General features: G+C 46.3%; 1 protein-coding gene across 1 annotated transcript; it reads left to right on the plus strand.

Moving 5' to 3' along the window:
* Positions 1 to 17,548: 17,548 nt before the first annotated feature.
* Positions 17,549 to 46,545, plus strand: SSUH2 (ssu-2 homolog). Its single transcript, XM_054595272.1, has 12 exons — positions 17,549 to 17,576; positions 27,555 to 27,653; positions 27,974 to 28,055; positions 29,363 to 29,492; positions 30,738 to 30,798; positions 31,774 to 31,898; positions 32,876 to 32,938; positions 34,652 to 34,737; positions 38,104 to 38,196; positions 38,743 to 38,848; positions 40,773 to 40,880; positions 46,399 to 46,545. The coding sequence occupies exons 1-12, from the start codon at positions 17,549 to 17,551 to the stop codon at positions 46,543 to 46,545; spliced, it is 1,128 nt and encodes a 375-aa protein (XP_054451247.1).
* Positions 46,546 to 71,468: the final 24,923 nt, after the last annotated feature.

Genomic DNA, 71,468 nt, shown 5'->3' on the forward strand with positions numbered 1-71,468 from the left:
ATTTCTAGAGGTCCCTTTCCCTGGACCTGCCTTAAGCCTTATCTCGTCAGCAGAGAAACTGAGGCCCAGAGAAGGGGAACAGAAGCTGCTGGGGTCTTGTCTCAAGTTTGGATCCAAACTTTCATTCTTCTGGTTGCTTTTGCTCTCCAAGGACAAGGATGGCACAATGACCAGGGGGCCTGGCTGTTTACATCCCTCTTCCATCCTTGACCTCATTTTTCCAAGGACACCCCCCCCACCACCATTTTGGCCTGTACACATCATTCCACAACTCCCAGAACCGGGCTGCTTTCCTTGGAAGCTCTGGAATTACACCATCCCAGTAAATGGACAGGCAATAAACACATCTCTCCTGGGCTCCAGCCTGAGCAGAGGGCCCTGGGACCAGGGGCAGGGCAGGGTGGTGGGGGAAGGTGGCAGCCATTCTAAGAGGTCTCATTTCCTGGGAGGTTGTCGGAATAAATACTCTTTTATTATTCTGGAGTGGACTTTTTGTTCTCTCTCCTACTAGACTTGTTGATGGGAAATTAGTTGTTTTGTAGGAGACGAAAAAGGGGAGGATGTGTGTTGTCAGAGATCTGAGTTTCTCAATTCTGAGCTGGAATACGAAGCCTTTTGAGTTGCGTGTTCGGATTCAGATTTGTACCAACCTGAACTCCCTTTCCCTCAAAATATTTCCTTGGCCATTGTTGAAGTGGGACACAGATTGTTATTTAAAAAAACAAAAAGAAACAAAACAAAAAAACCCCAAAACTTTGTTTTCATATCAGCACAGACTTATATTCAGTTAGAACAATACCCTTTTGAAATTTAATTTTTTTTCTGCCCCACAGTGGTCCAAGGGGAAGAAAAAGCAGTGGAGAAATTGGAAAAATCCCTCAACATCCTGACTTGAAAAAGAACAGAGCGGGCTTTTAAAATTGCAGTCTGTGTCACTTAGCCTTCCCGCCCGACACTGGCCAAGTCTCCTGCTTTAGAAACTGTCCTGTTATGTCAGACAAATGCTGAGTGGTTGTGAACCTGTGTCAGTAGGCTGCCTGATTTGCTCTGAACAAAGGCCTAACAGTGTTTTCTCTTTGCACAGTCAGCTCCAGATGTCAGTCACAAAGCTGGCCTAACACATGGTTGGAATTCCAACTAGTTTGTGTGCCTAACTAATTCCAAGTGAATATTTTCAATGAAATGAAGTAGATAGAGATGATGTGGACTGATAGGGCAGGCATGGAAACTCAGGGAAGCAGGCTGCCTCTGCCACCCACCCAGTGTGACCTTGGGAAGACCATTCGCTCACTATGACCTTGGAGAGGTCACCCACTGAAATACTGATGTATTGACATTTCCCCCTGAGCCCCAACATCTGCTGTAAGATGAAATAGTTATAGCAGTTCTGATAGGGGAATTCAAGAGGTAAAGATCTGAGCTTCAGTCTTCGTTGATAGCCTTAAGTGCTTAATGCATGTGGAAAGCTGTTATTCCAGGAACTGGAATGTTTGACTCCAGAAGGTCAACAAGCAATTCAGTCTTTTTGCTCCAGGAGGTCTGCAAGCTATAATAAGGATAGTATCTGAGCCATTGGGTTCCAGGGAGGGACTGCCTATGATGCAGATAAGAATTGTTGATCAACAGATAAAGAAGCACTAAGAAAATTGCCTCTAGACTGCAATTCTTATCCCATTAACCTATTTCCCAAACCCATTACCTACCCTTTCTTCTCCTTATAAGAAGGTCAGCTTGAGATGAGATGTTAAGATGGTTTTTGAGGGTATATAACCCAATATCTTCTCAGATTGCCAGAATCTGAATAAAGCGCCCATAAACATTCAATCCTTTCTCTACTTATTGGTTCTGGTAGTGACAGGCTGCACAAATGCCAGTTTTTCCAGTTTAAGTTCTATTTCTACTAATCTTCTCTGTGGAAACATGCACACATGTACAGGCATATGTGCAAGGATTTTTTTTTTTTAATCACAGAGCTATTTATACTTGCAAAAAGCAGGGAACGATTTGAGAGTCCATCAAGAAGAGAATGGTTGACTGTCTCACAAGACATTCCTGTAACAGGATGCCATGAAGTGTTAAAAATGGGTAGAGCTACAGTGTAGTGATTGTGAGGGAAAGAGGGGTGGGCAGGGGTGGGAGAGGGAATAAGAGGGATAAATGGTAATGGAAAAAATACAATAAGAACAAATTTAAAAAATAATAGCACAGAACACAGAAAAAAAATGAGTGGGGCTGAGATGCTGGGTACAATTCTCACAAACATAATGTTGAGTGAAAGAAAGCCAGAAAGAGGCCTGGCTTTCATTGCATTGTGTCCCCCAAATCCATACATTGAAGCCCCACCTGCCAATGTGATGGCATTTGGAGGTGGGGCCTTGGCGAGGTGATTAGTGTTACATGAGGTCATGAGAATGGGGTCTCCATGATGGGATCAGTGCCCTTAAAAGATGAGACCAGAGAGCTAGTTTACTCTCTCTCTCCACCATGTGAAGACACCACTAGAAGGCCTGTAAGCCAGGGAGAGAGCCCTCCCCAGAGCCTACCATGATGACACCCTGAACTTGGACTTCTAGCCTCCAGGACTGTAAGAAAGAAGTATCTTTTGTTATGGCAGCCCAAGCTGACTTATGTAAGTACCTCCTGCATGAACACAAGTGTATAAAGTTCAACTGAATTATGGTGTTACAAGGCAGAGATTACCTTTGTGGCAGGGGAAGGGAGTGGGTATGGGGAAGAAGCATGAGGGGCTTGGAGATCTGGGTGTGTTCTACCCTTGATCTGACTGTTCCTCACATCTGGGTGTCTTTACTTTGTGAAAGTTTATTGAACTGTATGCTTAAGATTTGTGCATTTTTATAATGTTATATTTCAGTAAAATGCACAAAAGGATAAAAGTCCTATCCAAATAAGAATAATGATTACCAATAAAAACAAAAGGCTTGTGTCAATATTTCATTCATTTCTCTGTTATTGGTGTTGCGTGCCTGGGCTTAAACCCAGTAAGTGCACACTAGGTACAAATGTAAAATTTGCTCCAACAGCAACAAAATGAATGGGGTCAAATCATGTATGCTGATCCAGAAAGACATTCATGATATATTTTGTTTTTAATAAAAGATGCTGAGCAATAAAAGGAGCAAATACTTCCCCCATTAATGCTTTGAAAAATTCTAAGTGTATATACATTTATATGCAGATCTACCTATAATTCACATATGGACCTTGGAAGTGGGGGGCTATTAATTTTTAACTTCTGATCTTTTGTAGCCTTGATCATTTTCACAGCAGTAGGGTATTTCTTTTATAAATAGAAAAGAGGATAGTTAAGAAAAATCAAAGGGGAAAAGACATGAGGGCTTTGGAGCAGATGATGTCTGAGGTCCCCCCTCCCTGCCCTGGGGTCCATGATTAATGTTGAACTCCTCCATGTCCAGCAATAGTGGTGGCCCAATTTGAATTGTATGGCACTGAATCTTCATTTGTCATTTCTAATTTAGATCCACAAAGCCATTCAGGCTAGTTCATTCCTGTGGCTGTTGTTTTGGGTTTTCATCATTGATTCCTTCTTCAAGTTAAGTGTGATGCTTGGAAGCCAGGTGCAATGGACATGCCTCAGGATGGCCATTCAAAAAGTGATGCCCAGCTTGGCATCTCCCCCATTCTTTAGGAAAATGCCCTGGCATTGGGGGAGGCAGTCACAGATTCATAAATAATGGCCCCGTGCTGAGTGTTGGGGAATCACAGAAGAGAGAACAATTGGTTGTCCCCCAAGGAAATCAGGGAGAGCTTCCAGGAACAGGGGGCATCTCAGTTGGTCCTTGGAGGATGAGTAAGAATTTGACAGGCAGAGAGTGGAGGATGAAAATGTTCCAAACGGAGGGAACTACACACACAAAGCCTTGAAAAAGTGACTGAGCTTGGATGTTGGGGAAAGGTAGGATTGTAGCATGGCCAAGAACTTGGGGCATGGGTGGATCCTGGGAAAGCACGAGGTGTAAAGCTGGAAAAACTGTTTGGAGACAGACTGAGGATTTGGACGTCATCATGACAACTATAGGGAGCTACAGAAGATTGAAGCAGGACACTTAATCAGACTGAAGTGTGGCAGGGCAGAGCTTTCAATCCTTCCCCTGTCTTTTCTCTCTTTCATCCTCCCTTCTAGGGTGGGGACTTGGACCAATATGAATAAAAGACAGAATCTTGGTAGACATTATAAGCATGGAGATTATGTTGTGGGAAGTGGTTGCTCCTAGTGACCAAAAGCTTTGGCTTGCAGATGTTTTATCTGCAAGAATCTAGAGCTGGTGAAACCAGGCACATTCCAGGTCCACAAGGTTGCAGATGCCACTTACCGAGCTCCCGAGACACTGGGATATGAATGCAAGAGGGTGGTACAGCTGGGAGACCTGAGAGAAGGACCCAGGGGACTCTGTGTGACCTGAGAGGTGACGCCACAGGAAAAGATAAGAGTGTTCTATAACAATCTCTGGACTCTGAGTCTGATCATTCCGTTTCTTTTCTGGAGATCCTGTGATGTACCTGCTGCCTCCACGCTTGAGGTCATCACAGAGTGCATGCACATGTTTTAGACCAGCTCCTGCTGGGGGATGCTGCAGAGCAGGTGGGCAGAGGCCTGACAGCAGGATGGAGAGGCAGTGAGAGCCAGAACTGGCAGTTGCTGTGGAGTTGCGGGGAGGAGAGATTGGCAGGAGGCATGGGATTGAGGATAACTAGAGGTTTCCAGTGTGTGTCTATAGAGTGGAGGATGTGGATGGTGAAGCCATTAGACAAGAAGAGGCTGAGGAAGGATGGGCTGGTCTAGGGAGGAAGATAATTAGATAGGAACCACAACAACATCATTGCTTAGGGCTGTGTCTCCAGTTGACCTAAGGGAGGTCCAACACCAGAGGGTAGAGGAGAAATCATTTCTGTGACATTTTTGGCTTCATGAGAAGCACCTTAATGTATCTGATATTACTCATGGCTCCAGTACCTGTCTGCAAGGAGACAAACCTTGTTAATTATGATGAGCAAAAAGAAAACCAAACCTGATTCCTACTCCCAACAGTGCCCCCAGCTCCCTGGGTGGTCCTCAGTACAAAAATGTGAGGCTATCTCTTATGGTAGAAATCTTGGACTATGGCTTGCTACTCACTGCCATGTGATCCTGGGCAAGTCCCTTATCTTCTTTTGGCCTCAGTTTCACCATGTGTGCCATGAAGAGGTAGGACAAGAGGATTTCTGAGGGGCCAGCACATGTTTACCACAGCGACATGACCCTCCTCCATGCTTCCCACCTTGCTGGGGTGGCAGAGGGCGGCACAGGCTGGCCACCAGTGCTGATGACAGATGCAAATCTCTGCAATCACAAGGGTTAATGTTTAGTGCTGGCTCCAGGCCTGGGAAGGCTGGTGGTGCCTCACAAACAAATTGAATTTGCGTTTGAAAACTTAAGTGACCTCATAGACTGGCCTTTTAAAATTCCAAATTGGTTTTGGGGACAAATGAGTTGGATTAGTAGGAAGGGAGGGAGACAGGGAGGACCAGCTCACTGTGTGGACTTGCTGGTAGGCAGCCTTGCCCATTATGAGATTAGCATCTCACACGTTGTTTGCTGCAAACAAACCATTCTGTCCTTGTTGCCTGCCAGGATCCAAGAATGAAAACCTCCCCATGTTTTGCCCGGAGAGGAGGGCAGCCAGACCCTAGATAGTGGTTCTAGTTGGGTAAATCTGAAGCACCCAGGCTGGGCGTCTGCACGGACCTGCTAAAGGGCTCCTTGAGAAATGCCTTTCAAAGTCGTGGCCAAGGGACAGATCTTGAGCTGTCATGGCTCAGTTTTCTGACCCTGCAGGGCAGAATTTTTCTCATTCCCAGCTTCTGGGGAAACATCCTTATTTCAGCATATGAGCCTCAGGGTCACCGTGAACTTCTTCCTTCTGTCCTGAGGCGCCCTGAGACTGAGTTCCTCTGTGTTTGAAAGTGTGAAAGTCTGATATTTAAAAATTTCTATTTTTTTTCCTTACTGCTCCACAGATGGAACAACATCATCCTTGGAGAAAACTGCTCTGAAGCCCAGGACAATAAAGTCCCTACATAATAATGTGGACTGTGTGTTCATTCGTTCATTCGTTTGTTCATTCATTCATCACATATTTATTTACTAGGTCCTGTTCAGGGACCTAAGCATACAGCAGCAAACAAAAAGACAAACACCTGTCTTCATGGAGCCTACCTCCTGATTATAGGGTCATGGACAGATATTAAAGAAAATTAATAGTAAGAGAGTTAATGTGTTAGATAAGAACAAGTGCTATGAAGAAAAACTAAAGCAGGAACCAGGAATAGGGAGCTGGAGATTTGGTGGGGGTGTTCAATTTTAAATAGAGGGCCAGGGAAGGCCTTATTGGGAAGGTGACATTTGAGCAAAGGCCTGAAAGATGCAAGGAAGTTCCAAGCAGAGGTCACAGCCCCTGCAAAGGTCCTGAGCTGAGAGTGTGCCTGGCGTGGCTTAGAACAATGGGGAGACTGGGAAGGCTAGAGTAGGGAGCAGTGGGATACCGGGGCAGTGGGCTAGCAGGGCAGAGGCGCTATGCGGGGAGGAGGTGCAGGTTGCTATTTGCAGCCCATGGCAAGTGTTGGGCTTTCATACCCGGTGGGATGGCAGCGAGAGAGGGTGTTGCTCGGAGCAGGACTGTCGTGTGACTTGCAGCTACAGAAAAACCAGGCTCAGGGCTCTGTTTACAGAGGCTCTGCGTGTGGGGACAAAGGGAGACCCAGGAAGCCCAGGGAGGAAGCCGCTGCAGTGATGAAGGGGGAGAGGCAGGGACTCAGAGACCAGTGGGGACAAGTAGTCACATTGCAACATGGCCCAGACTGTGGATGTGGCGTGCTGACAGTGTACTGGGGGCATGAGGAAAAGAGGGGAGTTGGGGGGTGGAGATCAGGAGTTCAGGGTTAGATGTGCAGAGCTGAGATGTCTGTTAGACGTTTGAGTGGCGTCCTAGGTTGATAGAGGGTCTGCAATCAGACAAGAGGAGCAGATTTGGAAGTTGTCTGTGTAAGGATGGCCATAAAGCTGAATGAGGTCACCCAGGAATGAGTGTGATGAAGACAAGATGAGTCCAGGCACCCTGGTATTTAGAGATGGGGATTGAGGAAGTGCCCCCCCGCCATCTCACCACCCCGATGTTGCCATGAGTTGGAAGGTGAGTGCCTTGGTCCTGATGGGGATCTGAAGTACCCCTTTGGGGGAAGTGACCAGGCCCTTATAAGACTATTAAGAGAGTTGATGAGTTTGGGGTTCCCTGGAGAGTCAGGACTGGTGGAATCCAGGAGTTGCTATGTATCCATGATCCAAGTAAGTTTTTCTTTTTGTGTTCCAAAATTTCCACAGCTGAATTCTGTGAAGTGAGAAAGCCTGGTTCCAGAGACTTGTAGGATGGGCCCCCAGTTATGTCCGGGTGGTGGGGGAGGCAGAGCAGAGGCCTGCAGGGGCTGAGAGCACCAGGCCAGGGTGACGCATGGCAGCACACCTAGTGTGGCTGAATGCAGTCATGAGTGGTCCTTGGAAACTTCCAGAAAGACCAGGGAGGGACCCGTGTTAAAGTGTGGCTTCTCTGCTGTCAAGTAGACAGGTTCAGACTATCATCATTTGGCTAGAAAAGAGAAAGGTGGCCTTCCTGAAGGCCAAGGAATTGTACCCACGAATTTTACAACTTTCTATTGTTTTCCTGTTTTAGTGGATTAGACAGCCAGGCTAACAGGGACTGAGCCATTTTCTAGCTAGGTCGTGAAAACTGTGCCACACTCTTTCCCTCCAGATTCTAATAATGATACGTAATCATACACATTATTTGTAGTAGTCAACATTAAGGCCTTAGTGCCAACAGATCTTGCTCAAATCCTGGCTTGGCCACACAGTGACCTTGGGTAAATCATTTACCCTCTTGAAGCCCCTGCTTTCTCATCTATGGAGAACACTATCTACCTTATTGCTGGGGCATAGGCAAGGAAACACCTTTTCTGTCTCTGCAGTTAAGAACCCATGACTTGGACCCGAAGGGATGTACCAATCTCCCTGGCTCCCAGGGAGAGGACAGTATTTGGGTGCAGTGTTCCAGGAAACTCCCGCTTGGGCAAGTTTCTTATTCCTGCCATGGGCACCACTATTCCCCATCCACCCACTCTGCAGATAAGCCAGTGACAATGTTATCGCAGCTGCCAGGCCCTTTGGGGCAGAATTCCTTTGTTGGGCATTCTTGGCTCCTGCAGGGGTTCTGGGTGGATTGAGGTTTAGATGGGCTGCTGAGAGGGCTGGAGGCAGGGCCTGGCTCCTAGTAGGTGCTCAGTGAGTGTTCACTGGATGAACATAGCCACTGACCCAGAGCTCTAAAGATATTAGGCAAGGCCTTCACCTGGAAAGAGCAAGACTGGAGTTGGAATGAGGGTTCACATGTCACTGTGCGATCCCAGGCAAGTCACTTCACTGCTTGGAGTCTTTTAGAAGCATCAGTAAAGTGGATATATTGATGACTATTGTGAACTGTAAAGTGCAAACCAAGTGTCCACCGGTGGATAAATGGGTAAAGAACATGTGGTTCACACATATATAGGAATATTATTCAGCCTTAAAAAGGAAGGAAATTCAAATGCGTGCTACAATGTGGATGCCTTAAAAACACTGTGCTAAGCAAAATAAAACCAGTAACAAAAACACCAATGCTATATGATTCCAATTACATGATGGCCACAGAGTAGTCAGGTTCATAGAGACAGAAAGCAGAATGGTGATTACCAGGGGCTTAGTGTTCAATGGGGACAGAGTTTCAGTTGGGGATGAATAAAAAGTTCTGCAGATAGATGGTATTAGTGATTGTGCAATGTGAATGTACTTAGTGCCATTGAACTGTGCACTTAAAAATGGTTAAGATGGTAAATTATATGTTATATGCATTTTATCACAATGCAAAAAATTTAAAGAAGTGCTATGTAATCACCACCTCCTGTGTGAAAACACAATTTACCTTAACTGGAATTGAGTCTTTCCACTTGCCTACATGTGAAATGGCTGAATCCTGGATAATTTAAAAATCTGGGTGAACTCTTAGTGTCATCAACTTATTAGATGGTTATGGTGGCGCTTTGAGGTCAGAAGGAGAGAGGGTATCTTTATTTGAATGTCCTAAAGTTGCTCAAGGTGGAGCTGCTACCAACTGAAATCACATCTGTGCCCCTAAGATGCGTCCTTGTTCTCATTGTGGTTGTTACTGTTACCTACATAAGATTTGTGCCCTAAAGGGAGGAGAATGAGGTTCTTCCCTGTGGGTTGATAGAATGACCTCACTAAAGCACTTAATCCAATGTTATAGTAAATCTTTATCTCAAGCTGAAGAAAGTTCCTCCATAAAAAGGAAAGAATCTAAGACAGATGGTAAGAAACCTCATAAAACTTTTATTGGTTGTATCTTGAAATGACTTTTGTAAGAAAAAAAAAGAGGGTGTTGAATTTTACCAAGTGGGTTCCTCAAGTCAGTGTTTCTTAAAGTGTAGACCACCTGCATTGGAGTCACCTGGGAGTCTTGTAAAAAGGATACACAAGCCAGGGTTCCACCTGAGACATCCTGAATCAGGATTTGGGTGTGGGGTGGAGCCTGGGAATTTGCACGATTGACAGAGCCATTGGTGATTCATATTGACTGACTGAAAAACAAGAGTCCAGGGTCAGCCCAAGTAAATTCATTAGGAAGCCTTAGACACACACAGTGGCCATCCGGGTAGTCACCATTTTGGCACCAGTGATAGTACCAGGGGACTGAGGTGGAGTCTCAGGGAAGCAGCAAGCAGGGCTGATGCTTGTCAGGAGCTCCAGCAAGAGCTGAGCAGCTGCCTCTTCTTAGAAAAAGAAATCATCAGACCAGACTGGCTGAGAGACAGAGGTTCCTGGAAAATAGATCTGATGTTTAACCAGAAAGTTTACTCAATACTCATCCAATAGTTTAGTGTTAACTAGTGCCAAGTTAACTGCATTTTCTGTCATGACCACTGCACTATATGGGCCCCACATAGTACTCAATCCTCTGTATTCCAGAACATCTTGTCTGTCCCACTGCTGTGGCCTTTAATCCTCTGGATTTTAAGTACTTGGTTATAAATTTGTCTCCCACCTAAGACTGGGAGTTCTTAAGCATGAATTACCTGGTTTACTTCTCAGGATGGGCACACAGTAGGCAATTCCTCAACTGTTGAATGAGGATCTGGTGAACTCTCTGGTTACTTAGACATCAGATCTGCTTGACAGAAACCTCTGTCTCTTAACCAGCCTGGTATTTTTGCTAGAGTCCAAAAATAGTAGTGTTGAGAGAAGTACTATATGCAGGGAAGGCAAATTTATATCCAGAGTGCCTCTTTTAGAAGAACAAAGTGCTACCCCTTCCATGGTGGAAGTGGTTCAATGTATTCAAACTGCCATCAGGTATTTGCTGACCACCTCATAGAACAGTGCCATACTGGGACTCATTTTCTGGCAGACGAGGCACTAGCAGAGGGCAAGCCAGCCCGGGTAAATGGTAACCCATGTTGTCAGCCTGTGCATGACCTTCACTCCTGCCTCTCTGACCCACTGGGCAAGGGCAGAAGTAGCTGAGGAAAGAGCTTCACCGGTGTCCACAGAACGGGTCATGCCATCAACTCAATTATTAAAATTCTCTCCTGTCAAGTCACTCTTTGGCAAGCATTAACATGGGATACAAATATCTTCACATTCTTTGCTCATTTAGAGAAATCTACAGTATAGTTCTTCCCCAGACCTTGTTGTCACCAACTTTCCAGTGATGTTCCTGACCATCCAACTGAACCATTTTCCCACAGCTCATGAGTTGGTATACTTTTACATGTGGCCACTTCTAGGCAAAGTGCACAATCAGATGCACTGTTGAAATTTCTGTTCACTGGGAGCATTTCCCTTCACCTGCCCTTCCGGAATGCTCCAAAAGGGACTGTAGTGCCACAGGATCCACTTTTGGACTTTGAACAGAGTTTACACTGATTCTGAAGCCCAAACTGTTACATTCTATAACTACTGTCAACTTTGTTTAATTATTAAGCTTCTGTTTTAATATACTTCAGAGAGGCACAATTCAGTGGAAGGAAGTTCTTTTCACTATACAGATCTTCTCTTTGGTAAGAAGAAAATGGTCCTTCATTCTCGACCAGTTCTTAGTATTTGTGCTCATGAGATAGGTATCCTGAGATTCAATTCGGCTTCCTCCTCCCCTTGACAGCCATTTAAATTTTTTAAGGGCCTTGTTGAACCCTCCCTCTAGGCATTTCCTCCACCATCACATTCAATGGCAGCCTTGCAATGGGATTTCTAGACTTCCCTTCTAAAGCTGTGCATGACCCCAACATGTTTCCTGCAGCTATGATATAGCCTCAAGATTCAGAGATCAAACTCAGATTAACAGACTTTATTTCCAAGAACAAACAAGGTTCTCAGACAGGAATAAATGTCTTGGACAGCTGCCTTCTTCATTCAACAAATGTTTCATGAGTACTTACTGTGTGCAGAACTTGAAGGGTACAACAATGGATTATGTCCATGGACTACCAAGGATTGGTTGAGGAGGAGAAGCTCTAAGAAGCCAGCTTTTTGACATCAACAGCAGCAATACAAATGAAGGTAAACTGCCTGACACACAGTTGGGGCCTCTCTTCCCACACCCCCAAACTGCTTTTATACTAGTGGGAGGTGGGAATTGTATTAGCTTCACACTGGCTGGGGTCCTAGAATTAGTGATGCTTATTCCTGACCCCATGAATACTGGGTGGTGATGGGTACATTATTTTCCCTGAGTCACTCAAGCATGCTTTCCCAGACAGCATTCTTGTCTTGATGCCTAAGGAAGACTGGGAAGGTCTGATAACTGGTTTGTTCATCTTTCAAGCATTTTAAGAGAGATTTATTAACCCATTACTACATCATATAACTAGTGTGCAGCAAGGGACTGTTGCTTCTTTTGATCTACACTCTCAGGTCCTGAGCTACAACTCATGATTGTTTGAATTTTTGCAGCTTCAACGTTTCTGGTCCCTTTCATATTCAGCTCTATTTAACATTCTGTTCCTTCTGCTCGCTGTTTAAATGACTTCCTATGATTGTTACTTTCAAATGCCTAGAAAGGTTTTATGAAAGTATATATTGCTACCTTAAAAGTACTCAAGATATGAGAAACATCAAGAGGAAATGTCTGGAGAGAATCAAAATGGCAGAGGAGTGAGACCCTCTGACTTTCTCCCAGGGCCACACTGGAGTTGCAACTAAATTGTGGAAAAATCACCTGGAACAAACAACTGAACAATAGCAAGAGAGGAGCCTTATAACCTCAGACAGAAAGAAGAATCAGGTTAAGCACAACCCAACTAGTAAGGAGTGTAGTAGAGACTCAAAAAGGCAGGTGGGGCACCCATAGGTGGCAGCACCAGAGGGATATTGAAATGGCCAGTTGGATTCCCCTAAGAAGAGCAGGGTCTAAACAATAAGCGGAGATCTCCAGTCTACAACAGCAGAGCCCAAAAAGTACACAGATAACAGCCAGCTGCAAAAAGTGGCAGGGCTGCTCTCTGCCAGAGACAGGAGGCTGGAGATGCAAAGATCCATTTAAAGGGCCACCATAAATTTTTATTTGCAGCTACTTACCTTGGTCTCTGGCAAAGGCAGGGGCAGAGTGAGGTAGAGACACCTGAGGAGAGAGTGGGGGAGGAGTCTTTCGGGAGAGAACTGAGAGAGTTGCTGGTGGAGTACTGGTGCTGACTCATCCCCATACGGCAGCAGCCATCTTGCTCAGGCAAACCACTGCCCTGAGTGGCAGCAGCATGAGAGGATGCAATAACCCCACCCCCAGGAGGGACCCTGCCCTGCCCTGTGGTGTCTAAGCCTGATTACTGAGTGTAGAGTGACTAGATTAACAACTGAAGGAGACAGCCACAGACAGTAGATTCCTGGAAGTCTCGAACAGACTACCTGAGATCAGACAGGGTCAACATCTGACATCATCAGAGGCAGATCAAGAAAGTAAAAACAGTTATCTACTACCATAGAAGATCACAACCCCACAAAGTCAGGGCATCAAGACAGATCAATTTAAGAAGCAGAAGGAAAAAAGAAGTCTCACAAATAATGGGAAGACAAAGAAATACCCCCCAATCAAAGGGAAAGGAGGAAACTCCAGAAAGAGAACTCAATGAAATAGAGGCAAGTAAACTATCAGATATTGAGTTCAAAACAATGGTTCTAAGGAAACTCAATGAGCTCAGTGAGCTCAGGTAGAATTACAAAAAACTGCAGGGAAACTACAAGAATCTTACTGCAAACTATATCAGCATGAAAAAGGACATAGAAACTATCAATGAGAGACAAGAGGAAATGAAGAATACAATTTCTGAATTGAAGAACACAGTACAAGGAATCAAAAGTAGGCTCAATGAAGCAGAAGATCAAATAGGCAAGCTGGAGGACAAAGTAGAAAAAAGCTCACAGAAAAAACAAGAAAAAGAAAAAAGACTCAGATAGAATGAAGAGGCATTGAAGGAAATGTAGGACAACCTGAAATGTAATAATATCTGTATACTTGGGATACCAGAAGGAGAAGAAGAAGGGCAAGGGATAGGGAACCTGTTTGAAAAAGTAATGATGGAAAACTTCCCTAATTTGAGGAGAGAAAAAGTCACACAAGTCCTGGAAGCACAGAGGGTCCCATTCAACAGGAACCCAGTGAGGCCCACTCCAAGACACATCGTCTTTAAAATAGCAAATATCAAAGACAAACAGAGAATCCTAAAGGAAGCAATAGAGAAACAGGTAGTAACATACAAGGGAACATCCATATGGATAGCAGCTGACTTCTCAACAGAAATACTACAAGCCAGAAGGGAATGGTAAGAAATATTCCAAGTAATGAAAAACAAAGACCTGCAACCAAGACTGCTCTACCCAGCAAGGCTTTCAATTCAAATGGAAGGTGAAATAAAGGGTTTCCCGGACAATAGAAGCCTAAAAGAATACACCTCCACCAAACCAGCATTGCAAAATATGCTAACGGGACTGCTTTAAAAAGATGAAGAAAAAGTTTCTATGAATACCTAGTTCCTTTCACAGTTGTCAATACTTGATATTACCAATATTTTTAAAACTTATTAACCTGATTGTGATGAAGATGTGTAATTTTAGTTTTTCCTTTATTATTTGTTGAAACTAAACCTGTTTTTGTATATTTCTTGCCTATTTCTATTATTTTTAAAAAGGTTTAAATGACTTTTTGGTATTCTTTATCCATTTTTTGATTAAATGTTTGTAGAATTTTTTCCCCTAAAAAACCCCAAAAAACTATTAACCCTTTTTCAGATGTGTTGCAAATACTTTCCTATTATATTACTTGTCCTTTAGCTTTTTTTATATGTATATTACTATATAGTCTTAAATGTTTAATATAGCCATATTGTCAATATTTAAAACTTCTGGGCTTGAATAGTTTACTTCAGGGTAAGAAAAATATTATTTTGTATTTTCTCCTAAAACTCCTTTGATTATACATATTGATTTTTAATTCACCTGAATATTTTTTGTATAATGTGTGAAATAGTGCTCTATATTTGTTTTATTTCAAGTAATAGTGGTCCATGCACCTTATATGTTAAATAAGCCTTATTTTCCCCATTGATTTGAAAAATCAATTTAATCATATATTACATTGTTAGATACACACACACACACATTTGTTTCTAGAATGCTCATTTTATTTCATTGATTTACTTGATTATTTCTGTGCCGGCGTCATGTTTTAATTGCTGAGACTTTATAATGGATTTAAATTTTTTAATGCTTTATAATGGATTTTGACTGTGTGGCCTCCTTCAAAAAAATAAATAAGATCTGCATTTAAAAAAAAAAGAAAGAAAATATAGAAAAAAAGAAAGAAAGAGGGAACTACTACCTTTTGCGACAACATGGATGGTACTGGAGAATATTATGCTAAGTGAAATGAGCCAGTTGGTGAAAGACAAATACCATATGATCTCACCTATAAATGGAATCTATTCAACAAAATAAACTGACGAACAAAGTAAAGCACAGGCATGGAAACATGGAGCAGACTGAAAGTGACCAGAGGGGATGAGGATGGAGGACAATGGTGGAAAGTAGGAACTAAACAAAGAACATGTATGAATGACTCATGGACATGGACAACAGAGTGGGAATTGACTGTGGGGGGGGGGCGGGTGGGGGGGGAGGGCAAAAGGAGAAAAACTGAGGCAACCGTAATAGAATAAACATGATTTAATAATAAAAAATTTTTTAAAAAAGTGATCAAGATATAGTAGTGGTACATTGTTTTAGTTAATCCGCAGGTAGTCAATCACTGTATGTATTGATTATCTATCTATACTATCTGTCTATCTATCATCTATCTATCTACCATGTTTCAGCTCAAATACACACACATACATACGTGTGCAGACACAGACATATGAGGTCTGTTGGGAAAAAGTCCAGCCATTGTTAATATAATGAGAATGGTTTGCATGACACATTGTAACTTGGCAGCCAAGGAGAGTGGACTGGAATGTGCCTGAAGTCACAATGGTGACTTTTCTGTGCTAGTCAGTGGGGGCAATAGATACCATTGAGTGAGCATGTGTACTGTGTGGCCTCCTTCAAAATGACTGAGCTAGTAGAGCAACGAATCTGCATCAAATTTTGTGTTAAAATTGAACATTCCTCCATGGAAACTATTCAGAAGATTCTAAAGGCCACAGATATGGCCAACCAGTGACTGGCAGCTTCATCATGACAACATGCCTTCCCATGCATCACATCCCATGCAGTTTTTGGTGAAATATCAAATCACCCAGATGACTTGGTTCTACTACAGTCCAGATTTGGTGCCCTGTGACTTCTGGCTTTTCCATAAACTAAAATTACTTTTGAAAGGGAAGAGATTTCAGACTGTTGATGAGATTCAGGAAAATATAATGGAGCAGCTGATGGTGATTGAGAGAACTATGTGAGATTCCAAGGTGCCTACTTTGAAGGAAACTTAAGCATCATTATCCTACGGACAATGTTTTTTGTACTTTGTATCTTCTTCAATAAATGCCTCTATTTTTCATAGTGCATGGCTGGATACTTTCTGGACAGCCCCCCCCCCCACTATGTTTAGAGTAAAATATACACACATACATCCTGTTTCCATGGAGACAATTCTACAAGGGCTTAAAATCATTGCTTAATGTATAAAGGTATCAAAAGACTAATTCATTCTTCAGGATCTTGGTCTTTCTTGTGTGTAAACAGTAATGAAACTTACATAACTCTCAAGTTTAAGAAATTCAGTGCTCTTACCAACTGTAAAAACCTTGTGGGCATTGAGTCATCTGAGGGGATTTCAGAAGCATTTGTCAAATATTGCTGCTGCTTTCAGACTATCAATAACATTCTGTTGGGGGTGGGCAGTGAATAACGAGGGTGAAGGAAGTAGAAAGAGAGATTCAAAGCACTTTGTGGCATACCGTGGAGCTGTGTCTGTGTGGTGTGGCTGTGACAGATCAGTCAGAGTGCTTCCCTGATGGTGCAGTCACCAGTGTTCATGGAGGACTGTCATGCACATCCCCATGGGCCTTGCTGGGCTGGGCAGGCCAGGGCCCAGGCTACTTGCTTTGCCCTGTGGAGAAAGGCTTCCTTGGCCAGAGAGCTCTAGGCCCAAATGTAAGGAGCCATTGCCAAGAATGCAGCTCAGGGGGTGCCAGTGCACAAGGTTTCTACTTCTACCACCAGGTGACCAGGTAAATGTGTTCATTGTTTAGACTCACCCAGAGGAGAAGGGTGACCTTCCGAGAGGTTGAAGAAGTGCTGAGACACAAAACAAAAGGCTTGTAAAGAGATCTTGGAAAAAACTGCAGATATTTCACATGGGGCTAGGTTGCTATGGTCATACCAGGGGCCCACATAGCCTGGGTTGGGAGCTGGCTGTGCCCGCAATGTGCTGTGTGACCTTGTTTCTTTTCCAGTGAATGAGATTGATGCTCAAGACTTGAGAGGTCCCATCCATATTTTCTCTCCCCCTTGGGGAGATAACCTCCTTGAGGTTATTACAATTCTCTGTATCCCCTCTCCACCCCACAACACTCAGAAGTCTGACTTTGACCAATGAGCAATACAGCACAGTAATGAAGAGCTCCAACTTGACAGAAAAATGGGCATCATAAAACTGCCCACCTCATAGGGTTGTGAGGACACAGGTGTCTAGAGGCACCCAGCAAGAGACTGGTAAGTAGAAAGTCTGGTGCGTAGGAGCTCCAAGAACCCCTGTAGTTGGGTCCAGAGCAGCTGCTCTGATGGGCAAGGTACTTCCCTTCTGATGTTTCCCTCTGTTGTATTCAAATCAGGCAGCAATGGGCTGTCGTTCTGGGAGGGACCAAGGGTAGTCCCTCAGATCCCGGTGGCCTGAACCCACTGGAAGGGCAGAAACCTCTTTGGCTGGACATCTGGACCATGGACAGGGATCTGAATGATGAGGACAGTAAGTACAGCCGAGTGGGCGTGGGGTGCCCACCTCTGTAGCAGGCACTGAGCTGAAACCTTGCTCTGCCCTTAGTGCTATTTCAGGTTCTGTGTCTGCCCTGCTAAGAGCATCCCTTCCTTCCTTCCTCCCTTTCTTATGTCTGCAAAGCCCACTTACAGCCTGCAGTTCTTCTACATGGGTCTCTGGACAATGGAAAAGGATGGTAAAATCTCAAGATGAGAGCTTTTCTCCCCAACCATTATAAGACTGTCCAAATCTTATAATCTTTGTCCTTCCTTTCTCTAGTTGACAGTCCCACCTCCTCCAGAGCCAAGTGTAAGTGTGATTATCAGAATTCTTAGTCTCAGTTGGGTTCAGTTCTTAGATGAAGTTAATTTTAAAGAAATGTCACGAAAGGTCTTTTCTCATGGTCTCCCTCTAGCTAAGAGCTCACGTCTTCATCACTGCTCCTGAAACAGCCTGGGTGACCCCATCCTGTCATTACTGGGACAGAAATACAATGATATCTAAGGACTATTTAAAGAAATGAAGAAAGAAATGGTATTTTTAGGGAAAAAATGTGCTATGTTTAAAAAATGGAAATATTTTATTATGAATTTAGAATGGCGAATGTGGTACAGTATCTGACTGGGAACTAGGAGGCTAGGGTTCAAGTCCTGTCTCTGCTATGAATTGTCTGTGTAATCATGAGCAAGTTATTTAACCTCTCTGAGCCCCAATGTTCTCATCTATAAAAGGAGATTGGGTGAGGAGTTCTTAATTTGAAGACCATGAAGGTGTGGGCAAAATGTTGTGTGAATGTGTGGCTTAAAAAATTTTTTAAGTATATATTTTTTGGAGGTGGGGGTGCACAGATTTCATTTGAATCCCAGAGAGGCTTGTGACGCTCGTTCATTTTTATAGTTACTGACCTCAGTGACCTTGGAGATCCCTCAAAGGTCCAATACTCTCTGTTGTCTTTAATGATGTTCTCCTAAAGCTTTAAGCTTCAGAGCCAAAGTGGGATATAAAATGAACTTACACTAATCTTAGAGCTCAATTTAATTTTTTGGAATCCTTTTTCATATTGAAGTGGAAGCTGTATGAAGATATTTTAGCATGTGTTTGAGGAGGACCTAATCTGATATATTGGAAATTGTGTATTTATAGTCTTATTTTAATAAGTTTCTAAAAACATTCAAAGGCAATCTTTCCTCTTCAAAATACTGCTCATTAGCAGTCTTTCAATTTATGCTTGGAGTTTCTCTTAGTAGAAATGGGCTAAGTCAAATCTCAATTCAAACGCAAACTGCACCTTCTAATTGCTGGGTGACTTTGCTTAAGTCACTTAACCACTCTGAGCTTTATTTCCCCCAATTAAAATAGAGATGGTGTCATATTAAAGATTTAGTAAAGGATTAATTGGATGTATTGGGTTGGCCAAAGAACCCACTATGTTTTCTTCATAAAATGAAAGACACATTTTTCATTTTGACCTATAACTTTATTGATTTGGATATTTTGAGTATGTTGGCTATCTCCCGCTATTGGCTTCTAGTGGGTAGAGGCCAGGGGTGCTGCTAAACATATTCTAATGCCTAAGACAGCCCCACAGCAAAGAATTATTTGGTCAAAATGTCAACAGTACCAAGAAACTTCACAAACCACTGCGTAAGTCTTTTTTTTGTTGTTGCATTTCAGTTGTATATTTTTCTTGAAATAATAAAGTATAATATGTTGAAAATGTTGCATATTTTCTTCCATCTTCAATATTAAAATAACTGCACAAAAATTCACCAATTTTGGTGTTTTTTTTTTTAGTGCATGCTGATATGACAGCTGTCACAATACAATCTAACAAAATTGTTTTGAATGAAGTTGAAGACAACTAAGCACTATTAGAGCCATAGTTGGAAAAATGTAATGTACTTTTTGGCCAACCCAACAAAATCCCTAAAACATCACTCAGTCCAGAGTAAGCATAAAATAAATATTGGCTCTGGAAAATTATCAGATTTTGTCCCCCAAAGCTTCAAAATTAAACTGTTATTAATGGATGGTATTATCACCTGTGATGTTTCTGCTTTTGGCATCATCCTTTTAGTAAGCAAGATGAGAGTAAGGTGAATGCTTTGGTTCCCTTACAATTCTGAAATTTATAATAGACCTTACTGATGTCATAGGGTTGCCCTACGTGCTGATTTCTAATATAATCAAACCTTAGGTCAGCACTTAGGGTCTACTGTAATGGATGGAATTATCCAGAAAAGATTTTTAGAAATGAAGTTGATGAACTCTGGAACATTGTAAATTTTTTTCTCCAGGTTTCAGACTTACTGATTGCTATGGGACTTCCATAATTTACATGTTCCATCTTAGGTGACAGATGGCTGCCTACTGTATCCAGTTGAGGTACCCTTCCCAGTCACTAAAGTGCTGTCCCTTAGTTTTTGAGTCTATAATGTGGGCAGCTTCAGCAAGAGAGTTATCTTCCTCCAGTGACACATACTTTGGGCATGGGTGGGGCATTCTGGGATGTGGCTCCCACATGGAAGGCTGACCAACACTGCCACCGTCATGCCAGGTTGCCTCTGTCAGTGTCGCCAACTAGAGGCAGCATCAGCCACCACTGACTGGAACACCTTCAGTGGTGGGCTGACCCCCTCTGCAGTTGACACTGTTACAAGTTCTCTTATACTGAGTCTATATCTCTTTCCCTAGAGCTTCTATTATTTGGTATTTATTCTATACCCAACCTCTGCCCCTGCCCAGGTTATTCAGAACCTGTCCTTCTTATGTTTAAAATAAGAACTCTTCAGTCTTTTTTGTTTAGCTTAACCAAGTCCTGCTTCTTCAGTGGTCCCAGATATAATGTGCTTTTACTCACCCTTCTCTTGGAGGGAGACTTAAACCCCTACCAGAAATGGTAAGCAAGAGCCTCTTCAGGTAAGATGGGCTGTACCTAGAGCCCCTGGTAATTTTGGGAGGAGGTTGCTCTGGTCCAGGACCATTGGTCCTTGGTGGCACCTCCGTACTCCTGGGCACTGGTCCCTAGGGAGGAGGGGGCAACGATCTGAGGCCACAAAATTGTCACCATCAGTGACTCATTGCTGAAGAGGTGGGACTCTCCCCTTGGCATCCAGACCAGCTCAGCTTCCCCAAGGTTTATTCATTAGAGTGCCCCTCACCCCTGCTGAGTTGGGATTCGCAATCTGGATCAGAAGTCATCACGGCTACTTGAAACTATCACTGGACTTCCAGGCAGGGGCCCAGCTGCCAAGAGCCTTGGTCACTGGCCTTGGGGCCTCAGTGTTTTTCACACATCGCTTAGGGTGCAGGCATGGCCACCAGGAATGCAGGTCTTCCCTGACAGCTGGGCCCTGACCTGATGGGATCCATCTGGTCGTTCCTGTAGGTGGCCCAGCCACATTCCTGCAAGGAGACTGTGGGTCTGGAAACTCCTAATGGAAACATACTGTCCCGTTAGGGGAGTAAGAAATAAAAGCTTTAATGACATCATATAATAGCTTATAGAAGATTACAAGAAATCTCCCAAATTTGTTTGCAGAGCCCTGTCTTATCCACAGCACTATTTGCTCCTCTCGGTGACTGTACTCCTTGAGCCCTGTTTTATGGAAAGGATATGAAGGCCCTAAAAAAGTTAAGTGAGTTTTCCTGTAAGACTACACAGCAGGCTACCTATTTTGTGCTGTGCTCATGGCTGGGGGGACAAAGATGAATAAAACATCGACCTACCTTCAAAGTGTTAAAAGTCTAGTAGGGAAGGCAGACCCCAAACAGATATTTTACAAATGCTAATTCTTGTAAAGCCATTTGGCAAAAGCAGTGGTAGAGAGTGGAATTCTCTTTCAAAAACAATGGAGTTCTGAGGTCACAGAGAAGGAGAACTACTCCCAGGCTGACTTTGCTGGAAGGAGGTGAGGCTTGGGCTGAGTTAGGCTGAACCAGGTGATGGGGTGTTATAGGCAGGAACAGCCAGAGCAAGGGCTGTGAGAAATAGCATGGTGTATGTATGAGCATAAATGTAAACCTCTGTATCATGAAATGACAAGTCACCTCTAGGAAGGAGAGGCAGCTCTTAGAAAGCCCAGCCCCTATGTGGGCCTCTCTGGGCGCGATGGCACTTTCCACAAAGCATGAGCTCTACATTCCCACTTACTGGAAACGTGTTGTAACATTTGCTGCTTCTTTCTTGGCCCATCAGAGGGGCGTACATAACTCCAGGGAAAACTTCTTTCCCCCGTTTCTCTTAGTGTTGGTTTCACTGCATTATATTTGCTTCCCCAAGTACTTTCTCAGTGGTTCCTGCCCTAAAGCTGCCACACTTCTCTCTCAAGCCTCAAGCAGGCTTCTCTCTCTCTCTCTCTCTCTCCCCCTTTCTACTCTGTTGTATGTGCCTACCCCCTCACCCTCCCCAGTTAGCTGTCTTCCCTCCTTTCACCCTGTTCTGGACAGCATAGGAAAAGTGTTTCCCCATCATGTGAGCAGATGAGAATCTTCTCTTCCTGTCCCACAGGGAATATAGGGTCTTATCTGAGAAGTTCAGGCGCTTGGACAGTAGCTGTGGGTAGCAGCGAGCCACTGCAGTATTTAAGAGAGGGGATGACCTGGTCAGGCTTTCTGGTCTTGCTAGGAAGCCCTTTAATGAGTGTAGCCAATTATTTGTTTTTTCTTCTTGGCAAAACAGAACTTCTTTCTTTTGCTTATCTTATAATCACCTGAACCTCCTTATCTTTCTCTTTTCTATTATTTTAAATTGTGGTAAAATACATATAACATAACATTGGCCATCTTAACCATTTTTAAGTGTGTCGTTCAGTGGCATTAAGCTCATTCACATTGTTGTGCAACTATCATCACCATCCACCTCCGGAATGTTTTCATTGTCCCCAACTGAAACTGCACACATTATATTAAAACTCCCCATTCCCCCCACCTCTACTCCTGGAAAACACCATTATACTTTCTGTCTCTGTAACTTTGACCACTTGGATATCTCTTTCACCTTCTTCAGTATGATTTAAATGAAGTAATTTATGTACACTAACTGTATGCAAGAAGCAGGGTTCTCTGTCTAAAAGGGGTTTTCATACCTGCTGAAGAAGATAGAATATAAAACAAAGTAAAGCAAGAGAGCAGTAGGGAGCCATCTGAACAGAGAAGTGGCACAATTTCAGTACTTGTAAGATGATTAATCTGGAATTAGGAACAGAAGATATGGGTTCCATTTATGCTCTGAAATAAAGGGATTGGCATTTAAGAGAGGAAGTTAAGAGGTTACCCATTTAATTATGCCTTTTCTCTGCAAGGAAAATTCCCTTCTGTACCAACAAAAAATAGCTGGTGGCTGGGGAGCAGAAACACTGCCTTAGTAACACTGCAAAGCTTTCTCAGCAACTATTTGATGCCGTTTGCATGGAGCAGCAGGGTATTCAGCCAAGAGGAAAGTTGGCTTGAAGTACTAAGTTCTAAGTACTGAGCTCTAAGTACTCTTTCTGATTCTGCTATGAAGGTCTGAGCTTGTCGACCCAGATCACATCTCTGAGCCTCATCTCGTTCTGTTACAAAATGGGGAAAACAGTGGTTGTAAAGCGCAAAAAAGACCATGCCTGCGGCATCCTTTTCTGAGCCACAGGACAAAATACGTGTGTGAGGGTGGGGTGGCTCAGCTGGGCAACTGCCCTGGAACTCAGCCCTAATACCATGGAAACAGTGAAGTGCCTGGTGGCCCCCTCTGGAGTGACCTACGCTGGGTGTCACACAATGCCTCGTGACGTCCGCGTTCCTGTTGTGCCTGATGAGATCTGCACAGGAAATGACGCATCCGTCTGCAGCTCAGCCTGGAGTCCTTTATTTTTGTACATAACATAATGGTGAGATTAATTTAGCTCTGACGAATTATGACCACCCCGGGAGGTCAGGGTGGCTCCTGGTTGATGGATGGAGCTCTGAGTTTCCCACCTCTCATTCTTCCCCTCTTCCTGTCCCTTTGTTTGGCTTCCATCAAGACATAACAGCCATATGGCACTTCCCTGTCTTCTTGTGGAAGACAGTACTGATGTCTTCGCTGGCCCAAGACTTCTGGGTGGGCAGGGGCCATCCCAGGGGAATGGGCTGTGGTGGTCTTGCCTTTTTTTCCTATGCTTGACATTTCCATTGTCCCCCGGCTCAAAGGAACACAAAGAAAGGGGAAGACCTTGGCTCTTCGGGTTCATGGCATTGACGGAGCATTTATTAAAGGCCAGGCTCAGGGCCCAGAGCTATGTATGCATTGTGCCACTAGATGGGCACTGTTTTCTGCTGTTTCATAACTGGGGTAGTTGAGTTCTGCAATGATGTGTGGTTCCAACAGTGTCTTGTATGACAGGGCTCATCTGCAGGGCATCAGAGCCCAGGATTTTAACCACCGAGCCTTAGGGATTCTGAGTGCAGTTACTCTGGCTGCAGTCCAACCCTGACCTTCATCTTTGATTCTGATAACTGGGTTCATGGGAACTGCAATGGATGCGCATGGGTCTTGGTCCCAGAAAGTTCAAATTCCAGCCTCCACCTTCTTGGACCCCTCAAATCCATCCACACAGGGTGAGCAAAATACAGCTCAAGGGCCATATCTGACCCATAGCCTGTTTTTGAAAAGTTTTATTGGAATAAAGCCACTCTTATTCAATTGTGTATAGTCCGTGGCTGCTTTGAGGCCACAATAACCAAGCTGAGTAACTGAGACGACTACATGGCCCACAGAGTCTATGATGTTTTCCACCTGATTATTTACAGAAAATGTTTGCTGGTCCCTGGGTCCCCGGTGGCTAAAATAGCTTAGAAAACTAATAAACTCATTAGAAACAATACAATATTGGGAACCAAGATATGACTATTAAGTCCATGTTATCATTTGGGGACTTCAGTCCTCACTGGCAGGCTTCAGTTTGAAGCTTTGGGATGATGTCACTATGTGCCACACCTATGACTGTCCTGGCTCTCTCACCTGTTTCTTGGCAGAATCATTTGCTTATGGACATAGGTTTTCCTGCTAAAAAAAAAGGCACTCTCTACGCCTGCAAACACTCTTCTATTTCACTGTTCTTTCTAAGTTCCCTGCAAGGAGAAGGAAACTTAGAGGTGCATATGTATTTGAGGACAAAGACGTTTCTAATTTGGGAAGAGGATAGAGCAGGTTTGTTCATTTGTCTTAATGACACCGCCTCCTCCTCATTGTTCTTGGCCATGTGTTTTGGGATTTTAGGCTTTCTCTCCACCTGCTGTCTCCACTTCCAGACACACTAGGCTGCTCCAATTTAAAACAAGATCTGCTTAGTCTTCTGAACTCTGTTTTTATTAAACTCCAAAGGACAGGACATAGTTTTATTTTTGTGGTGGTCAAGAGCTACACACTTAAAGAGCTGCCAAAAGAAAAAGAAAAAACCTAAAAAAGCTCTAGGTGAATATGGCAGATCAACTGGAAGTTTGACCTGAGTGTTCTTCAGAGACTTAATGCAGAGAGAAACACCTTCCATTGACCATTTTTACTGGTTTACCCCTTACAGCCAACTTCCTGTGATTAAATGGGCAGCTAGAAAGATAGTTGAGGGATTCTTGACCCTCAGCATGGGGGCTTCCGGGGACAGGTTTGAAGGGTGGCCCAGTAGGATGGCACTGGAACAACGAGCCCCTATCCTGCTCTGATTCCACCACTGTGCACCCTAGGGATTCTGGAGTAACCTCTTGGAGCCTCAGACTCCTCATGTCGGGTGGAGTTAGAAGCCCTGCCTTCCGTACCTCCAGGTGGGAGGGTGGGGTGAAGCAGCCAGTGTGTGGGGAGGTGCTGCATGAGTTTTCCCGCGTTTCTGGGGCTAGTTCTTATATTATGCCTTCTTGCTTAGAGGCTCAGGCCATGTGTATCTACATCATAGCCAGGCACATCAAGATGAGATTTTAAACATTTTTAAATTTTTTAAAATTTAATATTATTTCATATTAGTTTCAGGTGTATAGCATACTGGTTAGACAATCATATACTTTACAAAGTGATCTCCCTGATGTTTATAGTACCCACCTGGCACCATACATAGTCATTACAATATTACTGACTATATTTCATATGCTGTACTTTCTATCTCTGTGACTATTTTCTAAATACAAACTTGTACTTCTTACTTCCCTTATTTTTTCACCCAGACCCAAAGTTCCCCTGTTTTCTGGCAACCATCAGTCTGTTCTCTGAGTCTGTAAGTTTGTTTCCATTTTGTTTTTTCATTTATTTTTTTTCTTTAGACTCCACATATAAGTGAAATCAGTAGATTTATAGTGAGTGATTCTTACATAGGGTTTGCCTCATAAAAGTGCTTGGAAAGAACATGGGCTTTGGAGACCAGTGGACCATTGTTTGAACCCAGATCTATCACTACTGGCTGTGTGATCTTGGGTGAGTCACCACCTTTCTGAGCCTCAGTCTTCTCGTTGGTAGAATGGGGTGGGATTGGTCTGTCAGTGCAGGTCATCCGACAAGCAGACATCAAGGTGGCATTAGATGTGCCACAGGTCTCTTGGGGACACCTGTGAAGGTGAGGAAAAAGGAGAGGGAGCAGACAGAGGTAGGGGCAGCCTTCAGACCTCAATGCAGGACAGACAGGTAAGAGGAGATCAGGCAGGATGGAGCGTGAGCAGAAGGAACCTTAGAACATGGTATGGTTCTAAGAAAGTCTTGCCCAGGTCTGTGGGGAGGGGTTCCCAGAGCAAAGAGTGCCCATTGCAGGAAGCTATGTAACAAACTGCTTCACATCTCACTGCCTTCAAACAACAGCCATTTTAATATATTTAATAATTTTGCAAGACAAAAATTTTGGCAGGGCTCAACTGGGTGATTCTTCTTCTCTGTGTGTAATGGATTAGGTCTGTCTTTACAGTTTGGGCTGCTGTAACAAAAACATCATAGACTGGGGGTCTTAAACAACACACATTTATTCCTTATAGCTCTGGAGGCTGGGAAGTTCAAGATCAAGGTACTGGCAGATCTGGTGTCTGCTGAGGACCCACTTCTGGCTTGTAGACAGCTGCCTTCTCACTATGTGCTCACATGCCAGAGAAAGAACACCTGGTCTCTTTCTCTTTTTGCAAGGACACTAACCCCAACATGGAGGCTCTGCTCTTGTGACCTCATCTACATGCAATCTCTTCCCACAGACCCACCACCTAATACAATTCCACTGGGCATTAGGGTTTCAACATATGAATTGGCAGGAGGTTGTGGGAGTGACACAGCTATGTAGTTCACAACAGGTCACTCAGTGATATTTAGCGGGCAGCTTGGTCTGGCCTGGAGATTCCAGGATGGCTTTGCTCACATGCCTGGTGGCTTGGCCAAAGTGGCTGAAAGGCTAGGCTGTGCCTGTTCCTCTCCGTTTAGTCTTAGGACATCTCCGCACGGTCTGTCTAGTAGGATGGCCTGATTTCCTACATGACAGCTCAGGGCTCAAGCAGGAATTCTCCTAGAGACCAGAAGTAGACATCGCAGTCTCTTCATTGCTTCCATTGTGTTCCTTTGGTTGAAGTAGACTTGATCTTGCTCTGGTTCAAGAGGAGGAGACATAGATCCATCTTTCAATGAGAGAGAGGAGCCTTAAAGAAGTTTGACCATCTGTAATTCAGTATCTATCTCCAGGGTTGTGGAATGTGACAATATTTTTAAAATGCCTGTCAAAGTGTCTGGCACAGAGTAGGTAACCATCAAACAGGAGCTGCCGTTCTCAATGTTTTTTCCATTCTTAGTATAACTGCTGCAATTATCATACCCTCACCCCACCCCTTCTCACCCTGCAGATGTGTTCTGTCTCCTAAGGGTGCCAGAGGGAGACAGGTTTAGTTAAACTGAGGCTTCTTATAAGGCTTGTGCCTTCACTTGTCAGCTTCCTGTGAAGTTGCCACAGACTCCCTCCTATCCCCCCTCCTGAAGGCTCCGGACTGGCTGTCTTTCTGCAGATGTTGTGGACCTCTGCTTTGAGGCTGAGGGTCCCCTGGCACCCCCAGCTGAACTCCTGGAGAGGCTTCCCAGCTATGACTGCCTTTTTCAAGGAGGTGGTAAGTCTGTGGGGTCTTGGTTCTTGCAGCTTCTTCCTGGGGCTTCTCCTGGTTAGCCAGCACTGGGATAGCCCCTTTTTACTCTGGGAGCCTCAGGAAGCCCCTTGTCACTGTTGGGAGGGAATAGGAGGACATAGGGTATAAGCCCTGTGTCCATGAACAGTCCATGACCACATCCATTTAAGACCGGAGCGATGTTGGTCTGAGAACATTCTTTTTTTTCCCCTGCTCTTTCTCACATTCAGCCAGTCTTCTTTTTTCTTTTACCCACAGACATCTGTTCCTTTGAGCTAGCCCCCGACTCCCCCTTTCTTTTTCAGGACAGCAAATATTCTTCCCACCTTTGGAGACCCCACTGAGACCCCAGGGACAAAGGTGCTGGTCCTCGTTCCTGGAACACAGGTGAGTTGCAGGTGCACTCTGATGACCCTACCAGAACCATCACACAGGATCACGCATGGAGATGCTTCTTGTCCCCTTGACTTTGAGAGCCTTCCGTGGGGACCTCAAGGGCCACAGATGTCAACCCTGACAGTGCATCAGGGCCAGACCTCCTGGATTGGATTCTCCAGGGATGGAGGCTGGGAGTCTCTGTTTTGCCATGCTATGCAGGATGTTTGGCGACCAAGCCAGAGTTGAAAACTATAGTCGAAATCGGGGGTTGCAAACTATGGCCCCTGGGCCAAATCCAGCCCCCTGCCTGTTTTTATAAATTGGGTTTTATTGGAACATAGCCCCTCTTATCTGTTTCCTCACAGTCTGTGTCTGCTTTCCCACTCCAACAGGTGAATGGTTGAGACACAGAGTAGAGGACCCACAAAGCCTAAAATATTTACTGTCTGGCCCCTTACAGAAAAAGCTAGCTGCTCTCTGGAGAGGCCCACACCCTCCTTGTTTTGTGTTGGGGCAGAACTCCAATGTTACCACCAGCTTTGTGCAGAGAATAGAAAGCCTGGAGCACCTCCCTACCCCCTGCATTGGGAGCTGAGCTGCTGTGGAGAAATATATGAAGATGTGAGAGGGAGGCAGAAGGAGAGGACTCCTGCGTCCTGGATGGGTTGGGGCAGGAGAGCTTCACTAAGGAGGGGAGCTGGTAGCTGGGCCTACCTAAAGAGTTTTCCAGCATGAGGGGGAGGTGTCCCAAGAGAAGGAGGAAGAAGGGGCTGGTGATCTGCCTTCCTAGTGGCTGCGCCCTGGCCCAGCAGGCTCACGGTGAGTCATACGCTGTGGGTGCAGCTGTTGGATGGTTCTAGGCTGCTGTCTTTGCATGAAGTTGGTCACTGCTCCTCTGGCTGAGGTCAAGTTCCCCGAGATCAGGAGCCTCATCTAGCCTAACTCTGCCTCTTTAGCTGTGTGCTCTCTTCTCTGGCTGTCAGTTTTCCTCATCTGTAAAATGGCATAACTCATCTTTAAGGTTTTGGTTTTTTGTTGGTTTTTTTTTGAGTTCTAAGATTCTATCAGCCCTTCTCCTGAGATCTACACTTCAGCTAACGCAGCTTTGCTGTCCTCTAGAAAGGCCTGCAGCTCTCTCACCCCAGGCATGTGTTCACACAGTTTCCTTTGCTGAGATGCCCTTTCTCATTGGACTCCTGAGTGTTTTCCCACCACTGTGGGCCAGTTTCCATCTGCACGGTGAGGGGGCTGCCTGGCCTGGATGAGCCCACGAGCTCTCCCCAGGCCCTCCTGCCTCTCTGCTCTGTCCCTGGCAGAATCCCTGTGGTGACAGAGGAGGTGGCGCGTGAGGCCCTCCTGAGCTTCGTGAACTCGAAATGCTGCTATGGCAGCTCAGCTGCCAGTGACATCATCATCCAGGAGCTGAAGCAGCAGACCCTGTGCAGGGTAAGGACGCTGGCCTGGTGGGGTCCCATGTGACAGGAAACAGGAGATAGGAGGCTGGAGGGCAGTGTGTGTGAATGGCAGTGACATGTAAGTCCCTTCTGCGACCTCTCTGCTCTGCATTCTGAGTGATAATGCAAGGAGGAATTATTATCAATCATCATCGCAAAGCTTGAGTGTGCTAGGTTTCACGTAAAGGGTGCTACATATATGTCTTATCACATGCCCCCAGCTACCTGCATGGTAGGCATTATTATCGTCAGTTTGTAGAGGAGGAATTGGATGTCTAGATAGGCGAACATACTTGCCCAAAAATATGCAGCTTGAAGTAACTGAGCTGGGATTCATCAGATTTGTTGGCACCAAAGCTCATGTCCTCAAACACAAGACTGACTCGCTTCTATGAGGAGTGGGCTGACAGAGGTCCATCGACTCCCCTTCATCCCAGCTTCCTTTGCTTCTCCTATGTCAATTCTATGCCAAGGAACAATTTATTCATCAGTCAGCCTGGGGCCTGACACTCCAGGGAAATCTTACACTGAGGTCACAACTAGGACCACAGAAGGTACCTAGGTCACCTTCTATACTGACAGTGCCACGGGGCAGTGTCTAGGTACACATTTTCTAGTGGCACTGGCACAGCCATCCTCTGGTGAGCACACAATCACACAGAGATCAGAGGAGCCTCACAGAGAGTCCTTAGAGCAGGGATCTGGAGGAAGAGGGCCCTGTGTAGCTGTGTGGCCTTAATCAAGTCAACTGACCTCTCTGAGTCTCCATTTCCTCACATGGAAATGGAGGAGCAGGTGATGTCCAAGACTAGTTTTAGGTTTGTATTCTGTGGATGAGGCTCAAGAAGGAGGGTTTTACTATTAGGCAGATCAACTCTTCCAAAGGGGGACCCTTGCAGCAGTGGATTCCAGGGCCCTCCATCTGTCAGAAGGCTATTGCTGCTCCAAAACTTACCCCTAGAATGTTTCTATGTATAAAGAAATGGGGAACTGAAATTGCCCCGCTGTGAGCCTGTCAGGGGAGATTTTCTGGGGCTGACTGACCTCCCTGCAGATGTGCCGGCACATCTGGAACAGACATCACTGTTGCCAGCCTGTTCTAAGCAGCCCCCTGTGCCCTGCTTGGGACCATTGTGTCTCTCCACTGAGCCCCGGAAGGTGGGAGCTTCCTCTTTTTGCACAATGCTCTGTCTTTCTAAAGGGCATGAGTGTGAACCCACTGTCTTTTTCTCTCTAGTATCGACTGGAGACTTTCAGCGAATCCAGGATAAGTGAATGGACATTTCAACCCTTTACCAGTGAGTGAGTTGTCTGAAATCAGTTTAATTGGGAGCAAACATGGCAGGGGCTAGTCTTAGCCACTACATTGGGATGACAGGCTCTGCTCAGAGCCTTGGTTTCCCTGTCCCCCGTAAAATGAGAGGGTGGCTTTCATCTCAGACACTTCCGGTGCTGACTTAGCAGCTGCTTCCTGTCCAGAAAATGGTTTGTAGAAGGTCCTGAGAAAGTCTTGTGTTTGCCTTTGGCCACAGGCTGGTGCTGCCACTGGGGCTAGGTGGCACAGCCAACGTGTGTGTGTGGGCCCAGCCTGCCCCCCACCCCACCCCTGGGCCACAGTGCACCGTGCCATCCCACCCCCTGCTGAATGCCACTAAGGCTTCAAGTTCTGTCTGGGAAGCCCTACCCCCTACCTGTTTTCTCTGCTGACCACATTGCTTCATCCTTTGAGACTCAGGTCACAAGTCACCTCTTTTATGATGCCTTTCAGAATTTCTTCTCCTGCCACTCCCCTCCCCAGCAGAACTCTTGTCCAAAGCACTTATCATCATGGTTGTTGCTGTGTCTTTCTCCTTGAATGGAGGAGGAAGGAGATGGTGGGAATAGAGATGATATTTCTTGTTTATCGAGGCTTCAGCACATGCCGCCCCTGGCCAAGCATTTACATGCCTTCTTCTATGTAATTTTCACTTCCATTTTATATGGTTTGTGCCCCTATTTTAGAGATGAGACAACTGAAGGTCAAGTGATATAACTTGTTTGGAGTTACACAGCTGAGAAGTAGAAGAACCAGGGGTCAAACCCAAGTCTCTTCAACCCCGAAGCTTGAGTGCTTAACTACAAACTCCAAGGGGACCCTTACCTACCCCTCCTTGGAGCCCCAGGGTCCAGCCTAATGCCCGGAGCTGAGCAAAGACTCTGTATTATTTGGTGGATAAGTGCAAGTTTCTTCTGCAGTTGTTTGCTGTTCTTACAAGGATCTGTTTCTGTGTCAGACCACTTAGTAGATGGACCACGAAGAGGGACCTCCCCCAGGCTTTGGGACTTCAAGGTCCAGGTCCCTCCGATGTTTCAAGAAGACACCAGGAAGTTCCAGGTTCCTCACTCATCAGTGGTCAAGGTAACTTCTGTCTGAGCTGCTTTTCCAGGGACTGTAGGTTTCCTGAAACACTATCCTTCTAGAAAGGAAACACCAAATCTGGACTCTTGGCTTATCTCTTGGTTATCTATTCATGTAGCATAAGAATTATCCCATTTAGAAAAATTGTTACCAGCTTTAAATAGTGAGCATTCATATTCCTAAACCATCTGAGTGTTTATCCTCCCTGTCCCCTTTTTTGGTCTGATAGTAAACTGCTGAAGTGCTGAATGAAATATATAAAATAAAGTCAAAACATTGTTGGGATTTTTCATAGAAATCAATAGGGGAGCAGAATTTAATTTCTCTTCTGTTTTACACAAATGATCATGACATGAAATGAGGGTAACCTAATGTACGACAAAAGCACAGCTGAGACATTTTATGTTATGTTCTCATCTAATTACCTGTCTTGTTTTCACTTTAGAACTTGATTCAAGCATGTAATTTTATCCCATGTGTTTTCCTAGTATTATGAGATGGGGAGGACTCTGAGAGCTCAGTAAAGTGTTCCATTCTTTTCTCCAGAGTGGAAAAGCAATGTTGGTCTGGTGATTAAATTCCGGTAGCTAGATTGTTGTCTTTCACAAAAATGCTGTCCATTTTTATGACTCCTATTCCCAAAGACCATTTTAGCTGCTGGATGGGCGAAAGACACCAGCCTTTGTGGGTTAGCCTGGGAGTGTGAGTTAGGATGTGCGACTTGGAGAGCAAGAGTCCCTTACTTAGCCTCCAGGACAGACGGGGCGGGGGCTCTCCGGAAATGATGGCATGGTCTCCTGGGCTAGGTGTCCAAGGCCCTTTGGAATTGTGGTCAAGTGGGAACGGCCATCTTTCCCCTCTGGCTCTGAATGGCTGCACCTGTTTGGGATGGTGACACGGGAGTGGGGGTGGGGGCGGAGGTAATGAAACTGTAGGTATCTGAGAAACTAGATCCAGAGAACGCATTTCACCATCAGGAATGCCACAAATGCCGTGGGCATGGGCGCTACAAGTGCAGCGGCTGCCACGGGGCCGGCATGGTGAGTTATGGTGGCGGTTGGTAAGTGTAGCATGGGCAGGGGAGCCAGAAGGCTGGGCAGGGGGCCGGACGCTCCCCACGCTAACAGGGTGACCTCAGGCAAGTCCTTCTCCCTTGTTGGGCCCCCATTTTCCCTCCTGTAAAATGGGAAAGTTGGATAGGATGGTCTCTACTGGCCTTTTTCACTTTGATGGTTTATGATTTTAATTCTTCTCTTCTTTTCTCATCCGTCTACAAACATTCATTGAGCCCTTGCTTGGCACTAGGCCCAGCAAGAGGACCAAGACCTGGAGTCCTTCCCACCAGGGACCCCTGTCTGTGGGGGAGACTGACAGTGAGTAGCACCTGTAGTACAAGGTGATGAGCGCCAAGAAGGTGAAGTTCATAGGGCTTCCAGAGACCAAAGAGATGGGTCTTGTAGTGATTTGTGAGGGCTACTGTAATAAATTACCACAAACTCAGTGGCTTAAAACAACAGAAATTTATTCTTTCACAGTCCTGGAGGCTGGAAGTTCAAAATCAGGATGTCAGCAGGTTGATTCCTCTGGAGGCCCTGAGGCAGAAGCCATCGACTGAGCTCTGGCAGCTGCTGGCCATCCTTGGCTTGTAGCTGTGTCACGCCCCTCTGCCTCCAGCCTCACATGGCCATCTCCATGTGTGTGTCTCCGTGTGTTTTCCTGGCTTTCTTATAAGGACACCAGTCATTGGATTTAGGGCTCACCCTAGTCCAAGATGACCTCATTTTTAGTAACTATATCTGCATAGACTATTTCCAAAAGAGGTCACATTTGGAGGTTCTGTTGAATGTAATTTTTGGTGGGGGTAGGAGGAGGGTCACTATTTGACCCAGTACAGGCCCCTAAGCACACAGCCAGGCTCTTATGGTATCAGCATTCTTTTTAAAAACTTTCAGGGCTCCTAATCATCCCAGGAGTAGTACCAAGCTCCTCATGAGTTCTTAGCTCTCCCCACTTATACCTATTCCTTTGGACACATACTGACCACTTGTCACCCTGAGCTGTGGCTTCCTCCATCCATCCATCTGCCTGCCTGACATTACACCCTGTTGGTGCCCTCCTTCTGCCTGCTGCGTGCTCACTCCTCTACCCACCTGAGCACGTCTTGGGGCCAGTTGTGCCAACACCTGGTCTATTTTATGCCCGCCCTCTTGCTATTTGCCTCCTTGTGGCTTTCCCAGAGCACCCCCCAAGGTCATTTCTGTGCCTTCCTCCACCTCTCCTCCTCTTCCCCTACTTCTTCCTCCCTCAGGCTTCCCCTGAGATTTCTCTGGAGCCCACCCTGAGCCAACTGTGGGGGAATTGCCTGAGTCACCTCTGGGGGCCTTCCCAAGATGAGATTTCCAACTGCAACACTAGGTCCCTCGGCCAGCCCATCCCTCTAACTGCTCCCTCTGGCCATCGCTGTTTGGTTAGGGGACAGTCCCAGAGTTCATGGGAATCAGCAAGGAGCGGGAGAGACTGGTATCCCAGGAGAAACAGGGATGTTAGGATGTAGTCTTTGAAAGGTACAACTGGGGGATCCTAAGATACACTACTCTTAACCCTCCCATTTTACAGATGAAGGGTTGAAGGCCCAGGGAGAAGAAGGGGCTTGCCCAAAGTCACCAGAGTGGGATTTGAACCATGTCTTGGGATGCTTTTGGCCCCACTTCCCTGGGAGGCAAGAGAGTGCTAAAGCCGTGGTGTGTCTGCAGGTGAGGTGCCCTTCCTGCAGCGGAGCCAAGCGCAGAGCCAAGCAGCCGCGGAGGTGTCAGATGTGCTCAGGCTCTGGCAGGCACAGGTATGAGCAGGTTTCCCTGGCTTTCTTGCTTTTCATTGTCTGCCCTTTTGGAAGGCAACCAGGCACCCTGTCTGTCTTTTCAATCCTGTGTACTCAGAGCTCTGTGCATAGTAGGTGCTTGGTAAACCTTTGTGGAGTGGGCAGACTTTTTCTTGAGGCCTGATATTTCTGAACAAGACTGGAGCTCATCAAACAATCTGTGGGTCAGGTGTAAGGAGCAAGGCCCTGCAGGAAGGAAGGGGGGCAGTTTAGGGAGGGGAGACTTGTTCCTGCTCATGCGGGTTAGGAAGTGAATATAAAAAACCACCCGAAGGTGAGATTCTTTTATTAAAAGTATATTTTATTGATTATGTTATTACAGTTGTCCCAGTTTTTCCCCTTTACCCTCTCTGCCCTGTATCCCCTTCCCTTCAGCAATCCCTCCTTATTTCTTCTTGTCCATGGGTCATGCATATAAGTTATTTGGCTTCTCCATTTCTTATACTATTCTTAACATCCCCCTGCCTATTCTGTATCTACCAATTATGTTTTTTAATCCCTGCACCTTTTCCCTCATTTTCCCCCTTCCCCCTCCCAAATGATAACCCTCCATGTGATCTCCATATCTCTGATTCTGATCCTGTTCTGGTTTTTTGCTTAGTTTTGCTTTTTTTTTTTTTTTTAAAGATTCAGTTTTTGATAGTTGTGAATTTGTTGCCTTTTTTAATGTTCATAGTTTTGATCTTCTTTTTCTTAAATAAGTCTCTCTAACATTTCGTATAATAATCGCATGGTGATGATGAACTCCTTTAGCTTTACCTTGTCTGGGAAGCACTTTATCTGTCCTTCCTTCTAAATGATAGCTTTGCTGGATACAGAAATCTTGGTTGTAGGTCCTTGCTTTTCATCCCATTAGTACATCTTGCCAGTCCCTTCTTGCCTGTAAAGTTTCTTTTGAGAAATCAGCTGATCAGTCTTGTGGGAACTCCTTTGTAGGTAGTTCTTTGCTTCTCTCTTGCTGCTTTTAAGATTCTCTCTTTATCTTTAACCTTTGGCATTTTAATTATGATGTGTCTTGGTGTGGTACTCTTTGGGTCCAACTTATTTGGGATTCTCTGTGCTTCCTGGACTTGTATGTGGATTTCCTTCACCAAATTAGGGGAGTTTTCTTTCATTGTTTGTTAAAATAAGCTTTCAGTTTCTTGTTCTTCCTTTTCTCCATCTGACATCCCTGTGATTCAGATGTTGGCATGTTTGGAGATGTCCCAGAGTCTTCTTATACTCTGCATGGTTTTTTGTTTTTTTTTTAATTTTTATTTATTCTTTCTTTTCTGGTTGATTGCTTATTTCTTCCTTATATTCCAAGTTGTTTATTTAAATCATAGCTTCCCTCCCTTCATTTCTGGCTCCCTGAGGTTTTTCTTTATTTCACTTAGCGTAACCTTCATTTCTTCCTATATGTTGTTGCCATAGTCAATGAATTCTTTGAGCATCTTGATCACCAGTGTCTTGAACTCTTTATCTCATAGGTTGACTATTTCTGTTTTGCTTAATTCTTTTTTGTGGAGCTTTGTTCTGTTCTTTCATTTGGGCCATGTTTCTTTGTATCCTCAATTTCACAGCTTCCCTGTGTTTGTTTCTGTGTGTTAGGTAGAGCTGCTTTTGCTCCCTGTCTTAGTAGTGTGGCCTGCTGTAGAAAAGGCACCTATAAATTTTGTGGGGGCGGAGCCTTAGGTGATTGCCAGGGTGGGGCAACCCGTGTCGCTGCTTTGTGGCTCTGTGTAGGGGGAGGGCTCAGAGAGGGGACTGTGCTGCTGCCTGGTCTCTGGAGGTTTGCCTGGTACTCACCGCCTTTCCAGTCACTTCACCCACTCCCCACATGTGCCTGGTGCTCTTCCAGCTATTGCCCTGGTGTTTATCCCAGAGTGGGTGGGTTCGCATGTTTCGAGACTGTAGGGCCTTTTAAGTGGAGTTTCCTGAAAATCTGGCAGTTTCTTCTGCTGCCCCAAGCCCCAGTGGTTTTTACAGCCAGAAGTTATGGGGGTTTATCTTCCCGGCACTGGATCTCTGGGCTCTGTGGTCTGGCCTGGGGCTGGCATCACTCACTCCCAAGGTATCCCTTCTGATTTTTATCCACCACATGTGAATGCGGGACTGCCTGTGCCCGTTCTGCCACCGCTCTCACCTCTCTGTGCCACACCGTGTCTCCTCGCCTCTCCATCCCATCTGGATGAATGTGGCTTCTTTAAATCCTTGGTTGTCAGACTTCCATACAGTTCAATTTTCTGACAATTCTAGGTGTTAATTGTTTTGAGATTTAGTTGTAACTTTTTTTGTGGTTTTGTGAGGAGGCAAAGTGTGTCTACTTATGCCTCCATCTTGACTGGAAGTCTCAAAGGTGAGATTCGTAACTGAGGATCTGGGCCTGGGAAACACTTATTTTTAACTCCTTGCAGGGTGTGCGTGGAGGAGGAATCAATGAAAGTTGGTTGATTGACTGAATAATCAACAGTTTCATCTCTGCTTACAGGGCTTTGCAAACAGTGGGGCATTGTATTTTGTAAAACATTTCCTTTAATGTATTATAAATCTTTAAATGGAAATAGGAAACCATGAGGAGTGAAACTATTCAAAACTGTGTTGGTTAAACAGCATCCTTCTAACAAGGCAGATGGCAAAGCTCTGGTGGACCTGCCACCTGTGATTGGTAAAGAAGGTCTTTGATGTGGAAAAAACCTCAGATTTCTTTTATTTACAAATGAAAGAAATCCAATTCAAACTGGCTTCAGCAAAAAAGTAAATTTACAGTCTTGTGTAACAGAAAAGTCCAGGAGTATATTTCTGGCATGGTTTCAGGCACAGCTGGTGCAGGTGCTTAAACAACGTCACCAGGAATCTGTCTCCAGTTCTCACTCTGCTCTCCTTTGTGTTGGTTTTATTCTCAGTCATGCTGTCTCTTGTGAAAGAGGGGACCACCAGCAGCTCCAAGCTTAGTAACCTCAGTAGAAAAGGGTGTCCCTTTTTTTAGTTTCAGCGAAAGTTCCAGGGTGGGTCTCATTGCACTTACCTGGGTCATGTGTCTGTCTTTGTATCAGTCATTGTGACCAGGGAGACGGACTAAGCTGACTGTCCAGGCCGAGGTCCCAAGCTGGGCATAGAAGGGCTGGGGGAAGCCTGTGAACCATATAGACTGGGTGATAGAAGGGTGGTCCAAAGGGAAATTGGGGCACTACCACCAGAAGCAAGAAGTCTAGATGGTGGCAGGGTAGAAGCAATCCATGCCCACCACAGTTCCCCTCTGTGAGGAAGGATTTGGGGATGGGGGCCTCCAGAAGCTACCAGGGCCCCTTGAGTATCTGAGTGGTACTGACAATGTATCCCTCCCAGATGCAGCACGTGCTCAGGGAGGGGGAACAAGACCTGTGCCACCTGCAAGGGGGAAAAGAAACTGTTGCACTTCATCCAGCTGGTCATCATGTGGTATGTGGTAGTGTCTGAAAGCAGTGGCCCAGCGGCAGTAGCTGGGGGACATGGCCTGAACTAGTTTCTGCAGAGAAACTCCACTTGGTTGGGGCTTTTGCAGTTCAGGAACCTGCTGGGGAAAAAGGGCGTAAAACTACTTGGAAAGGGGAGAGACCCCCGGGAGGAGGAGCAGGGGGCGGGGGGGATACCAACGGGCTGGTACAGACCTGAGTTCACATTCTGACATCACCGCTTTCTAGTGCAGCAACCACTGGGCACCTGGGCATTCCTGTCTGTGTTCTAAATTCCCACATCAGGGGCGGTCCCAGGTCTTATGGGTTCCTCCTGTTGGGCACTTTTCTAAGCACTTCACAGGGAAGGGTGAACTGAGATAATGAGACAGAGCTCTCAGTACTTTACTAGTTTCCCAGTTTACAGTTGAATGTACTGAGGCCCAGTAAAGAACTTTCCCCAGGTCCCACAAATAGTAGTGCAAGACTGCATCCCAGGTCTGTCTGATTCCAAATCCACGTTCTGAAGCATCCCTCATCCCTTCACCTCCAGGAAAAACAGCCTGTTTGAGTTTGTGTCTGAGCACCGGCTGAACTGTCCCATGGAGCTCCTAGCTAAAGCCAAAGGAGAAAACCTCTTTAAGGACGAGAATACGATGGTAAGGAGGGTTTTGCAGAGCACCCCACGGAAGCTATGTTCCTCTTCTGGCTCTTCTGGCTTTTGATGGGGGCTGCATTCATTTAGAAAGACAGGCTGTGGGGGAACAGAGCTGGCCGGACAGGACAGAGGCATCTGGGTCACTGTGGGGCCAGCCCTCCCTTGAATTGCACATTCTGGGCCCTTCCTCCCTTTTCCTTCCTTCCCCTGCCTCCTTTCTACAAACATGGAGACCCTCCTCCTGTACTAGGCACCATTCTGGAACCATTCTCTCATTGTCCAACAAAATCCCCGCTTTGTAGATCTCCCAGTCTGGTGAGGGAGAAGATAACGTTTCACCACAATGTCAGATGGCAGTAAGGGTCATTGAGGAATAAGCAACCGGAACGAGGAGACAGGAAGGGTTAGGGGTGTTGTTTCAGCTGGGGCACAGGGAGGTGACAGTGGGCAAAGACCAGAATGCAGTGCAGCAGGGGAGTGGATCTTGTGGTCACTAGGATGAGGGTGTCCAGCAGAGGAAACAGCAGGGCAGAGGCTTGAAGAACAGCAGAGGGCAGTTGGGCTAGAAGGCAGCGAGCCAGGTAGGGCAAGGAGCTGAGACATGAGAAGTGCCAGCAGGGAGGGTCCTGGTGGTCAGGGGTTGCAAGCTCCGGTCCTCGGCCTGCTTTTATAGAGTTTTATTGGAACATAGCCCTGCCTGTTTGTTTATGTATTGTCTGTGGCTGGCTTTGTGCTGCAAGGCAGAACTGAGTAGTTGAGACAGAGATCCTATAGCCCACGAAGCCCGAAATATTTACTCCGTGGCCCTTGACAGAAAAGATTCGCCAATCCTGCTGTAGGCCTTGGCAGGGAACTGGCCTTTAAGGGCAGCCTGATCAGAGTCTTCATGCTGTTTTCTCTGAGAGGGTCAGAACTCAGTCTCTCCCTCTTTTTTTTTTCCTTCCTTCCTTCCTTCCTTCCTTCCTTCCTTCCTTCCTTCCTTCCTTCCTTCCTTCCTTCCTTCCTCTCTTTCTTCCTTTCTTTCAGTGTGTGGCCTTCTCAGATCGGCTTCTTTTGCTTTGTAATACACATTTTAAAAATTGAGATATAATTAACATATATCATTATATTAGTTTTAGGTGCACGACAATGATTTGATATATGTATCTATTGTGAAATGATCACTGCGAGAAGTCTAGGTAACATCCATCACCCTACATAGTTGCCATGCATAGTTATATAATATTTTTTCTTGTAATGAGAATTTTTAAGAGTAATTCTCTTAGCAACTTGCAACACAGTGTTATTTATTATAGTCACCATGTTGTTCAATACATCTCTAGGACTTATTTTATAACTGGAAGTTTTTACCTTTCGAACATCCCCCCTCTCCCCAACTTCATTTCATCCATCCCTCATCCCCTTCTCTGGCAACCATCAATCTCTTCTCTGTATTTAGGAGTTTGGTTGTTTTGTTTTGTTTAGATTCCACATACAAGTGCAAACATACAGCATTTGTCTTTCTCTGCCTAACTTATTTCAGGTCAAAATGTCAGGTCTTCCTTTTTCTTTTCTTTTTTTTTTTTTATGGCTGAATAACATTTCTCAGCCTCCTTCCTTTGCCCCAGTCACTACGACTTCCTAAAGGCATCATCCCTCTGGGAAGCCCTGCACCCCACCCCAGTGAGGCGGCCTCAGGGGCTTGCTGGGGGACTGGCCACTGCAGGTGGAGGAATACTCTGTCCACAGCCCCCTTTAGGTGGAATTTCCATCAAAATGTGGGTAATAAAGGGTCTGTGAAGCTCAAGCAACCCCTACCTGCATGCTGCCTGACCTGGGGCCCTTCCCAATCTAGGCTTGTTCTCCCATCCACCTGAAATCGATTGCCAAGCCTCCAAGGCAGGGGCTTGGTCAGAATAGCGAGGTGGTTGCGTCTCTCTCCTCAGGTGTACCCCCTTGTCGACTTCCCCCTGCGGGAGATCTCTCTGGCCTCCGAGCGGGGCATTGCCCAGCACAGCGCCACCCTCGCCTCCAGAGCCCGTGTCCTTCAGCAGGTGAGCCGGCGGACCCTGGGGTTGTTGGGAAGCAGGCTCCTGGGGCCAGCTGAGAGCTCCGAGGGCAAGGGCATTGTCCCCCTTGTCACATAAGAGAGGTAATGGGATGTTCCCTCTGCTGCGGGCTCCTTCCTGAGAAGGGCAGGGAGGAAGGGTGGGGAAGAACCAGCCAGAGGGAGAGCGGTGGGGAGGAGTCCGAGCTTGAGGAACACAAGGAGTCCTGGGGACTGACCTGAGGCCAGTGTGGCTGGAGGCAGACAGAAGGGCAGGCCACACAGTCCATGGTGACAAGCATTGATTTTTTTATCCCGAGAGCGATAAGCAGCTATGGCAGGGTTTCAAGGAAGGATGTGTCTCAGTGTGATTTTGATCAGAACTTTCCCCCCGTCCCCGCTCTCCCCTCTCAGTAGTGAGAGAAGGGAAGGGAAATCTCGAGATCCAGGGTTTTAGGCAGGGTGTGAACCCAGCGTCTTGCCCCTCAGGTGGCTTCCCAAGTCCCAGGCCTGGGAGGGGCAGGGGTGGCAGCCAGGGCTAGGGTTGCTTTGGTGCGGTATTCCTGTGGCCACTAGGTGGCAGTGGTGCCCGTCTGCGTCCCCGGGAGAGGCATTCGTAGCCGCTGGCTGGAAGCTTCGGGAAGGAGGAGCCTGGACAGGGAATGCACAGCACTTTCTCTGTGAGGGGGCCAGACCCGGGGCGACTCTTGCTGAGAGGGCTCAGGTCCTGGTTCTCCTGCATCCTAACCTGGTCATAGCCACCTGCCTTCTCCTTGAAGTCTAGTTTCTCACCTGTGGAAAAAGAAATGCTAAAAGGGCCTCAGGGGGCCTTGTAAGGATGAGGAAATTGTCTTTTTAATTTTAAAAATTTTATTAAATTTATTGGAATGACATAGGTTAAGATTATATAGGCTTCAAGTGTACAATTCTACAATACATCATCTGCATATTGCATTGTGTGCTTACCACCCAAAATCTAGTCTCCTTCAGTCACCACTTATCTCCCCTTTACTATCTTCAACCTCCACCCACCCACTGCCCCTCTGATAATCACCATGCTGTTGTCTGTCTATGAGTTTTTGTTTGTTCATTTGTTGCTTTCAGTCTCACATCCCACATGCGAGTGAAATCATATGGTTCTTGACTTTTTCCATCTGACTTATTTCTCTTAGCATGATATTCTGCAGATCCATCCATGTTGTTGCAAATGGCAATATTTCATCTTTTCTTATGGCTGAGTAGTATTTCATTTTATATAAATATCACATCTTCTTTGTCCATTCATCCCTTGAAAGACACTTTGGTTACTTCCATGTCTTACTGTTAGAATAGCCATTCTAACAGGTGTGAACTGTTATCTTTCTGTGGAAGCACAGCTCTTTTTTTTTAATGTCTATTGGCCATTTGGATGTCTTATTGGGAGAAGTATATGGGTTAGGTCCTCTGACCATTTTTTAAATTGGATTTTTTTTTGGTTTTTTGTTATTGAGTTTATAAATTCTTTATATATCTTGGCTGTTGTTTGCAAATATCTTCTCCCATTCGACTGGTTGCCTTTTTGTTGTGTTGATGGTCCTTTTCCTCAAGATTTTTTTAGTTTGATAAATTTCACTCACTTATTTTTACTTTTATTTTCCCTGCCTTTGGGGACAAAGTCATAAAATCCTCTCTAATACCAAGGTCCATATGTCTAATACCTATGTTTTCTTCTATGTAATTTATTGTTTCAGGCCTTATATTTAGGTTTTTGATTCATTTTGAATTAACTTTTGTGTATGGGGTCAAGCAGTAGTCTAATTTCATTTATTTGCATGTGGCTTTCTAGTTTTTCCAGCACAACTTATCGAAGTGGTTTTCTTTTCTCCACTGTATGTTTTGGGTCCTTTGTTTCAATTCTGTTCCATTGGTCTGCATGTCTGTTTTTTTGTTTTTTTTTCCCCCAATACCATGCTGTTTTGATTAGAGACAATTTTCTTTAAGCACTTGAAGCCTGGTAATCAAAATGTCCCTGTCCCTTCTGTCCCCTTGGCAATGAGTATTTCCCCTCTCTCTCTGCACATCTCCCCTCTTTGCAGAAGAGAGGAGGATGCATTTAATTTGAAATGAATAAATGGCCATGTTGGAACTGGAACGTTTCCCAGAAATCATAGTATTGGGATGCTGCAAGCTCAAACGCCTACCAGAGCCAGGAGGTAATGTGGTCCACAGGGGCCAGCTACCATCAGCTTCATGTAAGCAGAAAAGCAAAGATTGCAGACCTTCTAAAGTCCACATTTTTATATGAAACCTTCTAACTTTTCAATATTGACAACAAAATTTTTTAAAAATGCTAATAACCCTGCATGGGTCGATGGGCCTGCTTTGCCTGTGGGCCATCATAGGCTGTCCCTGGTCTCGTCCAAACCTATGACTTTTCTGATGAAGCAGAGGAGGCCCAGAGAGTGGGAGTAACCTGCCCAAGGTCACACAGCCTCTCAGTGGAAGAACCCAGGAGTAGAACCTGAGTTTTCTAACTCTAAGCCAAATGTTATTCACTGTATTCACAAAGAGACACAAATGGCTCTTTGGAAGTCAGTGTAGACTCTAAGGGGTATCAGCCTGCGGGGCGATTTGGGGCCATTTTCACTGGGTCAGACTTGGAAGGGACAATTCGCTTACTGGGTCAGGACCTGATTGCCAGCTCAGGCACATACTTGTGGCTGTGAGCCCCTTTCTTCTGCTCCATGGGCCTGAGTGCCCCCATCTATGAAATGAGCAGGGTTGGACCTTGCCTTAGGTTGGGCTCTGCAGCAGCCGATCCCGGACGAGTGTTTGTGGGCCCATCATTTCTTAAGGAAGGGCTCCCAGGAGAACCTGTGGAGCTGCAGAGTGAGGAGGGAGAGGCCACACAAGAGTGCGGTACTGGCAATGGCCCAGCCTCTGCACCATCCCTGGGGAGCTGAGCATCAACCATACCTCAGGGTGTCCTGGAGGAAGGGGAGCTGGGACTTCATTCTTCAGCACCATCCAATCGCTGGCACAGCCTCCCAGGCACTTTCTGCCCTGGGAGGAAGGTGGGTTCCATATCTCAAGGATGGGACCCAGGAGAGGAAGGTCGAGCTATGAGCAGCAGAATGTGTAAAGGTGGAGGTGGGTTGGCGGTGTAGATTTGAGGGGACCCACGTGGGACGAGAACAATGTCCCCAAAAGGCCCCAGGATAGTGTCTCAGGAAGCTCACTCTTCAGCGCTCATCTCCTAGGGTTTGGATCACAGTAAAGAGCCCCACAGACCGAGGTGTCTTCTCAGGAACTGGGGAGAGCGAAAGAACGTGATTCAGCAGCTTGTGGACACTAGTGTTTAGCCCAGTACTCTTTTGCCTCTAAGACAGACAGTTGGAATCTTTTTTGGAACTTTCATTTGACAGCTGGGGAAACTGAGGCCCAAAGAGGGGAAGTGACTGCCAAAATCTAGACCCAGGCGGCCGGCCGTGGTTGGAACCTGGTCTCCTGGGGTTTTCCCCTGCAGCACAGTCCTGTCTTGGGCAACACGAACCATTTGCGAACCAGCCCAGCAGGGAAGGGAAAATGGGGCAGAGGCACATTTTTCTTTAAAAGGAAATGTAATGAGAGAAGAGGCCACATCTGTGAATCTTTTTCCTAAATTGCCCTTTGGTCCTGGATCTGTCGACAAAAATTCATGCTGATATTTTGTTCAGGACTGAGGAGTTAGTGAGTGGAATACAGTCAAGACATCGGCCCCAGCCTCTCAGACCTGGGGTCAGCTCATCCCAGGGACATGTCCTACGTGTACAAACAAATAAACAGCCAGTTACATGATAAGCACTCGATGGAAATTGATGTCCTGACCTGTTTGTGGCCTCAAATTTGCAGACCATTTGAATTAGAAGCAGCTGGAGGCAGGCAGTGGTGGGGTGGTATTACTGAGCTCTCTGTTTGATCTAAGAAGAAATGTCTGGAAACGAGAGCATCCTGACACCGCTGTCCAGGCCCTCCGAGCCGGGATGTGGGCTCCCATTGGTTCCTGCCTCGTAGTTCCATGTTGGGCCTTCTGTACCAGAATGTGAAGAGAGGTCTTCTACCTTTTATTTCCAAAATTAACACTTGGAAGTTGGTTTCTGGCATATGGAGAAAACTCAGTCTCACAATCTCATTTGGTTGTATCAATAACTCTTTGACTTAGAAGTGTTATCCCCATTTCACAGATGAGGAAACTGAGTCCCAGATAAAGGAAATGTGAGATTCCACAGAAAGCTTCATGGAAAAGGCACAGTCTGGCTCTGATTCCCTGTCCTGCCACAATGTCATGCTACCTCTCAGCTTCTACCCCCTGGAGTAGGAGGCTGCTTTTCAAAATCCCCTCCCCAGCCTGTTTCACCCTTTCCCCAGCGCCTCAGACCATTACCTACAGGACTTGGAGAGGAATTTCCTAAGGAGAGAAATTTCTGGCAAGTGAGAGGGTCTGATCCTGGGTCAGCCATGCCACGTCCCTCTACATTGGGGATCCCTAAACCTGAGTCTGAGACATGGGAACAACCAGCGCAGAAGCCCTTAGGGGTTTTGACATAGAGCCTGGCCCACAGGATGTCCCCAAGAAAGCTTTGCTTCAGCGATGAGGGGTGACTTTCCTCTGTTAAATGCATCTGTATTTGTTGATAACAAAACAGCACCAAAGGCTAATGGGGATGGTTGCCTCAGTAGGAGGCCAGCATTCCATTCAGGGCCCCTTGATTCTGGAAGGCTGTTGAGTCAATGCTCAGAGAAGGGGCCTGAGAGTGAGGGACTTTAGGACCATTCTGTAGGATGCAGTGAGTGTCCCAGGCTCTTAGGTAGAGGTGGCTGCTGGGAGGAGGTTTGAGCATCAAACAGGTCCAGCAAAGGTGAGGCGATGGAGTTTAACATGGATGATCATCCAAACTGGAAATCCCATGAGCCCACTGGCCTCAGTTTCCCCATTTGCAGAAGGAGGGGGGTATTTGAGAAAAGCTTCTCACAGGAGGGTGGATGCAAAACCATGGCGGGGGTGCAGGGGAGGGAGGGATCTGAGAAAACAGCCTGGAACAGCCGACTGAACTATGAAATTTCTTTGATGTCAATGTTTTATCTTAAAATTTAATTCAAATTGTATAATCCACTCCTTAATATGTCCATGGTTGTTGTAGTATGAAAATGTTTAAAACGATTTTATCCTCTACCTTTCTCTATCTCCTACCCCCATCTCAAAACTAATGTTTCTGGGAGATGTCCTCTTTGGCTGGTGACTCTCCACGCATCCCATGACTCCTCTGGGGAGGCCTGCACATCCGCTTCCTAAAACCTAGAATCAGATGGTGTCTGTTTGGGCCAGAGCTTAGGGTGTATGGAGGAGTACAGTGGAGATACATCTAGAAAGGCAGATTGCAGCCAAAATGCCAACTCCAGAGCATGAACTTCATCCCACAGGTAGTAGGGGAGCTCCTGACAGTTCTTAAGCAGGCGAGTGACTTGAACAGAGCACTGAAGTTTTTCCTGGCCAATTGTTTCCTCAGCGCCAGACCATTGAGCTGATCCCCCTCACAGAAGTTCATTACTGGTACCAAGGAAAGACTAATGTCTACTACATCTACGGCACCGACCACAGGGTGTACGTGGTGGACTATCCTGAGCGATATTGCTGCGGCTGCACCATTATCTGACACGGCTCGCCTGTCCCCTCAGCCTGCCACTCACAGTCACCAGGGAGGACAACCAAAGTCTCTGGGCTCACTCATCATTGGCGACATTGGGCAATCACTTACTGACCCTGGCGTGTCTGTCCTTCCAGAGAATTCAGCTTATCGTCTGTCAAACCACATGTCTTTCTGGAGCTCCTGTGATGGAATCCATCATATGTTTAATCTACAAGAACACATCCTCACCCATTCCTTTAGGACAAAGCATTTAAATGACAGGGGCATAAAGCAAAGATTGATACCTCAGTAGAGCGTGTGGTTTGATTTCGCTTTTCCCTGGGTCAGTCTCAGCTCTGAGGCGCCTCTTCAAGTGGGAGCCTTATGCCCAGCTGAGCATTATTGAAATGTTTCAAGATGCACACAAATGGGCCCCCTTAGCGCACGCCAAATAGTGCATGAGGCACAACGCACCGTTATGTCCTAAAATTTGACCCATTTTGTGGTCAGGAATTCAGACACTGGCAAGAGGGGGAGGGTCTGTCTCTGCTCCATGATGTCTGGGGCCTCACCTGGAGGATGTGAAGGCTGGGATGGCTCAGGAGCAGGAGGCTGAAATCACCTGAAGGCTGGTTCGCCCAGAGATGTGGTGGTTGACGGTGGCTGCTGGCCGGGACCTCCGCTAGGGCTGTCAGATGGGGCACCTGGTGTGGCCTCTCCAGGAAGCCTGGGCTCCCTCACACATGGCAGCTATAGGGGTGAGCACCCCTCACACATGCCCCGGCCGGAGAAATAGAGATCTGTTCCCAAAGGGGAGAACAAACCTGCTGTGTTGGATGATGGACTGAGGGTCTACATGCTGATCTCTAACGTGGTGCTATGCAGGGGGAGATTTGAGAGTGATTTTTGGATATTTGCAGGTTCTTACATCACGTGCCAACCTTAAAACCTACCCACTGAGTAGGACAAGTGCACCCAGGCTCATGCAGGAGCCCCACCTGGTGCAGCCAGGCTGGGTGGGTGCCCAGTTGGCTTTGGAAGGTGTGGTATGGGGGCGGGTGGGTCGCTCCGCACCTGGCTGTGGGTAACCGGAGGCTCCTGTTGTTTTACTGTGCCTGCCCCTGACCCACAGGGGACTGCTACACCCTGAGAGGGCCAGTCTGTACCTTCATTTGATTCCCAATCGCCTGCCTACAGCCCTCTTCATGGCGGGGGGGAACAAGACCTGGCTGGGGGAGGCCATTCCCCAGGGCATCATCATTAAATGATACGCAAAGAAACCCTTGCACCTGCACCTGCCCCTTCCTATCCCTGGTTCCCGTCTTCTGTTCGGGGTGTTGCTGTTTCCTGCCCACTGCAGGTCAGGGGCTGGCTAACAGGGGTCGCAGGGTTCAGAGAGTGTCTGGCTCCCCTGGAGCTGCAGGAAAACAAGGGAAAGTTGACTAAGAAGCAAAGGGACTGGACCTCGGAGACGCTGAGATGCAGCCCAGCAAACCTAGGCTCAGGTGCTGCCGCCAGCCAATTCCACAGCCAAGGGCAAGGTGCCTTGGGGATGGGGTGCTCTCTGGACCCTGGGAATGGAGCCTGGTGGTGGCAGAGGAAACAGGGAGGATTCCCCAAGGCCTCCCACTGCCTCTTTCTCTGGAAGCTTTGTGTGCTCCAGTCTGGGTGGCTCCTCCTCTGGTTAACGAGGGAGGCCGCCCTCCCCTTCCCTGGAGTCCCCTCGGCCTACTGCCTACCTCCACGGTTCTCAAAGGGGATGCTTCTGCCCCTAGGTGGCCTTGTGCAAACGGAGGGGACAAGTTTGAAAGTGACAGGTTGGAGGTGACACGATTGGCATTTGGTGGGTGGAGTCTAGGAAAACTGACATCCCGCAATGCCTGGGGACATCCCCACAAGGAAGCACCTTTCCATGCCTTGCAGGACTTGTGGCTATCTCGCTGACATCACGTTGAACTTAGACAAACTCTCATCAATTATTACTTAGCACAATGCCGATTTATATTTAGAGTTAACCTCTGTTCTTTGTTTTTCCTCTGTGTCTTCTTTGAAATGGCTTCTGATCTTCTCACTTCTCTTCAGTCCAAACCTGTAACTATCTGATGACTTCACCAGGGTTCCTTCATGCCGCCGAGCCTGAGCATCCACAAACTGAAATGCATATATTAAAAAATTACTTCTCGTTTCTCCATTATATTTCACTTTGGGCATTCCATTGCTTTTTAAAAAGATGGTATGTAACTGATATACTGTGTCATTTGGTATATCACATGCATGACATTTTAGGATAAAAAGAGACTATGTTAAGGTTGAGGTCCAGTGGGCCAAGGAGAAAATCAAGTGGGAGTAAAGTGGATCCAAAGGAACACTGTTCCATTTGAGGCTCTGTGAGCCACTAGCTACAAGGCCCCTTAATTCCTATGCTCCTGGCAAAATCTCAGATGGATACTGGGTCCTCTGGTTGGTTGATAACTGTTATGTAGTTTTCTCTGCAGTGTTTTCTGTTTAATGGCCTTCCCTGCAGGCAGGATGTGACTTGATCTGCTATTTCTGCCTCTCTTATCCTGGGTTGCGCTGGCACTGACTGTGTAGCCCTAGACCCAGAAGAAGTCGGTGGGGGTGCAGATAGAGACAGCATGCAAGGACAGCCCCTACCCCAAAACTGGCCACCACATACTGTGGCTCCAGTTCCAGTTCAATTCTGTTTGGGAAGAGCATCAGACTCAAGTGGCTCACTTTTCCTTTATTGCTCTGCCAAAGGAGAACACCAGCCCTGTTGTTTAGCAGGCACTGGGTCTCTGTCAGTGGCCAGAGCCATGCTGGGCTTAGCAAGCGTTTCAGCGAGTGCTGAAGTCTCTGCCCTAAGACCACGGGATAGCATGTATGCAGAGGAACATGAATGAATCAGCATGAGAGTCAGGGAGCTTCGCTATGAGGAGAATGCCTACAACCCAAGTTGGTGGTGATGGTTACAAGTGTGTGTATGTATGTGCATGTGTGTGTGTGTATGTGTATGTGTGTATGCACACTGTGTATGTGTATGTATATGTGTGCATGGTGTGCACGTGTATATTTGTGCGCATGTTTATACATGCATGGTGAATGTGTGCATGGTACTCTGAGCAACTGGTATTTTTCCTGTACTTTGTCTGGAGCAGTAGGGCCCTGGAGCATTCAGATTTGGGGTCCCCTCCATCTGATGTGGTCCCCAGTGGAGGAGGAAGTTTCTACCTGTCTTTATGTCTTCAAGTCCAGGGCATTTCTTTGTTTTTTTCACCATCAGCTGACAGAATTGAAATTTCTAGCTAACAGGAAGATGGGACTTGGATCTGAGGAGCTGGTTTATCTTTTAGGCCAAAGTTAGTTATTGTCATTTAAGTGACGTTTAGTTTCTGTCCCGTGATTGGACTGTCAGGCAGGACTGCAAGGGGCTGGGACATAGGATAGGGACCTTCTGTAGGGAAGGCAGTACAGTGTGGTATGAAGCCACACAACATGGCCTCCATGTCCACAGCCTGGGGTCACATCCTGACTCAACTGCAACTGGCCCGGAGTCCTATCGGTAAGATGGGAGCAATGATGGCAGCGATGATGGCTAGGATGGTGACAGACTAAATGAACAGTGTATGTGTGTGCATGGCACATGAGTTTACAAGAGATCTGAGCTCTTGGTAGGTGAGGGGATACAGGGAGAGGCAAATGTTGGGAGGAAGATATCCGACCCTCAGCATTGGGGGGGTAGCGGGGAATGTGTCCCCCATAATTTATGTTGATAGCCTAAGCCCCACTGGGATGGAATCAGGAGGTGGGGCCATTAGGAGGTGCTAGGTCATGAGAGCAGAGCCCTCATACATGGGGTTAGTATCCTTATAAAAGGATCCTAGTGAGCTCCCTTGCCGTGTGAGGGTATAGTGGGAAGATGACCATCTGTGAACCAAGACGTGGGCCTGCACCAGGCACCAAATCTGCAGGTGCCTTGGCGTAAATTTGCAGGTGGTCTTGGACTTCCAGCCTCCAGAACTGTGAGACATAAATTTCTCCTGTTCGTAAGCCACTCAGCCTGTGGTATTCTGTTATCACAGCCCAAGCAGACTAAGAGAGAGAGTGTGTGTAAGCAGAGAATCTGAGGCCATGTGATACAGGCAGTGTTTTCCGAAAGCCAGTCCAAGTATCATGACTTGACTGTGCTGACTGCACTGGGAAAAAAAAAAAAAAAAAAAAAAAAAGCATGTTGGAAAAGCAGATTCCCAGGCCTGCCCTAGATATCTGGTGTGTTGATGGCTGAGATTATGTACTTTTAACCAATGTCCCTGTAATGGGGCACAGCCAGGGCCCCCCAAAGGGTATTTGTAATGGGACCCAGAAATTGGGGTGTCCAAGAAAAATATATTCTCCCCATCCAAGACAGGCCGCCATGGGGGATGGGAGACCTGGAGCAGGGCCATTGAGAGTTACTTTGCATGTCAATAACAGCAGCATTGCTTCAGACCTCTACAGAGAGGTTTATTTTGCATCTCAACAAGGCTAACCAGGAAGATTTGAAAGACTTAACACAGAATGTAACTGAGAGAGGGAGGAAGGACAGGGCCTAGGGGAGAGACAAAGGGACGCAGACTCTGGGGAACAATGGGAAGGCCACACTGGAAGAAAAGGGAAGAAAGGACTCTTACTAGTGGCTCAGGAGAAGATGCCACATGGTTTTGGATTAAGAGCCGGAGATCGCGGCGACTCTGAGATGGTGCCCGCTAGAGGCCTGCCTAGCTGAGCCCCAGACTTCTGTTCTTTTTTTTCTGAAGGATGGTACCCCTGACTGGCCTGACTGGCCCAACTGGGCAAAGGGGGAGAGACAGGATTGTGTGTGCTGGTGGGTGTTTTAAATGGTGCGTGTTTTAAAGGGATTTTGAGATTAAGGAGCGACATTTAGTCATTAATCAAACCTGTATAACTTTTGAATAAATAGTTCCTTTCCTTTTCACCAAACTCTGCCATTGAAAGCCATAATTCCAAGGGCAGCAGGAAAAGGACCCCCAACCAAAGGACCCCAGAGAAAGAGGGGTTGTAGTTTTGGTAACAACATCTGGGCACCCCCCCCCCCCACACACACACACGGGTCCAGTGTTCGGTAACACCCCCAGATGATTCTTATGCATGATCAGAAAGGAAATTGACATTTGGGGTCAGAATAATTGGGCTTTGGAATCAGAGCTCTCAACTCTAAGTTCTTGACTCCCCGTAGGTTTACCTTCTCTAAACCTCAGTTTCTTCATCTGTACAGTGAGGATAACTCTGGCCCTAGGGAATAATTCCTGCCCTACCCACCTTGCCAGGGTTGTTTGAAGACTCACATTAGACAGGGATTGTGAAAGCGCTTTGCAAACAAAAGCATTGATTAAATATTTTTTCTTACTAGGAGTAGGAAAGACGACCTGGTTTCAAAGGCTTCCTGCCGCTTTTGACTCTGTCCACCAGAGGGCAGCAGGTGTACGTACAGGAAACCTCAGTGCGGTGTCTCCTGTACAAATGAGTTCTTTGTGGGTGAAATTGAAACTCTATGAAGCCCTCTCATTCTCAGCAGTCCCTGGGCTATGGGTTCCCTTGCAGGAAAATCAGGGTGGCTACAGGAAATTTCTTCAGAGATGCATTTAGTTTGTCTTCTATTATTCAGAGACTCTAGTTAAAACTGTTTTATGTTTCCAAAGGGACACTATAGGAAACAATAGTGATGTTTAGAAAGCCAGGCTTGAGATGCCAAACTAGAAGTAATGGTCTAGGTCAACACATTAGCTTTTGAATCTCTCTGTCTCTCTCTCATTCATTCGTTCATCCATTCAAGACATGAACTGAGCCCCTTCTCCATGCTGGGCACAGGGGAAAACAAAGGTGAATTGGGCACTGACCGGTCCTTGCAGGCTGCCGGTCTTCAAAATAGCAGTGGACATTTCTGGAGAAGCACCCCTGTGTCCGGCGCTGTGCTCAGTTCTTTATGTGTGGCAACTTCTGCCAGGGAGGTATTATTGGCAGAGACGGGGACTGAGGCCAGCGAAGTTAAATCAAAGCCCCACCTCTAGGGAGAAGCACAAAATTTGAACACGGGTCATCTGGCTCCAGAGCCCACACTCCATATAGTTTAGTGAGAGAAGTAGACATGACAATGACTTAGCAATGAGAGCTTTAAAAGACTCTCGCCTTAGCCACTCCTTGTTGCCAGGCATGCTGACGATGCTCACTGAGCTGGGGGCGGGGGGGAGCGTGCTGGGGAGATGATGCCCCTGAGAGCCGACCTCCACCCATGGCAGGTGGGAGCTGGAGCACAAATGGACAACTCAGAGGTGTGTTCTATATCACCCCCTAGGGCTCCCCAATGGGACTGGGCTCTGGGTGCCCAAGGCAACGCCCTGCTCAATAATCCATGCCTCCTGGCTTCTTCCTGCTCTGTCTCACTTGCCCACACTCCTACTACTGTTTCCTGGGATCTCCTCCCAACTACACTATGCCCACGGCAATCCTCTCAGGATCTGCTTCTAGGGAAGCCCCGCCTGTGAGGCTGTGTCCCCCCGAAAGTTTGTATCCTTTAAGGAACATGCTGGGGCTTAGTGCAGTGAGAGGCTGCAGAGACCCCGAGGGCACTGATGGAGACCCGGCCTGTGGGGAACTCTCAGGAGCGAGGACACTCGAGCCGCTCACTCTGGCCCTCTCTTAACCCTCCATGAACTTCCTCACTGATTTTCTCCTTCCCTTTGGAACCCATATGCTTCACTGAGGTCTCAGAAAGTCATGATCAGCCCTCCCTGCCCCCACTCCACCTAGGATTCCAGAGCCATCTGAGTCCTGCATTTTCACTCAAAGCATCTTCTTCCTCCATATTTATCACACATGCTAACCAACTGACTTCTTCTGCTGGACTCTCTTGAGACCACAGGTTACCACTTCATTGGGGGCCTCAGTTTCTACCTCTGTGAGATGGGGATGATAATGCCTCCCTCACCAGGTGCTTGCGAGTCTCACTGTGAGGAGGTGAGGACAAGCTCTGTCAGACCAAGCAAGGGCAGCTTCGGGAACCCCTGGAGTGGGGCTCCATCCTGCGCCTCGAGTGCACGGTGTGCGTGCACAGTGCTCTAATCTTGTGAATGAAGGACGCTCAGGTACTAGCTGCTTCTCTTCATCCCCTCTCTAGTGCCGGCAAGCTTCCCCATCTGATTGTTGACCTCCCTGATGGCATCCTGGGTTCCTTGAAGAGATTGAGAGGAGAGATACTTTTCTGGTGTCCCCAGACACCTGGAAGCCCACGCATCTTACCTGAGGGGTTTGTGGCCAAACAGTTCCCCAGTCCCCCCCCACCTGCCCCTTGCCCCACAACTCCATCCAGGAGAACTTTCACACTAACAGAGCTTTGCCTCCTCCCGCTGGAGTCATTGCAAAGCTCTGGGATGCTCTAACCTGGTCTTGGCAGGCACCACAACAGCTTCCAAGTCCTCTTTCCCCTTTGCACTGATTGCAACAGAAAATGACCATGGCAAACATTTATGAGTGTTTATTAAGTGCCAGGTGCAGTTCTAACCAGGGAAGTGTAGAACCAGGCTGTCTGGCTTGTAATCCTGGGTGCAAAGGTAGCGTGCCAGTGTAGGCAGTGTGCTACATCTGTGTGTGTGTGTAAGAAGGGGTAACCCCAGGGACTCCAGGGGGTGAGGGTGCAGACCAGCTGACAGCAGCAGCGGGCTCCCCCGCCAGGGCCTGCCCAGGCTGGAGGGGCAGAGTGGCTGCCTGCCTGTGGGCGACTGGGAACAGCTGTGGCTCTTGGGAGGCCCCAGCCCTGCAGCTGCTGAGTGGAAATGCGTTGTTCTTCTTGGGTAGATGTTTTGGGTCCAATACTCGCTGTTGCCAAAGCTGGCTTGGCCTCTTCTTAGGGTGGGCTGGCCCTAGGCCACCACTTTAGCCACATGTGAGAGCAGATACAGCTTCATTTTAGAATGCAGGCGAGGGTTCTAGTCAAGGCTAAGGGTCCTGTTTGTGTCACTGTTATGGGCAAGGTGACTAATAGAGCCCTGTGTGATTCTTTTTCCTGACAATCATTCATGGGACTAGACTTACTTGCATATTATGCAATATATGATTTATGTAGTATACACTCGCTTACAACATGTATAAGTTGTAAAATCACCCTGGCATTTGAATAAACCCTGGCTATGCGCATGAAGGTCCTAAAGCCTGGATTTATCGATCTCTGTGAACTAAGTCTGCCCACCCACAGAATGGGATATTAGGAGTGTCTGCTCCTCCTACAGCCCTCTTGGGACTGGGGAAGTGAAATGCCTGGGAAGCCTTAGAACAGGGCCTGGCACACACTAAGCACTCAATAATGATTGTTGGTATTAATCCAATGTCAGTGATCATTATGGTTCTTCCTGTTAACTTCTGTCATGCAGAGTCATTTTAGGACTTGGATGAGATAGTGCTTGGCACAGAGTAAATGTTCACTAAATGGTAGGTCCATTATTATTATTATTATTATTAATTTGTTACTGTGTTTTAAGAGTTCTTTTGCCCTCATTTGGTATCCATTCAAGATCTAAGGAAAAGTTGGAATTACTATTCACATTTGAAAAATGTTGACATAGAAACTCAAAAAATAAAAACGTTTTGTTCCAGATTTCCTAAAAAATAAGGGTCAAAGTCATGACTAAAATTCAAACTATTTGGACTCAAAGTCCTACATCCTTCCTTGTAACCACCATGAGTTCCTACTTTGGGATAAGGAACTAAGGGTCCTTTAAACTGTATTCTTCTTACACAGGAAAGAGCTTTTTAAACCACACAGGCTAACTGCCTATTTACAAAACACTTTTCCCTCTACTGTCTTAATCTGATGCACTTATTATCCTTTGGGGCTTATTTATTTTAAGACCCATTTCAAAGATGAGAAAACTGAGGCTCACAGAGGTTGAGCTTCCTGCCAGAAGTCATGTGGCACTTTGGACCAGCACCAGGGTCTCTGGCTTCTCTGGTATGGGAGCGAAGAGAATTCCTTTAAGACCAGAGGAGGCCTGTGTGTCCTGGGAAGCCCAGACCTCCCCACACCCCCTTTTTCCTTCCCAGTCCTCGCTGCCTTGGTTACCCCTGGTGGCTCCGATTGTTTGTGAGCCCACAGCCTCTGATTCCGGCTCCATCCCTTCTTGTAACTGCTGCCTCCTGGGGGGCTAGCTGGGTCCTGAGCCCAGTTCACCTCGCTTCTCACTGCACAGACCATGTTGGGACATCTCGGGTCTCCTCTCCCAGCATCTGATCCCTGGCCATCCCTAGGTCCAGATTCCGTCCTCTCATCCCACATCTGCCAGCTTGGTGCCCCCGGTCCCTGTGTGACTAAGTGAGGACTCTCACCCGTCACATCCCGCTGCCTGCAGCCCAAGGCAGGACCCCCAAAGATGGAAGAGGGAGATGTGCAGAGGTGCTGGGGACAGATGCTGCCAATGCCACTAACAAACAATGATGCGGTTACAGCAGAATGAAACTGTAGACGTGTATGCAGGCTTGGGGACCTTGGGTTGGGGGCGCCAGGAGCCCCGCCCACCCTGGCTGATGCACTCTCTTGGCATGCAGGATTGCATTCCCGGAGCCTGGAGTGCCCAGAGGTTCAAACGACACCTGTAGGAACCTGTTTCTCTCTACTTCTTGTGCTGTTGGTGGCCAGCTGTCCACCTTAGTTCCAGGCTAACACAAACTCTTTCAGCAACTTCTTTTGCCAGGAGGACATGGCTTTTCTGGTTGTTCCAGAAAAGGCTCCAGAACTGAGACTCAGTGGGCCAAACAGCCTGCCCTGGGCCAGCCTAGAGTCAATCAATCCATGTGGTCAAGGTGATGAAATTAGCTGAATAGTCAGGCCTGGACTCAAAGAATGGGACCAGCCCCATGAAAACCTCCTGGATCTGGAGAGGGGACGCTGGTTCTCTTAGGAAAATCTGGGTGCTGTTCCCAGAAGGAAAGAGGAATCTAGGCAGAAAACCCACCAAGGACCATGGCAGCATTTCTGCACATTCTACACACAGCGCGTCTGGCAGCCAATCTCTTTCATCTCAAGAGAGTAAGCTTGGACCTGTTCAGTGTCACACATGACTTGAGAAAGCCTGGGCGGGGTGCTTCCCCTGAAGAAGAAGGGGCTGGGCTGGAGACTGTCTGTCTACACTGGCCTGAGTTCAGTCTGAATCTGGGTAAGGACTGTCCTGCCGCCAGCGCTGTCCACTAGTGGTCACACTGCCTCACAGCGAGGAGATTGTTCCAGAACACAAAAGGCCGGTGGCTTCAGGTGGTGTAGGATGCAGCCTCTTCACTTAGAAATAGAGTGTGGTAAGGACAGGCTGAGCTGCAGGAGCCAGTGTGCCGTGTCTCTGGGCAGCTATGGCAGAGGTCGGCAGACGGCTTTGGGTTGGTGGTTGTCGCTGGGCATGAGGGAATCTAGACGGTCGCAGGGGAACAGACCAGATCTGATCATGCAAACACTACAATGCTCCTGGCTCAAAGCATCTGCTTATTTTTCTTCTTCCTCCAGCTTGACTCAGGGAAAGTTTTCCGAAAGATGCACTTGGTGGCTGTTCACAGTACTGCAGAAAAGCCTCCTTAGCTTTGCCCTGGAGCATTTAGTTGTAGACGCAGCAAATGATCCATAATGGGTGAGGTTTGTATTGACAGACACATGTTTATCCAGATCAATTCAAGAAACTTCTTTTCTTTTGCAACATTCCCCAAACAAGGCTTTGCAGCTATTAATGCGTTTGAATTGTGCAATACAAATGACACAACGGGAAATGAGATGAGGAAACGATTTGCCAGACTGCCTCTCCGGGAGGGCACCGTGTGGTCGGCAGGAAAGGCTGGGATGGCTCCTGGAACCCAGGGCAGGGCGCTCTCTGAACAGCGCTGCACAATTAAGGAGGGGAAGCCTGAAGCTGGGGAGGGAGAGACTGGTTTTTTAAAGGCTGGTCACTATGTGAAAGAGGGCAGGAGACGGAAAAGAACAACGCTTCTAAGAAGTTCTAAGGGATGCCAACATGTGAGGTGGTAAACTTTTCAAGGGAAATTCAGGGTGCTGGGTGATGTAGATTTTCTCTTTGAAAGTACACAGTAGAAATTATTGAGAGATTCCCGAAAGCTTGGTGAACTGAATCTTTTCTCTTTGTCCCCTAGCCCCAGGAGGCTGTCTTGCTGTCTGGCTTCCTTTGGGTTTGGCCATTGAGGAGCTTCCCTTTCTGTCTGGTTAGGGCAGCAGAGGGAAAGGGGGAGTGATGCTGGGGGATATTTTTTCCCCACTTCCCACTTGCGCCTTGCCTCGCGGCGCGGCCGTTGCCAGCTCCAAGGAACCACATGATCCCCTTGGGGGTTCTTTACACAGTACCCACACTTTCGTAAAACTTCCCCTATTAAACGCCCCTTAAATGATCCTAATCTGAGTGTGCCATTTCCTGCCAGGACTCTGACTGACCCTGCTGGTGGCAGCGCGTTTCTCTTAAGAGCCTGTAAAGGGCTGGGAGGCTGTGTCCTGGGCGAGGGTTGAAGCAGCGTTTACAGAGACAGGGGAAGAGCTGGCTCCCAGCTACAACACACGCCGGAGCTCTCCCGCAAACGCCGGGCGGCCCCACGCAGGCGCAGTCAATGTCTGTCTCACGCTGTGACTGGCCCCAGGAACTCACCCAGGCGGGGCCGCGGGGCCATCAGAGTGCGTCCCGCCTTTGACTGAGGCCCACAGCAACCAGGACCTCGGGGCACAGGAGGTGGGAACTGAGAGCTGCTGGGGGTGACCCTTTCATGAATGTGGAAACTGAGGCTGGATGAGGTTCAGGTCACATGTCAGGTAGCTAGCAGCATTGAAAGAGCTGTAGGAAAGTGAGAACAGGGTTTAGCCTAAGATCAGATACAGTGGCGACCAGAGGGTGTCAGAAACAGAAACACAGAATTGGCCAGATGCAGGGGCCCTTACAGAGGGCCCCAGGCAAGTCAGCTGGGAGGCTGCTGCCGAGCTGAGCCTGAAAAGATGCGTCTCCATTTTCTGATTATAAAAGTAGTTCAGATTAATTACAGAACATTTGAAAAGCATAGCATAAAGTAGAAATCACCCAGGCTCTTGCCTCTTAGACTAAAACAGTTACTACTTTAGTATATTCCCTTCCAGGATTTTCCCTTCAATATAGTTGTCATTTGGTTCTTACAACTTTGCCTTATACTTTGTAGCATTATGAGTAAACATTATGAATAAACATGATATTTTGAATGTTCTATTCTTCCTATTATATAGATTTCTGTAATTTGTTTATATAACTATTCCCATGATAGTGAGCAGTTTTTTTCTTTCTTTTCTAATTTTTATTTATTTTTTGCTATTGTGGTTAGTAGTACATAATAATAATATATATTATAATAATGATATATATACATACAATGTTGTACACAAACTTTGTACTCACATTTTTGTGTCCATCTCTGATTATTTCCTTCCTTCGGGATTTTAAAAGTAGAATTACCAAAGGACATGAGGATTTAAAAGACTCACGCTATGTATTTGTAAGTTGCTTTCTGGAGAAGTTGCTCTAGTCCCATTTCTCTTGCCAGACGCCTAGGAGAGTACAAGTCTCCACGAAACTTTTCCTGTATAGAGTTGGGTAGGGCCTCTCTTCAAGGCCTGGTCCCACCCCCAGGTCATGGCCCCACCCCCAGGTCTTGGCCCTGCCCCCAGTTACTGGCCCTACTCCTAGGTCCCACCTGCACGTGTCTGTCTGAAAGGTGAGCCCAATGCCTGTTAGCATGTGCGATGGGTGAGGGTTGATCTGGTTCCAAGAGTAATATGTATCTATTTTCTATTTTCCAGATGTTTCTCCCCTCTGGGACCAATTCCATGGCTCCCTGGAAAGTGATATGATGACCTTGGGCTTGAGCCCAAAGAGCACGGGAGATTTTTGGCAGGTTGACGGTGGGTTGATGCCAACCAACTCAGAGCAAAAACATTGTACGTTAGACTCACGTGGAGGAACGTGTCTGTGTCTCCCATGGGTTCAGACACACCACAGCCTCCTCTGGGAGACAGCCTGGGCAGCTGGGTCCCTTTGGAGCAAAAGTAGGTAGGATGTGTTTTAGAAAGGATTTATGTTGGGGACTTGCTGGAAGATTAGGCACGCGCTAAGGGTGGATCAGGAGATCTGGGCCTGTAGAAACCACTGGTACAAAAGCAATAGCAGTGTAAGAAGTGGCTGTTTAGCCTTGCTGAATCTCAGCTTCCTCATCTGTGTGGGTTAGTGTTGGAAAGTTTTCTAGGGCCTTTTCCAGTAAGTGCATGTCCAAAATATATGTTCTATTGTGTAATCCACTTGCTAGCTGGTGGATAAATTCCAGCTCTTATTCATCCTTGATTTTCAGCTTCCTCCTATTTACTCTGATGTCAGGAATGCACTTAGTGGATTATTAGTAGTAGCTATTGAAATCCCAGCCTGTCTTTCCTCTGAACAACACCCCCTTCCTGTACTACCCTTAGGGCCTTGCCATATCCTATGACTGGGTAGAGTTCATTTTAATATTAACTAAAAAAATATGATGAAGCAAGTTATCTGCAAAGCTTGTATTTGGACTTACTCAGTGTTTGTGCAGTTACCCTGCATCACCCTTCTCCCTGAGCGCAGGCAGCTTAGAGTTGCTGGATGTGACCATCTTACAGATCTGGAAATTGAGGTTGAGGGAAGGGGCATGTCTAGCTCAAGAACACCCACCCGATGAGTTGTGGAGCCAGGACAAGAATGTAAATCACCAGATTCCAGCCCGGTGCTTTATTTATTTTACATGTGGTTTAAAAAATGGCCCCATAAAAATGAGTTTTATGTGAATCCTCTCAACTTATAAATGGGTGGCAGTTATGCGTGGCCCAGAGTCTTATCCACTAAGGGCTTCTGTAGTAATTCCATGGATCTCTACACTTCTGCTCAGAAACGCCTGACATTCACCAAGCAGCCTGCCCGTTGATTCACTTATTCTCTTATTCATTTATCCCTTCAACAAGTGCATGGTGAGTACTCATTATTTACATCTTAGGCTCCATGCTTAGCTTAAGTGAGCTACCTAGTGTTCTTCCAATAAATTCACTGCTCTTGGATTTTCCCTTTTCTTTAATTATTAAGAGTCATTTCTGTTGCTTTCCATCAAGAAGCCTTAATAGGTTCATATTATCTTACAAAGAGTTGACATTGTTTTGGTGGTGGAGCTCATTTAGGAAATTTTGAGCAGGGGAGTCTCTGGGGGCAGGTTTGGGTGGTAGATAGGTCATGCTGATGGCTGAGCAAAGGATGGCTTGGTTCCTGTGGAAGTAGAGGGAGAAAGGAGACAGGAATATTGGTTAGGTAGTGCTGAAGACTAGGAAAGAAACAGTAAAAACCTAAGTTACATCAGTAATTGCACCATCGGCAGGAAAGTGCAGTGATTAAGAGCTTGGACTCTGATGACAGGTCTGGGTTTGAATCCTGACTCTGCCACTTATATGGTGGGCAAACAGGGGCAAGTCTCTTAACCTACCCCAGCCTGTTTCATTATCTCTAGAACAGGCTGGAAAGAGTATCTCTACTTTGGTGGTGTTGGGAGGATTCACTGAGATAACTGAAGTGGAGGCTACACACAGTGCCTGGCTCATAGCAAGCATTGAGTAAATGCTATCAGCCTTTGATGATAACTGTGATAACGGTGATATAATGGCGATCATGATGGTCGTGGTGATAGTGATACAATGGTGATAATGAGGTATGTGACAGCGAGGGCGGTGATAGTAGTGATGATGATGATGATGATGATGATGATGATGGTGGTGATGATGGTGACAGCTATCAAGGATGGAGGTGATGAGTTGGATTGGAAGGAAAAGTCAGAGATGACTTCCGGAGTTCTAGGCCAGGTGACTGAGGGACCCTTTCTAAGGGAAAAAACATGTAAATTATATTCATATAGTTCGATGCTTTCGTAGAATTTGAAAAGTTGGATTTTGGCTATCTTAATTCCAGCTGGTTAAGATCGCCTTCACTCCCCACTCCACCTTCCCCCCCTGTGCACCGTCTCTGCTGCTGAGTGGCGCTCTGCAGCTTCAGGAAGGATGTGTGCAACCTTTACCAACTCTGTGTTAAATCTGCATATTCACAATTTGCAGAACACCTCAATTATAGTTCCTTAACATTTCTTTACATTGTCTTATGGTTGTACCTAGGAAGTCAGCATCATTCCCATAAACATAAAGGGGCTATAGATTCAAATGTGATGGAAATCAATTATTCAGTCTTAGCTAATGACTTAACTGTTACCTGCAAAGACTCCAAGCCTGAGGCTTGCTGTTTTTGTTGTTGTCATCTTAAAAAGAGATTAACTAACATTAGAAAGGTGGTAAAGACATTGGCACCAAAGTGAGACTTTCTTCTTGCTGAATCCAGCAAGATTATGGAATGTGGTAAATTTCTCACCGTAGTAGCCCTGTTATTTAATGATGGGTCTGTGGACCACCCAAAGCTGTGCCCCAAAAATGCCGGTGAACTCACCCTATACAATGGACAGTCCTGCCCCAAACACAGGCTGTCTTGGCACCATGCCATGTGGCTGCACTATTCAGGACCTGTGGAAATTGACATTGACAGGTGGACACAGGTAAAAATTAGCTCAGGATTAATCAGCTTGGCCTCTCAGTCTGGCTTCCTCAGGCAGGCAGAAAGGAGGCATCGCCACACAAGGCTTCTATTTAGAGAAGGCATCTGAGCAACTGGGTTTGGGATGGGCCAGGCTCTGCAGAGGGGTTGCTCCAGTCTCCAAAGCAGGCTTGCTAGTGGCATCCCTGGGGCCACAGTGCAGCTCAGAGACCATGAGGAAGCAATGAAAGGAAAAGGAAAGCCCCCTACATCTTCTAGGAGCTTCCACAGTGATAACCGCTTCCACGCAGGGGCTGGAAGCCAGGAAACTGGTACCCTGGAAATGAGACGTGAAGATGAGCATCTTTTTCGCCATGTTTTTAATGAGTGTGCTTTTCTCATTACCCACCCTGCTCGATAGCAATTTGCTCAAGTGACTCTCAGAAAGACTGGTGATAACATCATCGTGAACACCAAAACTGACCTTTGCAAAATATTTGCATCCTTTTAAAATTCTGTTTCTAGCCTATGACATTAGCTGTGATGCTCAAAATATTGACAACATCTCCATTTTAAATCTTTAATTATAGTAAATTTCCAACATATACAAGAGTCTAGAGAGAACAGTAAGAATCATGAGCCCAGCCCTGGCTGGTGTGAATCAGTGGATTGAGTGCCTGCCTATGAACCGAAAGATCACCAGTTTGCTCCCAGTCAGGGCACATCCCTGGGTTGGGGACCAGATCTCCAGTTGGGAGTGTGTGAGAGGCAACCGATTGATGTATCTCTCACACATCGATGTTTCTCTCCATCTCTTTCTCCCTCCCTTCCCCTCTCTCTAAAAATAAGTAAATAAAGTCTTTAAAAAAAAAAAAAAAGAATCATGAGTCCTTTCTACCCAGCACCCAGTTTCAGCAATTATTAACTCATGGTCAATCTTATTTCATCTATTACCCTCCCCCCTTCTATTATCCCACAAGGTTATTTTGAAGGAAATCTTGGAATCATGTTACTTCATCCACAGTACTTCAGATGAAGCAGTTGCTTCATCTGCAACTGCTGAGAAGCATCTAGTTTTATGACAAGTTGGTTTGTCGAGTATTTGAACGTGGTCCACCCGTATGGCAGCTTCTTCATGCTCCTCCTCTTCCCTCCATGTCTCCAACCTTCTCATGTCCCCCATGTTAATGGTCATCTTGGAAAGAAGGTAACTTTGCTTCCGAACTCCCAAGCTCTTCTAGGGGTTGTCTGCTCTTTGGGGTTCCCATCCACCTCCTTTAGATACTGAGAGATTTATATTTTCTATCTATTAAGGAATTTCCATTCCCAATAAATTCTGATTCCCTGAAAAAAAGACGTTCCAGAGATGAGAGAGCCGGTGGACTGCATGATGGAAGGGGCTCCTTGCTTGGTGCTTCTGTGCCCAGTGGGGCTGACATTTCAGTTTAATAATTGACCATAGCCTTGCTGCTGCTCTGTGGCCTTGAACAAGTCACTCAACCTCACTGGGCTCTGTTTGCCTCACATGCCACATGAGAGAATGTTCACTTATCATCCCCTTTCTTTCCACAGCATTTCATTCCCTGTTAGTTGCTGTAGCAAAATGCCTAGCATGTAGCAAGTGCTCACTCATCTGTCAAGCGAGTGGATCAGAGGCTCTTGGGGCCCCCTTCTGCTCTGAGCCCCCTTCTGGGACTCGCCAGCCCCGCCTGCCTCAAGGTGTCTCACTTCTTACTCTTAGCCGGGGGATCATCTCCTATCCCTGACTTTGATTGGCTGACTGAGGAGAAACTAACTGTGACTCCAGTGAAGGGAGAAGGGGATCAGGACATTGGAGGCCACTTTCCCAGTGTCCTTGACTGAACGTCCCCCTCCTGGGTGACAGCCTGGGTCCCAGTGCTCAGCTCTATTTCAGTCGCCATTTGGCATGTGTCACCTTGCAGAGGTCCAGGCCCTCGGGGACAAAAGGCCAAAATCTGCTACAAGAATGGTAATTTGAGGAAACTTGGCCCCCTGCCCCTGGGGCTTCGGTGTTCTTTGGGACAAGTTGAGTGATGATATCATGGACTTAATTACTTTCTGGACTATGTAGGGCCCTTGTGTCTGGGCTCCAGCCGGTGTGAGGCCCAAGGGAGCCTAATTTAGGAAAAGGAATCAGTGGGATGACAGCTGTTGAAAGTGCTTGGCTCCACCTTCCACCAGAGAATTTAAGAAAAAGGCCCTTTGAGACATCTAGCTCTGAAGGAAGGTCTTTCCTCCTGAGGTCCCTTTGGAAAAGGCTCAGTTCTTGGGGATGAAAGGGTCCACAGAGGTCATCTTAGCTAGCAAATGCCCTCCCCAACACCCCTAATGGGTGGACATTCTGGCTGTGCTTGATTACCTCCTGTGACGGAGAGCTCAGTCTCTCCATAGACAACCCATTTCATTATTGGACAACTCTAACCACTAGACCGTGCCAACCTCACTTCTCCATTGCTGAAATCTGTCTTCTTGATGCCACTTCTATTGGCCTGGCTTCATCCCGTGGGACCACATAGAACATGTTTAAATTCTTCCTCCTTGTGTCAGCCCTTCAGATATTTGAAAGCAGCTTTCATGTCCCCCTTGAGCTGCTTCTCTAGGCTAAACATAGCTCTTGCAGCCATTGCTCACATGACATGGCTCAGTCTGTACCACTGTCCTCATCATTTTCCACTGGATGGATACCAGCTTTTCACTGTCCTTCTTAACATGTGGGGCCCTGGAGGCACTGACCTGAGCAGAAAGGAGTCGGACGCTCACTTTATTCCTACCCTCACAGTCTGCTCTCCCAGCCCAGCTTGGCAGACACCTCGTGCTCTTTACAGCAACAAAAGCCCTCCATCTTTCTCACACATGCTGCTGTTAAGCCTCACCGCCCTCTCTGGGATTTGAGCAGCTGCGTTTTAGGGCCCAAGCACAGGGTTTCCAACCATCTGTCCTCATTATTGTTTCACCTTGTTGGATTCATGCAATTGTCCCAGGCTGTCTGGATATTTTTGGGTCCAAGTTCTCTCATTTGGCATCGGCAGACCCTCTTGGCTCTGCACAGCCTGTGGCCACCAGGTCACTGAGAAACATGACCTGTGGGACTGGGCAAGTGCGTCCCTCTCAGGTTCGTATGAAGCCATTATCAGTGCCCTTTTGGAGTTGGTCGTTCAACACATTACATGTAGCTCCCATGTTTTCACCCACTCACACGGGTGTTCGGGGAAGCTGGGTTGCAGTCTGGCTTTTCTGTGTCTCCACACGTTCCCTGCTGTGCTGCCAGAGGCAGTGAGGTAGGTCCGTGGTGACCCACGCACACTTAGCTCGGTCTGCTCCTGCCGACTTCTGCTCTCTGCCTGGAGGGCCACCCAGTGTCCAGGTTGCCCTGGAAGCAGGCGGAGGCCAACCCCAAGGCAGCAGGTTGGCAGCACAGGGCTTCTGGAGGCTGATCCCCTGGTGGTGAAGGCTCCTGGCTCCTGGCTGCCGTCACCAGGAAGGGCTGGGCCTGGGTGGCAGAAATGGACAAAGGGAGCCTCCTATCTCACGCAGATCTGCTCACCTGCAGAACCTTTTCCAGAGGCACTTTTTCCAGAGGCAAGACTCAATCATTGTATAACTAGAGCAACTGTAGGTCTGGCATTTCTCTGGCTTCTTTTTCTTCCTCCTTTTCCACTTTCCCTGACTTACTTCCCTTTTCCTCCTCCCTTTCAACAATTATTTTTTTTCTTTTGGCCCTTCTGAGCATCATCTATCTCTCACTCACCATTTCTTAGAGTGCCTCTGTCCTCTAGGTCACAGACCGTTTGGTGAGCTAGATGTCAGTCACCAACATCCATGCCTGCTGGTGGTGAGAGGAAGGCCCATGGCACCCTTGGGCTCTGTGGGAACAGGGGTTTCTGGATAGTCCCAAGGCCTGAGGTTCTGTCCCATGTTCTCCCTAAACCATTGCTAAGCCACTGCACTCTTCCTGAAATCATCACACTTTGGTGTCCAAATGACAACTTCCCAGACTGACCTTCATACTTGAAGGAGATAAAACTCTTTTAGACTTTGGACTTGTTTTTGTTTCTGTTTTTTTTTTTGTCTAGAACAGTTATTTTCAACCTTTTTCATCTTATGGCACATGTAAACTAATTATTAAACTTCTGAGGCTTACCAAAAAATATATTTTTTTACTGATCTGACCAAAAATAGGTATAATTTTGATTCATTCATACCAGATGGCTATTGTTGTGTGGGCTATTGTTATTTTTTAATAAAAATCTGACAATCTAAGGGAAAATAGGTCAGTGCCCCTGACTAAATAGTCAGGTATTACATGTTTTAAAAATCCTTTCAGCACACCAGTTGAAAATCACTGGTCTAGAAAATATATCCCTATAATAGGTGAACTTAAAGTTAGTCCAGGTCATTTTGGGATCAGAATGCTGCTGAATTTGGGGACAAATGCTGACAGGGAACAGCTGACCGTAGGTCACTGTGCTATAGTGGGACCAGGGTCTCTGGTCTGGGAACCTAGGAGAACCAGCAGCTTTTAGGACCTTCTAGTTCTAGAGGGAGTATGGACCCTGACATCAGTCTTAGATTTGTATTGTGGCTGTTCCTGTCTCTGGCTGTGTAACCTTGAGTCTCTCTGTGCCTCTGTTTTCCACTTCTGTGAAATAGGAGTTAGCCCTGACCAGTGTGACCCAGCTGGTTGGGCATCATACCACAAAGCGAAGGGTCTCCAGTCTGATTCCTTGTCAGGGCACATGCCTGGGTTTTGGGTTCGGTCCCTCATTGGGGTGGGTGCAAGAGGCAATATATCGATGTTTTTCTCCCATATTGATGTTTCCCTTCCTCTATTTCTCCCTTCCTTCCCCTCTCTCTAAAAATAAATGAATAAGATCTTTAAAAAAAACAGGGTTTATACACTTTGCTGATCACTGTGAAGGTTAATTAAGTTAGCACAGTTCCTGGCGTAGAGCAGACATTGTGTTTATTATGTCACCGCCCTGCCTCTAACGGTCCTATGAGAGCCTTTTGAAAAATCTAGGACTCTTTCAACAAGAAAAAATAATGATGGAGAACATGAATAATGTAGATTCCGTAGGTTACTTGGATTATCGTTTTAAAATTATTTCTAATTTGTGTTTCTCATGTAGGTAACTTTGCTTTTCTTCATTGTTAGGGTCTGTTAGAAAGTCTTGTCAGGAAAAAGTATAGCTGTATTTCAAAAGTAAAAACCTCCCAGGCCTTGCCTTTGTTTGGGACAGCTGGGACCCCCACACTAGGGCTCTGGGAGCTTGTCCTGATGAACAGTGACAGGTGGGCCAGAGCCTGCCCTGACCTGTGCAGAGAAGTGGGGTGTAAATCAGGGTGCCCCAGGGTGCTGGGCTGGAAGCACTTTTTTTTTGCGCGCCAGGTCAGAGGATGGAGCAGCATCATGGAGCGCCATGCAGGAGGGACATGAGGCTTTGCCACTCACTTGCCCCTGGGCTCCGGGCCAGGGTTTGGGGTAGAAGAGGATCAAAGGAGAAGATTCCTCCTGCTGCTCTGACCTTCAGCTCCCCTTCCCCATTTTCAAGGCCAAGATCTGAGTTCCATCTTCTCCATCCCGGCCACTGTCCCCACTTATCAGCTGGCAGGACTCAGCCCAGCCTGGCTGTCAACGCGCTTGTCTGATGATCACTTCTCTCCTGGATTTGTCTCCCTCCTCCCGCTTCCTCCCCAGTCCCAACAGTGAGCCATTTCATCAGGTTTTCTCAACTTTGAATTCCACAATATGGCCAGCCCATGCCATTCCGCACTAAGTCAAGTCAGCAGGTTTTGTCCTATTTATAGGATGATGTGGCAATTCAGAACTGGCGCCTTGTCTGGAGGCTTGGCAGCCACAATAGACTTTGTTTTCTTTCCTCTTTTTTCTTTTTATTCTCCAAGTTTTAAAGATAATTATTCTTATAAGTAATATACAAATATGTTCCACCGAGAAAGATTTTAAAATAGAGAAATACAGAAAGAACAGCTAGAGTAAAATATTTTGGTTCCATTTCATTCTCTCTTGATAACATTTTGGTATGTTTCCTTCCAGTCTTTCTTCTATGCATTTTTTTACATACATATCTGAGTAAATACAAGTGCAAATATTAGTATATGCATGTGCAGTAAAGAGTTTACCTTTGCGCAGGAGGTGTCTGGCCTTTGCCCTGAGTTACCAGAAGGTGATCTTTGTTTGCCTGGGGGCCTTGTGCCAGCCAGATAGTAACAATATGATTGAAGGTGGGGCTGGCCAAGCCAGAAAGATGAACCATATGATTTAGAGTGCGGGCTTTGCATTATGCAGTATCAGTTGACTAGACCAACCAGGGAGGTAGGCAATCAATCAATAAATACTGAGCACTGAAGTCTGCTGTGTGTCCCTCACTAGAGATACTGTGTGCATACTGTCACACAACCATGCCAGGAGAGTAACATGCTCATGACCCCGTGGGGAGAGGACAATGGAAGCCCCATGTTTGGTATTTCTCATGGACTCTGCCCTTTGTACTTCTCTTGGCTGATTTTAGTCTGCAGCTTTTCCCTGTAATAGATTGTGAGTGTGAGTATAAGAGCCTTCATGAGCTCTGTGGGTTCTTTTAGCAAATTATTGAATGTAGGGATTTCAGGAAGCCTCCTGAATTTGCAGTTGGTGTGAGAAGTAAAGGTGTGCTTGGGGACAGTGTCCTCTAACTTTGTAGTTGTCCGAAATGCATCTCAGTGTGTGACTGTGTGTGTTTGTGTGTGCATGTGTGTGTGTGTGTATGTGTATGTGCTTTTAAAATTACATAATTGGGAATTACTTTCATGGCTCTGGGAATTGAACTCTCAGCTTTTATATTCTTGAAGACCTTCTTTAAGGCTTCGGTGTCTCATTTTCCTTACATGTAAAATGGAGTTAATAATAGTACCTGCATCTAGAGTTGTTATGAAGAGTAAATGAGTGCATATTTGTAAAGCTCTTAGGACAGTGCCTGCCATAGGGTTAGAGCTGCGTAGGACGTGATGATGATGGTGGTGATGGTGTGATGATGATGATGGTGATTTTGATTTCCATACCACACCACTGAAATCTATAACTTATTGATTTTAATAGCTGATTAATGGATATTGCTTCTGTTAGTTCCCTCTGGGTTTCCCACAAAGAGAGTTGGGGGATGGAACATTTTATGGGAAATTATCCTTTTGTTGAACTACAAAGGTCAAATTAGCCAGCTGGTCTAGAACATGTACTTATTGAGCACCAATTATTTATTTATTTATTTATTTATTTATTTATTTATTTATTACAAAAGTCTCTGTCTTCAATACTTCCATAGTGGTTTAAAATACTTTTATCTTTTTTACATTTTAATATTTTATTTTTTAAATATATATTTTATTGATTATGCTATTACAGTTGTCCCATTTTTTTCTCCCATTTATTCCCCTCCTCCCTGCACTGCCTCTCCCTTCAGCATTCCCCCCCTCCCCTTAGTTCATGTCCATGGGTCGTACATATAACTTCTTTCACTTCTCCATTTTCTGTACTATTTTTAACCTCCCCCTGTCTATTTTGTACCTACTACTTATGATGCTTATTCCCTGTACCTTTCCCCACATTCTTCTCCCTCCCTCTCCCCTCTGATCTCCATTGCTGTGATTCTGTTCCTGTTTTGTTTGCTTGGTTTTTTTTTGTTTTTGTTTTTAGGTTCAGTTCTTGATAGTTGTGAGTTTATTGTCATTTTACCGTTCATAGTTTTTGATCTTCTTTTTCTTAAATAAGTCCCTTTAACATTTCATGTAATAAAGACTTGGTGATGATGAACTCCTTTAACTTGACCTTGTCTGGGAAGCACTTTATCTGTCCCTCCATTCTAAATGATAGCTTTGCCAGATGGAATAATCTTGGATGGAGGTCCTTGCATGTCATCACTTTGAATACTTCTTTCCAGCCCCTTCTTGCCTGCAAGGTTTCTTTTGAGAAATCAGCTGATAGTCTATGGGAACTCATTTGTAGGTAACTGTCTCCTTTTCTCTTGTTGTTTTTAAGATTCTCTCCTCATCTTTAATCTTGGGCAATGTAATTATGATGTTCCTTGGTGTGTGCTTCCTTGGGTCCAACTTCTTTGGGACTCTCTGAGCTTCCTGGATCTCCTGGAAGTCTATTTCCTTGGTCAGTTTGGGGAAATTCTCCTTCATTATTTGTTCAAATAAATTTTCAATTTCTTGCTCTCTCTCTTCTCCTGGCACCCCAATGATTTGGACGTTGGATCATTTAAAGTTGTCCCAGAGGTTCCTAAGCCTCTACTCCTTTTTTAAATTCTTGTTTCTTCATTCTGTTCTGGTTGAATGTTTATCTCTTCCTTCTATTCCCAATCATTGATTTGAGTCCTGGTTTCCTTCCCTTTACTGTTGGTTCCCTGTATATTTTTCTTTATTTTACTTTACATAGCCTTTACTTTTCCCTCCATTTTGCAACCATACTCAACCCATTTAGTGAGCATCCACATTACCAGTGTTTTGAACTCTGCATCTGATAGGCTGGCTATCTGTTCATCACTTAGTTCTATTTTTGGAGCTTTGGTCTGTTCTTTAATTTGGGCCATATTTCTTTGTCTCAGAACTCCTGTTATGTTGGGAGGGATGAAGCCTTAGATATTTGCCAGGGCAGGGCAACACAGGTTGCTGTATTGTGACGCTGTGTGTCGGGGAGGGATCCAAGATGGAATAACGCCTCTTCTCGGCAATGCCTGTTCCTCGGCTGGCTTTCAGTCACTTCCCCTGCTACCCACAAGCAAATTGAGCTGTTTTCGTGTTGATTCCTTGGTGGGTGGGCTTGTGTATGATCTAGGACTCCGTGGGTCTCTCTAATGAACTCTCCTGTGAGGCTGGGAGTTTCTCCTGCTGCTGCAACCCCCACAGGTTTTTACAGCCAGAGGTTTTCAAGCTTTCTTTTCCCACACTGGAACCCTGGATTGTGCCATATGCCTCACTCCCCAGCTGTTCCTCATGGCTTGTCTGCAGGCAAATGTGGGACTAGTGGGTCCTCCAGCCACCACCTTGCTGCATTTCCTCTCTATCCAGGCTGCCCGTCTCTACCCCTCCTATGGGTCTGGATGAATGTTCCTTCTTTAACTCCTTTGGTTGTCAGACTTCCATACAGTTTGATTTTCTGGCAGTTCTGGTTATTTTTTTTGTTTTTAAATTTGTTGTTGACCTTCTTTTAGTTGTGTGAGGAGGCAAAGTGTATCTACCTATACCTCCATCTTGGCTGGAAGTCTCTGAGCACCAATTATTTATTATGTAAATGTTAATTTGGCA

The sequence above is a fragment of the Pteronotus mesoamericanus genome, unplaced genomic scaffold, assembly GCF_021234165.1.
Source record: "Pteronotus mesoamericanus isolate MK-2021 breed Mesoamerican mustached bat unplaced genomic scaffold, CSHL_Meso_final scaffold_54, whole genome shotgun sequence".
NCBI classification, from domain to species: domain Eukaryota; kingdom Metazoa; phylum Chordata; class Mammalia; order Chiroptera; family Mormoopidae; genus Pteronotus; species Pteronotus mesoamericanus.

Bases quoted from the DNA above. Each gene is read 5' to 3' on its own strand.
- SSUH2 (XM_054595272.1), top strand. From the start codon at position 17,549: ATGGACAGGGATCTGAATGATGAGGACA. The intron at 28,056-29,362 runs GTGAGTTGCAGG...TGTCCCTGGCAG, and splicing joins TCCTCGTTCCTGGAACACAG to AATCCCTGTGGTGACAGAGG. The intron at 38,197-38,742 runs GTATGTGGTAGT...CTTCACCTCCAG, and splicing joins ATCCAGCTGGTCATCATGTG to GAAAAACAGCCTGTTTGAGT.